At 46.2% G+C, this 70,766-nt stretch overlaps 2 protein-coding genes and 1 long non-coding RNA gene across 3 annotated transcripts; all 3 read left to right on the plus strand.

Annotated features, from left to right (window-relative positions):
* Positions 1 to 1,550: 1,550 nt before the first annotated feature.
* On the plus strand, positions 1,551 to 25,516 carry LOC307224147 (maestro heat-like repeat family member 5; the record flags this gene model as incomplete). Its single annotated transcript, XM_079990644.1, has 8 exons — positions 1,551 to 1,584; positions 4,649 to 4,788; positions 8,158 to 8,187; positions 19,215 to 19,331; positions 20,701 to 20,811; positions 23,525 to 23,665; positions 24,786 to 24,905; positions 25,469 to 25,516. The coding sequence occupies exons 2-8, from the start codon at positions 4,693 to 4,695 to the stop codon at positions 25,514 to 25,516; spliced, it is 663 nt and encodes a 220-aa protein (XP_079846770.1). The 5' UTR covers positions 1,551 to 1,584; positions 4,649 to 4,692.
* LOC307219940 (maestro heat-like repeat-containing protein family member 7) lies at positions 24,931 to 49,095 on the plus strand. The gene is made up of 8 exons (XM_079983522.1): positions 24,931 to 25,670; positions 25,763 to 25,898; positions 28,263 to 28,358; positions 29,138 to 29,451; positions 35,504 to 35,889; positions 46,655 to 46,860; positions 47,813 to 47,868; positions 48,934 to 49,095. The coding sequence occupies exons 1-4, from the start codon at positions 25,573 to 25,575 to the stop codon at positions 29,303 to 29,305; spliced, it is 498 nt and encodes a 165-aa protein (XP_079839648.1). The 5' UTR covers positions 24,931 to 25,572; the 3' UTR covers positions 29,306 to 29,451; positions 35,504 to 35,889; positions 46,655 to 46,860; positions 47,813 to 47,868; positions 48,934 to 49,095.
* Positions 49,096 to 59,213: 10,118 nt separating this feature from the next.
* Positions 59,214 to 60,458, plus strand: LOC307203297. The gene is made up of 4 exons (XR_013833152.1): positions 59,214 to 59,312; positions 59,593 to 59,707; positions 59,938 to 60,008; positions 60,326 to 60,458. It is a non-coding gene; the product is annotated as an uncharacterized lncRNA (long non-coding RNA).
* Positions 60,459 to 70,766: the final 10,308 nt, after the last annotated feature.

Raw genomic sequence — 70,766 nt, forward strand, 5'->3', positions numbered from 1 at the left:
TGTGGCGTCCTCAGGCACAGAGGTTTTCCAGGTAGCTAGTCCCAGGGTCCACTTCTGCAGGCAGCGCGCCTCCACCCGCACACAAGACAAGCCGCCTGCAGGAGTCGACTCCTTCAAAGTGGCCCACCAAGGGGAGATCCTTCCAGCAAGGTTTCAGGGCAGACCTTCAGCCAGACCTAGTCTGTCTTGGGATCCACCCATAATGAGAAAACGAAAACAAAACTATTCACACAAAAGGCAGGCCTTACATCCAGGCTTTTACTGACTGTACATTAAAAGACCTTTTCACAAGAGATAATAAAACACAGCACCCAGAATTAGGAAGAGATAACCAGGCTGGAATAGTAGATCATGTCAGATCATTTTCCTCCACAAATTTTACAATATTCTTCCGCGGTATCCACTTCCTCCCCCCTTGGATCTACATGAGCTTGCTATTTCCAGGTCTGTCAAATATTTGGTCATCCTTCTCACTCTGAGTAAAAAGACTTCCTCATTTCAATGTTTACAAATAAAAATACGATACCAAATACTTTGAATCATTCCCAGATTCTGTCAATATCCAGGATAATATTTCCCAATTGCTAAATTTCCAGCAATCAAAACTGGAATATCATATTCCAGTCTTAATAGATTACCTAAAAATGATACTTGTTATCCAGAGATTCTATTTATTTTTTTAAAATAATTTTTTTTTTATTTTTCCATGGATTCTACTTCTAACAATATATCTTTAACAATTTTTCATATTTCGACCCTCATCCCCTGGACTTCCCTCGTACTCACATTTTGTTTTATTTCCCTATTGTTCACCTTGCGTATTTGATGTTTCCCCAAAATTTCCTCAATACATATAGTCTTATTTTTTGTTGTAGACAGTTGTGATTGTTCACTGCCAATGAGTCCATTTCTTTATGTTGCCTCTTCATATATGTTGTAAATGGTTCCCATTCTCTTTTAAAGTCTTTGTTGTCCTTTTCATGTAATTTTTCTGTTAGTTTTGCCGGTTCTGCATATTCCATAAGTTTCCCTTGCCATTGTTCTTTCGTTGGTATTTCTTCTGTCTTCCAAGTTTGTGCTAATTAAATTCTTGCTGCTGTTGTTGCATACATAAATAATTTCCAATTTTCTTTTTTTACATCTTGGTCTAAAATTCCTAGAAGGAATGCTTCTGGTTTCTTAACAAAAGTCTTTTTAAACAGTTTTTTCAATTCATTGTATATCATTTCCCAATAATTCCTAATCTTTTTGCATCTTGCAGGATGGCTTTTTTTCTAAAAAGAAAAAAGAAGAACAAGATCTACCCCTCATACGAGGAGGAGGCCCCTGCCCTACTGCCGGCATTGGCAAAGCCTTCAACATCAGCCACAGAGGGCAGGAGGAGAAATCAAAAGATCTACCCCTCATATGAGGACGAGGCCCCTGCCCTACTGCCGGCATTGGCAAAGCCTACCCCATCAGCGGCAGAGGCCAGACCGGCAGAGGCCAGACCCCTAGTCTTGCCAGGGCTGGTGAAGCAAGACCCAAGCCAGCAGCGGCCCTCAAAAAAGAAGAGCCTCGAGGACTCTGGGCCAGCGTTCCCAGGTGAGTAGGCAGAACCAGATCCCTCTTGGGTTCCCCTTGGCCTTAGACTTGGTGTTTACCTCTACGGATGTTGGTGATCTGACACTAACTAAAAGTGAAACAAAAGAAGTGCCATGGTCAGATCACTTCCTGGTGCAACTGGACTTCTCCGCGACCCTTCCCCTCTGCAGGGAGGTGGGACCGATTCGGATGGTCCGCCCCTGCTACTTAATGGATCCAACTGGTTTCCAGAGAGCGGTAGGGGATGTTTTATCCCAAGTTGGTGGCCTCTCGGCTGATTCCCTGGTGGCCCGTTGGAATGCGGAGTTAACCAGGGCTATTGACTGTCTGGCTCCGAAGCACTCTCTCTGATTGCATGGAGCCTGGACAGCCCCATGGTTTTCTCCAGAGCTGAGGGCGATGAAACCATTGTTGAGATGGCTAGAGCGCTGGTGGCGGAAAACTCACTCTGAATCAGACTGGACACGGGCTAGAGCTCAACGTCGAGCCTACCAAGTGGCAATGCAGAAAACAGCAGCGGGAGACTTTTTCAGGTGGTTCACAATCTATCAGAACCACTTGCACCACCAGGGCCTGGTAGGGACCCCAAGATCTCCTGCAGTGCTTTTGCAAAGTTTTTTGCAGATAAAGTCGCTCAGATTCAGAAGGAGGTAGACTCCACCGTGGGAGCAGGGACAGGGCGGGAGAGTAGCACTGTCTAGTTCTGTCTAGTCCTGTTACATGGGATCAATTCCAATCTGTTACCTCCGAAGATGTGGACAGGCTGCTTGGACAAGTGAAACCAACCACCTGTCTCCTTGATCCTTGCCCATCCTGGCTGATAAAAACGAGCCGGGAAAGGCTGGGCGATGGGCTCTGCGGGGTAGTGAATGCTTCTCTCTGTGAGGCAGCCTTCCCAGACCCACTGAAAGAGGCGGTCATTAAACCGCTTCTTAAAAAAACTTTTTTAGACCCAGCCAATTTGGCCAACTATCGCCCAGTCTCAAATTTACCATTCTTGGGCAAGGTGGTTAAGCGGGTGGTTGCCGAACATCTCCAAGCATGCCTGGAGGATACGGACCATTTGGATCCCTTCCAATCGGGATTCAGGCCTCACCATGGGACTGAAACTGCCTTGGTCGCACTGGTTGATGATCTCCGGCGGGCTAGGGACAAAGGTGAGAGCTGTTTCCTAGTTTTGCTGGATCTCTCAGCGGCCTTTGACACCATCGACCATAACATCCTTCTGGACCATCTAGAGGGGCTGGGAGCTGGGAGCACTGTTATACGGTGCTTCCGCTCCTTTCTCCTGGGCCGTGCCCAGAAAGTGGTGTTGGGGAATGAGTGTTCAGACCCCTGGGCTCTCACGTGTGGGGTGCCTCAGGGTTCCGTCCTCTCCCCCATGCTTTTTAATATCTATATGAAGCCACTGGGAGAGATCATCAGGGGGTTTGGGCTGGGTGTTCATCAGTATGCAGATGACACCCAGCTTTACCTCACCTTTAAATCAGAACCAGTGAAGGCGGTGAAGGTCCTGTGTGAGTGCCTGGAGGATGGATGGTGGCTAACAGATTGAGGTTGAATCCTGACAAGACTGAAGTCCTGTTTTGGGGGGACAGGGGGCTGGCGGGTGTGGGGGATTCCCTGGTCCTGAATGGGGTAACTGTGCCCCTGCGCAGCCTGGGAGTCACTTTGGACTCACAGCTGTCCATGGAGGCACAGGTTACTTCTGTATCCATAGCAGCTGTCTACCAACTCCACCTGGTAAGCAGGATGAGACCCTCCCTGCCTGCAGACTGTCTCACCAGAGTGGTGCATGCTCTAGTTATCTCCCGCTTAGACTGCTGCAACGCACTCTACGTGGGGCTACGTTTGACGGTGACCCAGAAACTGCAATTAATCCAGAATGCGGCAGCTAGACTGGTGACTGGGAGCGGCCGCCGGGACCAAATAACACTGGTTCTGAGAGATCTGCATTGGCTCCCAGTACGTTTCCGAGCACAATTCAAAGTGTTAAAGCCCTAAACGTCCTCGGTCCAGTATACTTGAAGGAGCGTCTCCACCCCCATCATTCAGCCAGGACACTGAGATCCAGCACCGAGGGCCTTCTGGCGGTTCCCTCATTGCGAGAAGTAAGGTTACAGGGAACCAGACAGAGGGCCTTCTTGGTGGTGGCGCCCACCCTGTGGAATACCCTCCCTTCAGATGTGAAGGAAATAAGTAGCTATCCTATCTTTAAAAGACATCTGAAGGCAGCCCTGTTTAGGGAAGTTTTTAACATTTAACGCTGTATTGTTTTTAATACTTGATTGGGAGCCACCCAGAGTGGCTGGGGAAACTCAGCCAGATGGGCGGAGTATAAATAATAAATTATTATTATTATGATACAAGGTCAGGGTCTCTCTTGGTTTCCTTGATGTCTGGGTGGAAGTCCCCCCCCCCCATCCCACCACTCCTTGTTCAGAGGCGTGTAACATGGAACAGGGACTTCCGGGTGGCTGCCCCTGTTCTGCATTGTTGGGGGTTGGACTAGGTGACCCCACAGGTCCCTTCAGACGCTACAGTTCTATGATCCCTGTTCAGATATGGCATGCACCCGCTCATTGCAACAGGCGAGAAGCCCCCTGAGAAAGAACTTGCCGTCTTTTCTCATGTATAAGACGAGGTTTTTTACCCCCCAAATCAAGTGTCAAATTGGGGCTCCTCTTCTACAGGGGGAGTGCTGAGGGGGGACGGACGCTTGATTGTAGCCGCCAGGAAGAGATTCCCAGCTATGATTTCTTTGCTGTGGAAAGGGCTGTTGTCAACTGGCAGACGATAGGTGACTTGGTGGTTGATGCCTGCCTGCAATTGTGCAATTTGATTAATGGCTCCCTCCCCCCAAAAAAAGCTCAACCACTCTGGGCAACCCCTCCCCAAAAAAGCTTAACAAGTCTTGGCAATCTGCCCCCGTTTTCTAAATTGTGAGTGCCCAGAAATAGGGGGCGTCTTATACATGGGGGCGTGTTATACATAGATAAACACGGTACCTTTCCCTCTCATCCGCCTCATTTACTCACCTCTCTCTCTCTCTTTCTTTCTGAAGAACTCTCTGATGAAAACTTAGAGTACTTGTTGGTGGGTAAGAAAATGCTGGGAGGAAGAACCGTCAGAGAAGCTTTGGAGATGATGGATGAAAGGGAGATTTTGGAGACCATCCTCCAACACCTCCAGCCACCTCCCCAGGTGTGTGTGATGCAGGGTGGATTTGATTGAAATCAAATCGATTTAAAGCATATTTTTACATTCTTGCTTGTATAATTAAGGCATCTAATCATAAGCTTGCATTTTTATTAAAGCTTATATGTTTAATCAGGGCTTGTATTTTAAGAATGAGCTTAAAAATGTTCTGTTTCATGCCAGGCAGAAGACCAGCTGCCTAAAAACCTTGGCAAGATGTTTTTACTCCTAGACAAGAGGCCCCCCTGATTTATAGCAGAAAACAACTCTCAAAGTCGTAAAAAGGGAATTACAGGCTGACAGCCAAGGTTACACTGACCCTACAAATTAAGGGTTGATAAATAGTAAAATGAGCCATATCTTCTTCCTAAGGTTAAAAAGGTCAAGAGCAGTGAAAAAGCATCTAGCTGGCAGAAAGAGAACATTTTTGGGAAGTCTTTTCTAAAGCTGTTTCTTTCTTAAACTAAGATCCTTTTAAGATTTCTTTTCCTTTTAAAAGGTTGTTTATGTATTAAATATATTAGTTTAAATATAATTATGCAAAGGATTTAAGAAATGCTAGATTCTTATTTCATATAGTTGTAAGAGTTGTAACTATCCTGAAATTAAGTCAGCCACCAGCCCCCCTTGCCAGACAGAAGACGCCAATCGAGCACTCCTGATATATGGTTGTCAGGCCTTTTGTTTAGAAACCTTCAAATGAAGGAGATCTCTCAATGTTGATGTGAACTCAATCCTTGACATATGCATAAGATAAAAATTCAAGATTAATTATCTGTTTTGGAAGGCAATAGGGCAAGGAGGGCAAGAGGTGAGCTGGTAATTAAGATTCCTTGTTGAGACACATGTAAGATATATTACTACTTATTTGTCATTTATAGATAGAAGAATATATAGCTTTTTGATTTCCATAAAAGGCAAGAGGAAATGGGTGTATCTTTTGTGATTGGTTCTAGCAAACAGCCAATAGGAATTTTAACCAGGCTGATTGGACAGAGGCAGCCACAGGAGGAGCAAGGGGGCTGGATTAAGGAAATATAAGTGCTGGCCAGAATGGCAAGAGGCCAGGCCAGAGCTTGGTAACCATATACCACTGTGCCTCATATTTATTTGTCTGACAAATAAATTACTATTTTAATTTCTCTATTGCTGCGTTGAATATTTCATTCCAGCTAAGCGTTAACCACAAGCAGGGTGCTACATAATCTTAATATTTACAACCAGATGAAGGTTTCATTTTGGGAATAATAAATTTCCAGAGTAGTTTTTACTACTGATTTGGTTATACTGTTAGGAATGCATAGACAGATAATTATGAAATTATTGTGGGGTATAATAAGTTAACTGTGTACAGACGCTTCAGGTTACATACGGTTCAGGTTACAGACTCCACTAACCCAGAAATAGTACCTCGGGTTAAGAACTGCCATCGGCTCAGGGGCGAGAGGGGAAAAGCCGGATGGATTACAGAGAGCCCCCAAAGATCGTGGGAAGCAGCACTTCCTCAGCGGAGGAAGGAGAGGAGATGCAGGGGTCGGAGGAGGCAAGGCGGTGCCAGGACACCTTGCCTGAGCAAAGCGGGGAGGAGGGGGGTCCCCCATTACCCAAGCCTTCCTTGCGCAGTAGGCTTCCGCGCAGAGAGGGGAGGCGCAGACTGGGCCCCAAGAAATTACTCTGCTGGGGAAGGTTGAAGGGCCGCCCACTCTCAGATTCTGCCCGTGAATGAGCAAGACACGGAATAGAGGCGCTCTGCATTCTAAAGGTTTTGATCACTAAGAAGAAAGCTGGAAAACAGACTCTTGAGCCATATTTCCTGATTGCTCTCAAGCAACCAACCAACCGGTACCTCTAACAGTGGTGCTTCATGTTAAGAACAGTTTCAGGTTAAGAACGGACCTCCGGAAAGAATTACGTTCTTAACCTGAGCTACCACTGTATATTTGGACAACTTTTCTGCTGTACCTTATTGGAAGAAAAACAACCATTTTCTTAATTAGAATTTAAACAATTTATTTAACTAAAACAATAACATTATAGCATATATATCCATGTTTGTTAACTGATGTGGTTAACTTTTTTTAAAAAAAATTCTTAGAATGAATTTTAGCATATATGAAAAACTTAAAATAAATCCTTACTTCCCAGTGAATAGCCGTTGGACTATAATGCAACTTAAAAAGAAAAATATATTTCGGAAGATTTTTCCTCCAAAAGCATTTTATTTTAGAAATCCAAATTAATTTTTTTAAAAATGTGATTTAAATCAAAGAAATCCATTTTAAAAAAAGCGGGTCATTGATTTTTAGCCACCCTGGTCTGATGTTGCGCAGCGTGAACCAGGATTCCCCAACCTGGTGCCCTCTAAATGTTCTGGACCATATGCTGCCTGGGGCTGGTGGGAGCATGTAGAAGGAGAACTGCCATGAACTATCACAGGCAAAGGCAAACCCAGCCCTCCAGCTGTTTTGGGACTACAGCTCCCATCATCCCTAGCAAACAGGACCAGCGGGTCAGGGGTGATGGGCATTGGAGTCCCCAAACAGCTGGAGGGCCGTGTTTGCCTCGGCCTGAACTATTGGGAGCCCAGCTTGGAGGAAGGTCCTATTTGCAGATGCAAGAGACGACTTTCTCCTGGTGGGGCTTGAAAAGAGGACCAGGCAAATTTGGGGAAGCAGAGAAGGCGATCAGTGCAGGATCTGTAGACCGGAAGAAGAACCAATCCATGAACTTGATTTGGTGGGGTGACTTGGACCCCAGGAAATGTTGCATGTTTTTTTCTTTAACTTTTGCAACTGATCGTTCCCGATATCTGGGAACGTTTGAGAATCCGATATTGTGCAGTAAAAGTTTTTGTGACTGTATTGTGCCTGATATGGCCAATATTTCCTCTTCGCTCTCAAGAGCAGTTAATTTGCCAGGCCTGGGCATTTGGCAGAGCAGGCAAGCAAATACTTTCTGCAACAGAAAATTTAATAAATAATCATACTGGGAGTGGTATTGTCTGTTTGTTATTATGGTATGTATTTTTGAGTTTTTATATTGTAAACCGCCCAGTGATCTTCGGATGAAGGGCAGTACAGAAATTTAATAAATAATAGTAATAGCCACAATGCCTAGATTCTGTTTGTTCATGGCAAGAAACAAAGTGCTTTAAATGAATGGTGTGTCTCCCAGTCCAGAGGATTTATTGAATCTTCTTTGGAGTGTTACTTTAAAAAAGAAGAAGAATTGATTGCAATAGATTTTACTCCAAATGATTTTTGCAAGAAGTCTATTTCTAGGCATGTGGGTTTTTTTTAGAGAAGACAAGTGGCAGATAGATGGCAACTGTTCTCTAGACAAGAAACATGACACTTTTCTTCATTTTATTCCCAGCAGAAGACATCCAAGCCTGGACACAACAAGGTAAGTCCTTGTCATGAATTCTTCGCGGCACTTTTAGTGGAATGCTCAGAGTCCCAGGTTCTTTAGTGCAGTATTTATTATTGTGAGCTCAATATATATACAAATATCTACAGAAGCAGTTCATCTAATCAGACAGAGTACCTGCACCTTGAGGCAAAAGAAGACTCCACACTCATCTACGCCACTCCACCACTATTGGACAGGCTTCAAATCAAATCAAAATGTTTATTCGGCTTTATGCCCATCATGAAACACAACACAACAAAACAAATCAAATAAAACAGCGGACTCGTACAAGCCACATGTAGTATAGCACAGTTTACAACTCACAAGGACAAATATCAGCCATTCATAAGAAAAGTTTAAGATTAAGATTAAAATTAAAAAAAAAATTGCACTACACTAAAATCAGTATCTGATGTCGTTATAGAAAATTCTTATAACTATCAATAATCAGCTAACATTCCATTCCGTCTCTTGTACGAGAGGACGGCTGTTAGGAATTTAGCAACCTGTAGGGTAATATAAGGATCCACATCTTGAAGAAACCAGGCAAGCTGTAGGTCTACTGGTTTGTCAGCCATTGGCTGGATTATGGAGTTTAGTATGCTAGCACGGGCTGAACTGTACAAAGGGCAGATAAACATAACATGATATAGAGATTCAGATGTTTTCATTTCACAAGCACACGTTGAAGGGACTTGGCCCTTAGTGAATCTATGTCTCAGCACGTTTGTTGGAAAGACATTAAACCTAGTTCTAATGAAGGCATATCGGTGAGACGTGGCCATAAGCGATGTTAAGTAGGACGGAGTGCGGTAGATAGGGGTTATGCCGAAATTTAACGGCAAACAGGCTCCACCACCAGCTACAAAATTTTGGTATAGCTCTGCATCATCCAGCCTTTGATTTATACACCTTTTTGCCACATTTAGATCCAGTTTGAGCAATTCAGTGGGTGAGATCTCATAGTACTGCAATTTGGCAAGGATTTTTCCTGACCACAAATTTGTGAAGTCATCTCGCCACATGCATTGAATGAGATAGTGGTTCGGGAGTTTATGCCATAGGGATATCCAATAGATCAAAACTCTCCTCCATATAACTAACTCCACTGACGGGATCTTCATTTCTAAACGAATAGCCGCGTTACTTACGCATGTTGGTAATTTTAAAAGTCGGCGTAAGAATTGGCTTTGAAGTGACTCTAATGGTGAGAGGTTTGCAAAGGCAGCCCATAAAGGTGCAGCATAGGCCATTGTGGCCATCACTTTGATGCTATACACTTTTAGGGCCGCAGGGATGAATAAGGCCCCCTCAGAGTAGAAAAAATGAAGGAGGGAGTGTGATAGGGCTTTTGTCTTGTTTTGAAGATATTCAACATGCGCTTTCCACCCTAAATTATATTGAAAATAAATTCCTAAATATTCCCTTTTAAACCGGTGACAGCCAATCACATTACTGCTGCGTCATTCTGACCCAGCACTTCCACAGAGAGTATTGGATCTGTAGCCTTATTGGAGTTCACTGATTGGGTCTGCATTGCTCCGGGACAGGAGGAAGGAAGCCAAATGACACCAAGGTTGATTCAAAGAAGAAAGAGTTTATTCTGCTCTCTGGATAGCAGAAGGTACTTGCGTGATCAAGTCCACAGCAAGTCCAAAGGAATTTTAGGTGGTTCACCGGGGAGTCCCCCGGTGTCTTCCGACACCGGTACGTTCTCCTGGTCAGTGTTATCAGCAAGCCAGATCTCTCTCTTTTTTTTTTAAATGATATTTATTAAAATTTCCAATAAAAACATACAAATACAAACAACAACAATAAAAACAAAACAAACAAAAAACAACAAGTATAATTTCAAACCTTGTTTTCTCAACCTATTTTCCCCGACTTCCTCATACCTCCCCGTTTTGTATTCTAATTTCATAATCCAATTAGCAAATCCATTCCCTTATTTCCCAAAAGTTTTTTAATTCCATTCCTTTTCTTGATCAAGAACTCTGAAAACCACATTATTTTTAAACCCCTGTCAAACTAGCATTCATTAATCTTATAGTATTTATTAAGGTAGTTGTCAGAGCTGCTGACAGCTCTGACAGTAGTCTTTAAATTTCTTCCAATCTTCTTCCACTGTCTCCTTCTCCTGGTCTCGGATTCTGCCCGTCATCTCTGCCAGTCCCATATAGTCTGTCATTTTCATCTGCCATTCTTCCAAAGTGGGTAAATCTGGTGTCTTCCAATACTTTGCAATAAGGATTCTTGCTGCTGTTGTGGCATACAGAAACAAAGTTCTATCCTTCTTTAACACCACATGGCTAACCATACCCAGGAGAAAGGCCTCTGGTTTCTTCAAGAAGGTATATTTAAATACCTTTTTCATTTCATTATATATCTGTCAGAGCTGCCTCTAGGTCCCAGCTCACAGAGGACCAACGCTAGGCTGTAGTAATGTACAAAAGTCTTTATTGAAGTTCAGTTTCCATTTCAAAGCCACAGCGTGCAGCCCTACGTCTTAAACCCTAGATCGGCGAAGTCCCGTCTGAGTCTCCTCCCCTATGACACCAGTTTAAGATCCTAGCCCTGCTCCACCTTTTACGCTGCTCTCTCCTCCTCTGGGTCCTCCTGCCCGCTGGGGCATTGCCCTTTCTGGACTCTTCCGACGCTGAGTCGCTTAGCTCCTCCCCCTCCCTCCGGCGGGCTTTAGGACCCGGTTCCCAATCCTCATTCTCTGCTGTCCCGCGCTCCTGTACATTTGAACTTGCCTCTCGCGCCAGCCCAGTGACCTTTCTCCTAACCGTTACACTACTTCGGTCACTGCTTCCCTCTTCCGGGACACTGGCCGGATCTGACCTCTCCTCCGTTGTCCGACTTTCTGATGGAGGCGTGGTCAGCCCTGCCTTATCTTCTCTCCCTGGTGGGGAATGCACTGGCCCCGATCCTTGGGACTCTTCCCCCCCACTCTGCTCTGGTGGGGAAGCTGGTCCTGATTTCCAGCTACTGCTCTGGGAGTCCCTGCTGCCCCCTTGCTCCTGGGGCGTTCCCCTTGGGAACCCCCTACCCCTGGCCACTGGCGCCCCCTTCTGTGAATCTTCCAATTCGCTGGAGAGGCTCATGGAATCCCTCGGTCCACTGTCCTCTTCTCCTACGCTCCCCTCGGATTCTTCCCCTTCGCTCTCCATCTCCTCTCTTCCCTGTGCCTCTGCTCCTGAGCCCCTGACAATATCATTTCCCAGAAAGCCTTAATCCTTGGGCATGTCCACCAGAGGTGAAAGAATGAACCTTCATTTTCTTTACACTTCCAACATTTATTATCTGATAAGTGGTAAATTTTTGCAAGCTTGACTGGGGTCATGTACCACGTATAAATCATTTTCATAATATTTTCTCTCAAGGCGTTACACGCCGTGAATTTCATACCGGTGGTCCACAACTTTTCCCAGTCAGCAAACATAATATTGTGTCCAATATCTTGCGCCCACTTAATCATAGCTGATTTAACCGTTTCATCCTGCGTGTTCCATTTCAACAGCAAGTTATACATTTTTGACAAATTCTTAGTATTAGATTCTAACAGTTCTGTTTCCAATTTTGACTTTTCCACCTGGAAACCAATTTTCCTATCCAGCTTATACACCTCCATTATTTGATAATAGTGAAGCCAATCTCGCACTTTGCCTTTTAGATTCTCAAAACTCTGCAATTTCCACTTATTGCCCTCCTGTTCTAGAATTTCACAATATTTTGACCATTTAGACTCCATATTAAGTTTTTTCAATGCCTTTGCCTCCATTGGTGACAACCACCTTGGAGTTTTATTCTCCAACAAATCTTTATATTTAATCCAAACATTATACAATGCTTTCCTGACAATATGGTTTTTAAAGCCTTTATGAACCTTAACCTTGTCATACCACAAATATGCATGCCACCCAAAAAAGTTATTAAAACCTTCCAAATCTAAGATATCTGTGTTCTCAAGAAGCAGCCAATCCTTCAACCAGCAGAAAGCTGCTGATTCATAGTAAAGTTTCAAGTCTGGCAGGGCAAATCCCCCCCTTTCCTTTGCATCAGTTAAAATCTTAAATTTTATTCTGGGTTTTTTGCCCTGCCAGATAAATTTAGAGATATCTCGCTGCCATCTCTTAAAGCACTCCATCTTATCAATAATTTGCAATGTTTGGAACAAAAATAACATTCTAGGCAATACATTCATCTTGATAGCTGTGATTCGACCAGACAAGGAAAGCTTCAAGTTTGACCAAATTTCTAGATCTTTTTTCACTTGATTCCAACATTTCTCATAATTATCTTTAAATAGATTCATATCTTTAGCTGTCATATTAATCCCCAAATATTTTACACTCTTAACCACAGTTAAACCTGTTTCATTCTGAAACCTCTCCTTCTCCCCTGCTGTTAAGTTTTTCTCTAATACCTTAGTCTTTGATTTGTTTAATTTAAATCCTGCCACTTGACCAAACTCTTGAATTAATTCCAAAACCCTTTTGGTGCTAGATTCTGGCTCTTGTAATGTAAGTACCAAGTCATCTGCAAATGCTCTCAATTTATATTGTCTCGCTCCGACCTGAACCCCTTTAACCAGCTGGTCTTTTCTTATCATGTTCAGCAAAACCTCCAGGACCGAGATAAAAAGTAGTGGGGAAATTGGGCACCCCTGACGTGTCCCTTTTTCTATCTTAAATTCTTCTGTAACTACATTATTTACAATTAACTTTGCTTTTTGTTCAGAATATATTGCGCCTATACCGTTTTCAAAACCTTGGCCTACCCCCATCCCATGGAGATTCTTCTTCAAAAAGGTCCAGGAAATATTGTCAAAGGCTTTCTCCGCATCCACAAATATCAGAACAGCTTTTGTGTTTATGTTAACTTCTAGCATTTCCAAAATGTCTATTATATTCCTTACATTGTCTGATAGATGCCTTCTCGGGAGAAAGCCCGATTGGTCCCTATGAATCTCCCCCATCAAAACTTTTTTCAGTCTCTTAGCTAAAATATCAGCAAAAATTTTATAATCCACATTTAGTAAGGAAATTGGGCGGTAGTTTTTAAGTTGAGTCTTTTCAGTCTCTGTCCGGTATAAGCGTGATATAAGCCTCTTTCCACGTTTCAGGTGCTTCTTTCCCCTCAAGAATTTCGTTGCAGACTTCCTTCAAAGGTTGTATTAGCCATTCTTTTAAAGTCTTATAATATTTGGAAGTCAGTCCATCAGGCCCCGGAGATTTGCCCAGTTGCATGTTTTGAATGGCACCTTCTATTTCTTGTTCAGTTATTTTCTGATTCAAAATTACTTTGCCTTCACTTGAAATTTCCTTCATCCCATTTTTCTCCAAAAATTGTTCTATGTCGGTGTCTTTTTGTGGCCCTTGTGCATATAATTGTTTAAAATATCTCTGGAAGCAGCTTCTAATTTCAATTGGATTGTTGATGTTCTTTCCATCCACTTCTAAATTTGTCACTGTATTTAGTTTCTGTCTCTTCTTCAATTGCCAAGCCAAAAATTTCCCACATTTGTCCGCTGATTCAAACGTTTTCTGTCTCATTTGTTTAATTTTCCATTCTATTTCTTGGTTCATCAGTTCCATATACTGAATTTGATATAATTTAATTTCTCTCAAGATCTCCTGAGACTTTGGTTTTGATCTTAATTTCTTTTCTCCTTCTTTAATTTTTTCCAAAATTTTATCCTTTTTCTCATTTTGGCTTTTCTTTTTTATTGCATTTTGTTGTATCAAGAAACCTCTCATAACCGCTTTGCTTGCGTCCACATTGGTCCTCATGTTAATCTCAAAGTAGTCTTTTAATGTTTTTTGGGCCTTTTTGCAGAATTCTTTGTCTCTGAATAATGTGTCATTCATCCTCCATCTGAAAGTGCCGGCTGTGGTTTGGTTCATCTCCATCTTCACGGCGTTATGGTCGGAGCAAGTTTTTGGGCAGATTTCCACTTTTTTTTATCTTTGATGCCAGTCCTCTAGTAACCCATATTTGGTCAATTCTAGTCCAGGTCATTTTGGCTTCAGAAAAAAAGATTCCTTCTCTTTCAAGAGGATATTTTATTCTCCAAATATCCACCAAGTCCATATTGTCAGTCATTTCAAAAAAGGTTTTTGGCAGTCTTCCATCTTTAGAGATCACTTGTCTTTGTGCTTTATCCATGTTTGTAGAAACTACTCCATTCATATCTCCCATCAAGATTACATTAGTGTCCAAATGATCCAACAGAATCTCATGCAACTTCTTAAAAAATTCAGATTTACCTTCATTCGGTGCATAAATTCCTAAAATCAAAAATTTCTGTCCTTGAACTTGAATTTCAATTGCCAGATATCTTCCTTGTTCATCTTTAAATATTTGTTTCGGCATCAATCTATCCTTTGCATATATGACCACTCCTCTTTTTTTCACTCTGTCTGATGAAATAAATTCCTGTCCTAATTTTTTATTAATAAGTAATTTTCTGTGTTTTCTTGTCACATGTGTCTCTTGCAAACAAATCAAGTCCAATTGTTGTTTCTGTAAAATATGAAAGACGTTCTTCCTCTTCCGAGGAATGTTCAAGCCATTGCAATTCCAACTCAATAGTCGCAAGGCCATGATGGGGTTATTTACTTATTCCTCCTACTGCTCCCAATTGTTGCTCTTCATCCATTGGTGGCTGTAGTCCAAACGATAGATTTGCTAAGTCCAGTATTCCTTTTCCTGATAGTGTTGGCTCCTCTCCAATTTCCCCTTCCTTCACCAGGTCTTCTTCGTGGTCTCTCAAGAATTTGTCTTTATCGCTCAATGTCTTTATTTTTATTTTCTTTCCTCTGTATTTGAAAGATAGGCCTTGGGGGAATTCCCACCTAAAGAAGATTCTGCTTTTTTTCAGTAATAAAACCATGTCTTTGTAATCCCCTCTTGCATCTAAGATGGGCTTCGGAATATCTTTAAAAATCTCCACAAAGGAATCCTCAATTTGCAGTGTATTTTGATAGTGCAGATTTAAAATTTTATCTCTTTCCTCCTTTGATCCCAAAGTAATCAAGCAGTCTCTTGCCTTATTCTTTTTTTGTCTTATTCCAAGTCTGAATGCACTCACGATCTTGACCTCCTCCCCCTGCAGGCCCTCTTGCCAAAATTCAGAAAATTCTTTTGTAAGAAAGTCCACCAGATTGTCCTGTTCACTTTCCGGCACAAGTCTCTATCTTAAGCCGACTTGGCCACAGTGATCCATGCGACGGTCATCTCCAGGCTTGACTACTGTAATTCGCTCTATGCGGGGCTGCCCTTGAAGCTGTCCCAGAAACTCCAGCGGGTGCAGAATGCTGCAGCGAGGCTCCTCACGGGGTCTCTGCCATGGGAGCATATTCACCCAGTGCTTTTCAAGCTGCACTGGCTCCCGGTGGAGTACAGGGTCAGATTTAAGGTGCTGCTTTTGACCTTTAAAGCCCTTCATGGCCTAAAACCCTCGTACCTATGGGACCACCTCTCCCGGTATGCCCCACGGAGAGCCTCAAGGTCCATAAATAGCAACACCCTAGTGGTCCCGGGCCCTAAGGAAGTTAGATTGGCTTCAACCAGAGCCAGGGCCTTTTCAACTCTGGCTCCGGCCTGGTGGAACGCTCTGCCTCATGAGACCAGGGCCCTGATTTCTTTCTGCAGGATCTGATTTCTTTCTGCAGGGCCTGTAAGACAGAGTTGTTCCGCCTGGCCTTTGGCTTGGAGCCAGTTTGATTCCCTCTCTCTCTCTCTCTCTCTCTTCTTTTCCTTCTCCTCCTGCGATGAGGCTACATTTTAATATTTTAATGTTCCATTATTTTAATGCTGTATTTTATTTTTGTTTTTAAGTTGTAATCATTCTTCTTGTTTTTATTATTGTTTGTAAGCCGCTCTGAGCCCGGCCTTGGCTGGGGAGGGCGGGGTATAAATAAAAAATTATTATTATTATTATTATTATTATTATTATTATTAAGTTGCGATCCCTCCTTTGCAGATCTATCATAGCAAAAGATAAGTCATGGTCCATCAGTTTCTTTTCAACCAGTGGTATTTTTCCCTGCGTTTCAGTTGCAATCTCCTTTGCCTCCTCGGCAATCTTTCGAGTAGTGGCTGATTCTTCTGAAAGTCTCCCAATATTCTGGGCATTAGCATTAACTTGTGTTCCCAGTTCTTTTAAACTAGAAGTGTTCAAGTCAAGTTTTTTTGAGATCTCAGCTACTTGTTTGCTTGTGTCAGTTCCTTGTCTCGTTAGAAGTTCCAAAGATTCATTTATTTTTCCAAGAGCTTTAGTCAAAGCATCTTCTGCAGACATAGTTTTGGATTTTATTTGCGAGGCCGCAGCTGCTCCTGTCACTGAGGCCCTTCTTTGTTGTGCAGTACTGTAGGTTTTGCCGGATCTGAGGTTTTTCTCCTGAGCCAGCTCTATCTTTCCTTTACCATCTGCCATGCCACTATCATGCCAGGCCAAGGTCAGTCTCACACTCCCGGATTTGTTTTTGCTAGTAAATTTCCAGTGGCTCAGCTTCTAGTTGCTTAGTTGTTTCCCACAAGGTAACAAAGTCTCCTCTAGAGGGGGGAATTCTCAGCCTGGTTTCACAGTTTTTACAACAGATATATTGTCTCAAGATTCCCCCCCATCTTTCATAAAGGAAGAAAAAATCCCCAGTTCCAACTCTTTTTCTAAATAGTTGCAAATATGTAGCAGTCTAAATAGAAGTCCTCAAAACTGTATCTTTCAAAGTTATTTTCAGGCTCACTCTTTTGACAGTTCAGAGTTCTTTTTCCTTACTTACAAAGCAGTCCGTCTCCAGGATACAAAAGACAGTGGGTAGAATTCAATCCTCTCCTTTCATGCAGGATATTTAATTCAGTAACAGTTCTCCCCACCCCGCCCCTGCCAGCTAAGTGGGGGGGGTTTAAATCTTATTTTTGAACAATGGATTTGTTATTCTAAATACAAGCTTCAAAGGTTTCAGCTTAATAGTCTCTTTGCTTTCTTCTATCTACAACGTGGGAAGACAGACTTCCTTTTTATGCCTTTCCCGTGGCGGTAAATCTTTTAAAAATTTAGAGTCCAATTTAAGCCTTTATTCCTACTCACGAGTAGATGCTTTCAGTTCCAATTTGCCGGAAGAAATCAGCGCTCTCCGATAATGGCGATGCGGCTTCGCTCCACGGACTGGGTAGCGGCTCTCAGCACCACGTTCTCCCCGACACCGTTCCGGAGCCTTTAAAAAGGCTCTTTGGCAGTTCGGGGGGGTCGCCAAGGTACCCGCCGAGCCTCCTTGTTTACAGGCTTCTCCACCTGTAATTTTTAAGGGTCCCCGCTTCGCCGTAGCGGCAGGACCCGAACCCGCAGAGCAGGCTTCTCCCGGAGCTCCGGGAGAAGTCTGCCATTAATCGCTGGCGCCAACCGGAAGTCCAGGAAGCCAGATGTCTCTCGCACATGGACAGCTTGAGCGCATCCCACGCCTCACTTGCTGTCACCTTATCAGCTACATAGACTAGCTGGCTGTCGTCCATTCCAAGGATGATCATAGCCAAAGCTTTCTCATCCTTTTCATCCTCCTCAGGGGGCTGCGGTGGATCTTCCACCACTTTCCACAGGCCCTCACGCTTGAGGAAGTGTTGCATGCGGACTGACCAGATGCTGTAGTTCATGGCCGTCAGCTTCTCCAGCAGCACGCCAGCTCTGGACTGCTCCATTGCTGCAGCTCCCCTCCAGCACCCATGGCTAGATAACAGCCACCTGTACTCATGCGCAGTAGAAGTGTGCTGGGCCCATAACCCTGTCACGAATTCCTCGCGGCGCTTTTAGCAGAAAGCTCAGAGTCCTAGGTTCTTTAGTGCAGTATTTATTATTGTGAGCTAAATATATATACAAATATCTACAAAAGCAGTTCATCTAATCAGACAGAGTACCTGCGCCTTGAGGCAAAAGAAGACTCCACACTCATCTACACCACTCCACCACTATTGGACAGGCTTCCCTTTTAAACCGGTGACAGCCAACCACATTACTGTGGAGGGAGGCTGGGGACACCTGTAAGAGGCTGCAGGTGCAGGTATTAGTCCTCTAAAAAAGCGGGAAGAGCCTAGGGTCAGCGTATCTAGGACAAAAGTGTGTCATGAGAATGAAAGACGAGGCTGCTGGGTTAGACCAGCATCCTTATCTCACAGTGGCCAACCAGATGCCCATGGGAAACTGGAAAGCAGAATTCGAACACAGAGCACTCTCCCCTTCCTGTGGTTTCCAGCAACTGGTATTCAGAAGCATTCCTGCCTCCAACAGTGGAGGCAGAGCAATTAGGACATGCTGAACTTGTCAACTTTCAAATTCCCCAAATGAGGAGTACTAAAGAGTTGTAATAGGGACGCGGGTGGTGCTGTGGGTTAAACCACTGTGCCGCTTGGGCTTGCCGATCGGAAGGTCGGCGGTTCGAATCCCTGCGATGGGGTGAGCTCCCGTTGTTCGGCCCCAGCTCCTGCCCACCTAGCAGTTCAAAAGCACATAGTGCAAGTAAATAATAATAATAATAATAATAATAATAATAATAATAATAATTTATTTATATCCCACCCTCCCCAGCTGAAGCCAGTACTGCTCCGGCTGGAAGGTAAACGGCATTTCCGTGTGCTGCTCTGGTTTCGCCAGAAGCGGCTTAGACATGCTGGCCACATGACCTGGAAAAACTGTCTGTGGAAGCGGACAAATGCCGGCTCCCTCGGTCTTAAAGCGAGATGAGCTTTAAGCCCAGAGTCGTTTGCGACTGGACTTAATTGTCAGGGGTCCCTTTACCTTTACCTTTAAAGAGTTGTAACGTGACTTGGGAATTCAGAAGATGTGTAAAATTGCATACAAATCATTAAAACAATTGCCTAGTACTTGCAATCTATTATTATTATTTAGTATTACCCGACATTTTCAGACGGTAAAATTGAAATTCTTTGGTTTTCCAAAAGCAGTTGATGTAGCTGGTGGGGTCTCCTCCCTGTGACTCACCCAAACCTTCCCCAACCCTTAGAACGCCCTCTATAGATACTATGGACTCAAGCTGCGGGATTCCAGGAGCGCAGAGACAGTCCACCAGTACCTGCACTTACTCCTGAGGTTGCCTCTCGAAGAGGAAGCAGACAGAGAGGTGAGTGAATGTGTGGGATGTCAGGGGGGAGGAGAGCCAGTGGGACTGGGACTGCGCTCACACGGAGACTGTCCTGGAAGAGCCTCCTCCTTCTGAACCCTCCTGATTCAAGCACCTCCCCAGGCTGCTCCCCAGTGTCCCACCACCACAATCCAGGGTCCCCCACTCTTACTCATCCAGCCAGTCCCTGACATTACCCCACCAGCCCTCTGTCCTGATTTCCGGATTGGTCTCTGCTCATGACCTTCCTCCCTCCAAGGATTTTGTGCCCACCCACTCACCCCCTGAAAGCCTCTTACAGGAGCAACTGCTTTTCAGCATTCAACATATCTGGGCAGATTTGTTTAGTTTTGGGTTAGATCAGAGCAGCCAACAAGTGGCCCTCAATGCCTTTCTTGGCAGCCCTCAGCAAGCTTGGAGGCACCCCTACACACCTGTAGGCCTTGCACTGCCTTCCCAAAGCTGGGTAAGGAGGTGCTGGGCTTGGGGAAGGAGGCACGTGTGATCTGTCAGGGTCCTAGAGTCCTCAGTTAGCTCTTTCCCACCTTTGGCAAGAAGGTGGGAAGGCTCTAGGTCCCGCCAGAGCCTCGTGCCTCCTTCCCAAAACCCAGCACCTCACCTGCCTACCTTTGGGAAGGCAGCATGCGGGCCGGGGCGTGTGTGTCAAATTGTGGCCGTGCTCCCCTCTCCCACACGACAAGTCAGTGTGCGGCCCACAGGTTCTGTGCTGAACTACTTTTGTGGCCCACTTGGTATGAGAAATTGGAGCACCCTGGTTTAGATGGTGCATATTCCTGCTCTGGCGCCTTTGGGTGAGGGGTGGATTACAAATACTTCCAGGGAATAAATGGTGCATTTTAATGTAGTTGAGTGTTTAATGAAGCCAAGAACTGTATCACAAGATTTGAAAATGTCGGAATGCAAGGCATCCTTGCGTTGCAAGCTGCACGAGTCTGGGAGGTGTGGTCTGGTCAGTTCACATCAGAATCCACAGAAATATCGTTCTTCAAACCACCCCTATTATTATCCGGGATGAAAGGATCTCTTCAAATTGGTTCTCTAAGTGTCTCATTTCTCCATTCTTAAATTTGGTTCCCCACATTTCGCAGGAATCTGCTTACAGAATCACATTTATCCTCCATCCCTCATGATCAGCTTAGCTTAATGGTTGCCATCAATTTCATTTTAATTGATTTTATTTAATTTTTATAATGAAATGTTTTTAGAATGTTGTACTATTTTATTGTTGTTAGCCGCCCTGAGCCCAGCTTTGGCTGGGGAGGGTGGGATATAAATAAAATTTATTATTATTATTATCACTAATTGCAATCAAGAAAACAACATGTTTGACGTGCCTCATTCTCCCTAGGGAATTTCTGAGGCTATCGGTGTGGCTTCAAGCACCCATATTTCACAGGTGCTGATGGCAGTGCGGGACTTCGGCCACGCAGCCATTGCAAGGAATACTGAGACGTCTGAGGTAAGGGTGTGAAGTGAGGAAGGAGCGTAGCAAGAGTGTAGGTCAGCCATCCCCAGCCTGGTGCCCCTTCCCCATCCGTGTGTTTTGAATTGGAACTCCCATCAGCCCCTGACAGCATGGCCAATGGTTAGACGAAGATCCTGGCGGATTGGATCCTTAGCGGCTCTTTACATCCACACCAAAGCATGTTGGAAAAGAACGAATCCTGCCCCATTTCCAAACATGCTCTTTTTCAAGGGATGGGATCCTTACCATTCCAAAAAGGCAATTGGATCTGCTCTCAGTATGGAAGCCAGACAGCTTCCTCTGTGGGTATGTCTCAGTCATCCTTCTGAAGTGGGCTCCAGCAGTCCTGTCTCTGTGGCTCCAGATCCTAGATCTGATCTGATCCCTTGGCTCAGTCAGTCAGTCAAACAGATTCGTTAGAAACCATTGGTCACCCCCCAAAGTACACTGACCCCTGTTTTTAGGTTGGTTGTCAGATGGTTGGTTGGCATTTCTTCAATAGTGGAAGCTAATGGGGACCCCCAAGGGTCATCTAGTCCAACCCCCTCCAATGCAGGAATCTTAAGCATCCCTGAGAGATGGCCATCCAACCTCCAACGAAGGAGAGTCCACAACCTCCCAAGGGAGAGTGTTCTGCTGTCAGAAAGCTTTGAATGAAGAACCTCTTAGAGTTTGGAAGAGGGGACACCTCTCCAACTGAGGGGAGGGAGCAGAACCCAAGAGAGAAGGCAGGCGGCAGGCTGGGAGAGGCAGAGAGAAAGAGGGGAGAGGTTTCAGCTGCATCCCCTGCCAAATTTGCTCTCGTGCAAGAGTTCTTCTGCCTTACGGGAGTGCCTGCTGGCCCCATTCAACTATGTTCTAGAGTAGACCCACTGAATTTAATGAAGATGACTAAGTTAGGTCCATTCATTTCGACAGGTCTACTTGAAGCAAAGCATAGTTGAGTGTCGCTCTCTGTGTTCACCTCCATATATTTGTCAATTAAGCGAATTATTACAAAGGCATGTGAGGAGAATCAGAACTTACAGGGTTAAACAGTTCTGTGTGACGTCTCACATTCTGAGGCATGGTTATGTTCATATACGGGAATCTTTCTTTGTGTGTGAGTTTCTTTCATTTTTGGCTGAGAGGCGAAAGGATGTCTGCTCTTTTGCCGGGCTGATTTATGATGTTTTTCTACTCATTAAAAGACTGTTGGAGTTTAGCAAGAAGCCTGCATTCAGTCTGATTTATTATCCACACACAAGGCAACAGTTTCTGCCGCTGCAAAACTCTGCTAAGGACTTTGCTAAGAGAGCTAAGGGAGCTCAAGTTTTCTATCGGCACAGACGTCCATCGGCGCAGCAGAAGTGTACTGGGCGCCATCTTATCTCACAAGGCATAGTAACTGCATGTGGATCTAACAGTTCCATAACCTGAGGGGGCCTTGGGGTCATGTGCCCCCGACTCTCCAATTCTCCAACCCAGCTGGAAGGAGATCAGATCCTTTTCCTTCCACTTTCAGTTAACTTCCCTCAAGCTTCCGGTCTCCGTTTTGCAACTGTGCTAGAGGAGAAGGGAGCAGGAGCCGATGAGTCCAAGGCTCATTCACACAATAATAAACCATAGTTTATCACAGAGGTAACCAAAATGGTGCCCTTCAGATGCTACAGACTGCCACTCCCATCCCTCCTGACCTCTGGCCATGCTGGCTGAGGCTGATGGGAGCTAGAGGCCAACCTATGTTGATGCCCTCTGGTTTATTGTTACATCTGAACGCAGCCCTGAACTCTCTTGTGCTCTGCCATCCAAGAGAAATGAAACCCAGGAGTGTGGTACCTCTGGATTTTTGCTGTGAGTTGGTAAATGACCAAGGAAATTTCCCAACCCTCACTATGGAGAAGATGAGCAGATCCACCTGGTTCATTTTAATTTTTTAAAAGCAGCTCCCATGGAAAAGAGCACCAGTGGTCAGTCTACCCTACACTGTCCTGCACTTTCTCCCTGGTTGACTGACCGAACCCAAAGAGAACACCTTCATGGTTCCTCATCATCCTGGGGAAAAAGTGACCAGTGGGGTGTCACAGGTTTCTGTCCTGGCCCGTTGTTGTTCCACTTTTTTTAAAATAAAAGACTTGGATGAAGGAATTGAGGGGATGCTCATCAAATTTGCAGATGACACCAAACTGGGAAGGGTAGCCAATGCCACAGAAGACAGAATCGGGATTCAAGATAACCTTAACAGATTGGAGAACTGGGCCCAAACTAACAAAATGGAATTCAATAGGGTCAAATGTCAGGCTCTACATTTAGGCAGGAAGAACCCGATGCACATATATAGGGTGGGGGAGCCCTGGCTTGCCAGCAGTTTGAGTTTCCTGGAGGAAAAAAAATACAAAATTTGTAAGTCTGCACAACAACTTGTTGTTGTTGCTTAGTCGTTTAGTCATGTCCGACTCTTCATGACCCCCTGGACCAGAGCACGCCAGGCACTCCTGTCTTCCACTGCCTCCCGCAGCTTGGTCAAACTCATGCTGGTAGCTTCAAGAACGCTGTCCAGCCATCTCGTCCTCTGTTGTCCCCTTCTCCTTGTGCCCTCCACCTTTCGCACAACAACTTACTGACTACTAATATTTTCCCAGCTGCTAAAAGGTCCCAACTAAATGGTGATTTGTCTCCAATTGCACTTAAGGTTCCCAAACTCACTTTCCCCATCCTTTCCCTCCAGAATACTAGCGAGACGAATGCCAGTATCACCGTCATCCTTTGCTGTGGTCAAATTGCATCCGGGGCACGGCAGGATGACCTCCCCCTTTTTATAGACCTCATCACAGAGGAGCTCCTCTTCCAATTCCAGAACAGCAGGAAGGTATGGCTCTGATTATCACACGGACTCCTGTTGTTTGTTCTCTCAGCTATACCATACTTTTCCGTGTATAAGACGAGGTTTTTTTTTATTATTATTAAAAAATGATGTTTAAAAATGAGGGTCATCTTATACACAGAGAGTGCATAGGAGGGACGTGGGTTTGGTTGCCGCTGCAAGCTGGAGATAGTCAACAGCTATTGTGTGCGTTATTGGTGGCTGCGGCAAGGGGTGGTGTTGATTGGCTGTCGCTGCAGAAATTGGGAATGCGATTGGCGGTTTCTGCCGGCGAGGGACAGACAATAGGTGGGTTTTGCGACATGTGTGAGTGGCAGCATAGGTTCAGCGGGTGAGCAATTTTTGGAATCCCCTCCCCCATATAGCTGAACAACTGTGGGTAATCCTACCCCCGAAAAGCTCAGCAACTCTGGGCAATCCTTCCCCCATTTTTTTAATTTGGAGTCCCCCCCAATAGGGGGTGTCTTATACTCGAAAAAATATGGTATATTCTGCCTTTCTCCTGTCATACGTCTCCAGGAGGTGTGCAACCATTTCCCCCGTGGTCACCATCCAGGCACTGAGCAGACCTCCTGAGCTCCATCAAGGTCCTTGCACCACATGCCTTCAGACTGTGCCCTAGGGCAGGGTTTTTGGCTTCATCCACCGAAGGGTTGTAGACTGGGGTGTATACTGGCTCCACACTTAGGACCAGATGGGGCATTACAGTGGTACCTTGGTTCTCAAACTTAATCCATTCTGAAACCAAAGCGTTCCAAACCAAGGCATGCTTTCCCATAGAAAGTAATGCAAAATGGATTAATCTGTTCCAGACTTTTTTTAAAGAAACCCTAAAACAGCAATTTAACATGAATTTAACTATCTAACAAGACCACTTCTGGGTTAGGGTTAATTTTTGGATTGGTATCTGAAGAAGTGTGCATGCACATGAAAGCTCATACCAAGAACTAACTTGGTCTTTAAGGTGCTACTGGAAGGAATTTTTTGTTTTTGGATTGGGTTAGTGTTAGGGTAAGGATTAGAATTAGGATTAGGTCAGTGTGGCTTTATGTTTCCTTGTGATTTTGATTCAAACTCAATTTTATAAAATCCCTTCTCCTTTCAGAATGAGGCTTTGAAGAAGAGCTTTATGAAGGCAGCAACTCTAACAACCAAGGCGCTTGTGCAATCGAATGTGGGATATGTCACCTTCCCCCAAAAAGACGAGCTCACCTTCTGCATCACAGTGAGTAAAAAGAAAAAGAAAAAAAGGGGGGAATCTCCTGGGGTTTCTTTTCAGAGCGTTTTTTCTTAAAAATAGCTGTGTAGGTCTAGCTCTGGGTTGCATGTTCTGATCATCTGGCCCCAAACCATTTCTGGGTGGTCACGTTCTGCTCCAACTCAAGTTTCCAAACCCACTTGAAAGGCAGCCCTACATTGTGGCAACCTCAGCAGGATGTCACCAGTGCCTAAGTAAAAGAGGCTAGGTTCTCCCAGGAGGAGAGGGCTGTCGATGGCTCCCAGCCATGATTGCTATGTTCTACCTCCACAGAGGAAGGAAGCAATGTTTCTGAATATAGTTGCTGGAAGCCACAGGCGGGGAGAGGGCTCTTGGGCTCATGGTCTGCTCCCTGGTTTCTCACAGACGTCTGGTTGGCCACTGTGAGAATGCTGTGAGGATGCTGGACTAGATGGGCCCTTGGCCTGGTCCAGAAGGCTGATCTTATGCTGTTCTTATGCGGTAGAGCTCTGCCCAGGAGAAAAAGGGATCTTATTCCCAGATCCAGGAAGCCCACTCTCCTCCCCTAGGAGGACCCACTTGCCAATTGCAAAGAAGTTGTCAAGTGGGCTGGATAGAGAGCACAACTCAGGGCTTGGTGTGGTGGCAGGGATGGCGCCTCCAGTTCCCTGACATGCTGTGTGCTTCCCCACCACAGGAGGTCATCAAAGAGGAGCCAATGGCATCACTCACCATCTTACACTCCGCAATGGAAACGATCATTCGCATGACGTAAGTACGGCCAGACACAGTACATATTTCTTCACCAGGTTTATGGACTGGTGGGTGCTGATCCTTTCCTCTCCCCTTCTTTCTCTTTTCAGTGCCTTGAGACCATGCATGGACCCCCTGCTCCGGTCTCAGCTGCTACAAAAAACCATCAGGAAGGTCTTCCAATTGCCATCATTGCAGGTTACGAAGGTCAAAGCCGGGAGCTCCGTGCCGGCAACACAGAGCCAGGTGACTGGACCTTCTGCTTCTGGAGGAAAATGGGGTTGCCAGGTTAAAGGATTTGAGGGCAAAGAGTCTGAGCCGTGTAAGCTGCAAAGAATGCTGCCCGAGACACTTGACCCATCACAATGATGTAACAGCCAGAGACTTGGGGTGTATATTTTTGATTTTAATCCTGTTTCCATATTTATTGCATTTCACCTTTGGCTAGAATGCATCCACGAATGATTCCTGCATGCCTGCATTTTGTGACTCTCATGCCTCCCTCCTACGCTACATTTAATTTTATTTGTTTGCTTGTTTGTTTATATGCTGCCCATCTGACTGGGTTACTCTAGCCACTCTGGGCGGCTTCCAACAAATTAAAAGACAGCCAGACATCAAATATTTAAAACTTCCCTATGCAGGGCTGCCTTCCGATGTCTTCAGATGGAAGTATAATGATGTATCTCTCTGACATCTGATAGGAGGGTGTTCCACGAGGTGGGCCCCACCACCAAGAAGGCCCTCTGCCTTGGAACACCCCAAGGAAGTTGAGCCCAGTGTGGAGTCCTGTATCTTTATATCGCATGACCTGTAACCTTACATACATCAAGAAACGTTTGATGTTTATGACTCTTTGTGTGCCTTGCTTGAATCCCTGCATAAGCTTTGTTACGAATTTGGACTAGAAGGCTCCAGAGCGGACTTCCGGGTTGGCGCCATCGCCGAATGGTGGACTCCCTCCGAGCTCCGGAGGGAGTCTGCTCGGCAGGGGCTGGGTTCTACCGCGCCGGCGACGCGGGGACCCTCAAAAACCATGGGCGCTGAAACCCATGGGCATGGTGACTCGGCTGGCACCGTTTGCGCCCCCCCGACCACGCGAAGGAGCCTTTTTAAAGGCTGCGGAGCGGGTGACAGGGGGGGGGGTGGTGCTGTGAGTCCTCCGCTTCCCCTGCCGAGCGAAGCCGCATGCCATTTGGCGGAGAGCGCTGACTTCTTCCATTGAAAATCTGGACTTAAAAGAACAACCCGTGAGTAATTGGAACTTGGATTAAAAAGGGGAATAATTTTTTTCTTAAATTCGGAGTGAGTGGGGGAGGTATAAAAAGGAAGTCAACCTCCCCCCTGTTGTAGAGGAGCTAAAGCAAAGGACCTGATAACTAAGATCGAGCGCAACCTTTTCTTTTTGATAAAGTTATTAATTTCGCGATGGAAAACTATAAGCTGGGCTGGAGGAGAAAAGTGGAATGTGAATTAAAATACAACCCCCCCCCCCGGAAACCCCAGGAGCGATCCGTGAGAGCGCCTGGAGAGGAGAAATAGAGGTTTTGACAGCTGTCAAAGGAGCTGCCAAAACTGAAGAACAAAAAGAGAACTTTGTTACGAGGACTTTGCTGGTTACATTTGTTATAAATTGGATATAAACTGTTTAAAAAAAGGAATAATAAGTTACTTTGACTGGTGGGTGAGATCGGGAATGAAACTGAGTTACTATAATCCCTCTAGAGGAGCTGTGGGTTATTACAAGTATCGTTGGCATGGAATTTGAATCGGACATTTTATCTCCTGGGAAACTGCAGAAATGGAACACTATTTTGTCTACAGAGGTCTACACACTAAAGGAGACAATAGATTTATCTATTGAAGAATGGAAGGGACTTGACGTAAGGAAGAGGAATTACAAGCTTTTTGGAATTAGAACATTTGTGCAGGAGAGCAGGGGGGAAAAAGAAAAAAAAAAGAGGAGAAGAGAGAACAACAAGAACAACAAGAAAAACAAGAACTGGACAAAGTTGGAAGATAGATCCTTTCTAAGATTGGACATTTGAAATTAAAGATGATTAAAAGACGGTAAAGATTACTAAAAAGACGGCAAAGCGGACTGATGAAGGATTATGGCTTAGATTATGGTTCAGATGTGGGAGCTCCAGGAGACAGTGGATTTGATGGACATTGGGAACGCAACCGGGAAAGTGGGGAGGGAAATTTGGAATCCAAAGGGTGTTAAATTATATTTTATTCTTTTTTTAATTCTTTTATGTTAATCTGTACCTTATATTAAAGAGGGGAACTCGTGGAAGGGAACAGGTCGATTTTAGGGGATGGGGAAATATTTTTTAAATTGGGTTAATGATAATAATTTTAAAATTTGGGGTAAGAATTTGTTGAATCTATTTGAAAGAATTGGAATACAAGAGGGGGCGGGGAGGGGGAAGTTCTGGAAAGATGATATTGAAAATAAGGCCTTAAATTTGGATGTTTTTCTTTCTTTTGTTATATTTGAAAATCTTTAATAAATATTATTTAAAAAAAAAAATAGAAGGCTCCTGAGCATATGGAATTTCCATGGGGGTCTTCAGCTTCTAACTGCTTTTGCTTCTCTCCTTCCAGGACTGTTATCAAGAGACGATCTACATCTGGCTCAACATGCTCACCAGCTTGCTGTCGGAGGCCCCCTCTCTGGAGACGCTGCAGAAGATATTAGTGGTAAGGGAGTCCCCAAGGTGTCAGAGCAGGGGGAAGCAGCAGCTCCCATGCCGGAGGACAGACCCTCTTGAAATGATTGCACGGGGGGCATCTGTGGTCAACTCGCTGGTTGTGGGTGCTGATGGTCAAGTGGGCCTCTGTTCTGCTAGCAATGCTTGTGCAAGGCACACAAGATATGTCCTCTGCTGATGGCATATGGGGAAGGGCTGTGGCTCGGGGCAGAGCATCTGTCTTGCATGCCCAAGCTCCCAGGTTCAGTCCTCAGCATCTCCAGTGGGGCTGGGAAAAGGCTCTCTGTCTGAAAGGCCAAAGGGCCAACTGCCAGCCCTCATTACCTGTGGATCAATGGCTGGGCTTGGTCTAAGGATGCTTCCTGCATTCCATTGCTATGGCTGTGGTGAGGTGTATGTTGTATTGTTGTAATTATCACACACACAAACACACCAATGACAGGTCGCAGGGCGGTTCACAACATAAAAATACAAAATCAGAACAGAAAATGCATAATAAAACAAAAGCAACCAAGAGCCAATTAATATCTAATTCTACTAAGCTGCCTCGAGTCCCTGTCTGGGAAAAAGGTGGGGTATTATTATTATTATTATTATTATTAATAATAATAATAATAATAATAATAATAATAAACAAATTGCAGCAAACTTTCTCCTTTACAAAACAACCCCCTTTTGCAATTTGTCCCCTCTATGAAGCTTTGTGAATTTGCAAACCTGGATTAAGGGTTCTCCTTCCATGTGATGACGATGATTTCTCTCCCGCAGCACACAAATGGCTGGATTGACTCCACAAAAATCAGTGAGAGGCAAAGAGCAGTCAAGACCACCAACGTACTCCTGAAATATGTCTCCGAGCATTTGGACTTTGATGTGAGTGACCAAGGCTTAACGCTGCAATTTCAAATCGTATTGCGTTGGAAAGTTCAGGTGTGAACTAGATGAAAGCTGTATGGCATGGCCATTCCAGGGGAAGGTGCCAGCCAGTGCTATTTTTCTAGAAAAAGAGGTGCCAGGACTCACCATAAACTCACCACCCTTGTTCTCTTATAATGGCAATAGTGCCCACCTGAGAGGTGCCAGTGTTAGCTTTTTGCAGTATAGTAGCACTGCAGAGAGCTTGCTGGGGAGACAATGCATAAAAAGGGACTCAAAAATAACTTAAACAAGATTTTAATAACAAAAACAAAAACTCCTTATACACTAAATACACCAACAACAAACCAGACCCAACCACCAACCCATCCCCCAGGGTAATGGGAAAGCTAGGTGCTGCTCCTTATATACTATACCCAAATGCTGACACAGTTTAATCAATACAACTCAGCACCTGCTATGTTTCACAGCTGTAAAGCTGGGTCTCGTTATTTTGCTCTGGCCCCTTAAAGACATACACAACTGGTGGAACAATGATGAACCTTTACATTTAAAGAAACCATTCAACATTTCCCCTGCGGTTCATCATTGTGGAACAAAAACATAAAGCATATTTTGTATATGTCTTTCATGTGTAACCTTTGGAAGTGCTTTAGTAAAAATGTCTGCAATTTGATTGTCACCTGGAACATATTGAAATACAATCATTTCATCAGCAATTAGTTTCTTTACTAACTGTAAACGTAACCTTAAGACTCTAGTGCGCTGCGTATTGGTCTCTGAAAACAGGATAGCGAGTCCGCTCTGGGAATCAAGGTAAACTCTTACTAGTAGTGTTACTTTCATCTGTAGGTCTGCAAATACTTGCAGATACCATTCCACATCACGAGTGGCCTGAACGCATGCACATAATTCACTCTCTGTTGTGGAGAGACAAATAATGGTTTGTGTCTGGGACTTCCATTCAAATGGACAACCTTTATAACAAAACACCATACCAGACACACCCCTGCATTTATTTTGTTCCACTGCATGAGATGCATCGCAGAAAATTTCAAAACCTTTGTCAATACATGATGTAAACTGCAACCTATAATGTTTGGTATGTTTAAGGTACATTACCACTCTCTTAAGAGCAGAGAAACATTGCGTAGTGGGCTTTTCCACAAATTTTGCCAGAAAGTGAAAAGCATAAGTTATATCTGGTCTTGAGATTCTTTGAATGAAATTTAGCTTGCCTATAGCAGAACGATACAAAGTTTTGTTAGGAAATACCATAGGCGTTTCCTTCCCATTTGCATTTTCTTAAACCCATTTTGAATCAATAAGTCTCATATCTGGGGTTTGTGGTACAAGAGACCAGGTGTTATGCTCTTTTAAAGAAGCTATCTCAGAGTTGATAGCTTTATACCAATTTACTTGGTGCTTAGGTAAATTCTGAACATCATTGTAGCTTTTTGGCTCAAAAACCGCCTTATTGGCATACACAGTATTTAAAAGTTCATCTGCAAAACATTGTGGCTTCTGTCTCTTTCTGTCTGAACGTCTCAGTCCGGAAGGAGAGTCAGACTCCTCAGACTTAATGGGACTAAGTAAACTACTAGTTTCAGGTTGTAAATCATCATTGTCAGACTGAAGAGGTGCCTGTAGGCTAAGATCACGGTCAGAAAACTCAAGAGAATCTAACCTCCCCTCGGGTGCCTGTGACTTTAAATCATCAAACAAATTATCAGATTTAACAGGCTTTTTGTCTTGTTCCATTAATTCAGAAGACCATTTCCTGCTGCTGCTGCTTCTTCCTCTTCTTCCTCAGTATCATTTATACCGTTAGTATCTTGGAAAACAGCAACGCCATTCCAATTTACAGTTTGTATCATGCGTCTGGTAATACGAAATTTGCCAGTTGCTGGTATGTAAATTCTGTACGCCCCCTTCTGGTAGCCCATTAATTTTCTCAGAACACTACACTCACCCAATTTCTGCTTAGCGGGATAATGCATAATTACATCTGAATCCCAAATGCGTAGGTATTTCAGATTAGGGCGTTTTTTAAACAGCTTCTCATAGGGGGTGACATCTAAACCAGAATGATAACTGCGATTTCTAACGTAACAAAAGGCATTGAGCGCTTCAGCCCAAAAGACTTTGGGCAGATTAGTATCGTACAGATAAGTTTTAACCCCTGCCTGCAGGTCATGCTGCACAACTTCAACAAGCCCATTTTGCCAGGGACTTCGGGGGCAAGATAACTCGTGAGTAGGCCCCTGTGCCTCAGAAAAAAATTCCCCGCCCCGGTCAGAAAACAGATACTTAATTGGTTTGTTAAAATGCATTTTTACCCAGTTGCAAAAAGCTCTGTACTTCTCAAATGCTTGGGACTTCTCAGCTATTGCATAAGTCCAACAATATCTACTATACTGGTCTATCAGGGTAAGCCAGTACTTAGAACCTCCTAATGATGGTGGGAGTGGCCCAACTAAATCACAATGTACATGCTCAAATGGCTCAGTTATTTTCCTATCTGAGCACCTACCCTTGCGTGCAACCTTAATCTTATTCTTGCAACAGGATAGACATTGCATAAAGAATTTACATGGTTTTAAGTTTAGACCATTAACAATATTCTTTGTCTTAATTACATCAGCAAAATTCAGGTGTCCCAGAATTCTGTGTGCTTCATGGACACACCCGGAATGTGGCCTTACACTCCTCAACCCCTGGCTTGACTGTGCTGCTCTGCAATTTATAGGCGATTGGGAGTAGGTGTGAAAATACAGTCTATATAATCAGAGTCCCGGGCATACAATAGACGTTTGTTCCCATTGAAAAACTCACACATTGACTTTAAGAAACGCACAGTTATGCCTTGATGAGCAAAACTTCTTACTGACAATAAATTGTCCACTGACGGGCAGTAAATGCAGTTCGCTATCGTAATGTTTAAAGAGTCAAGTTTAATAGTACCCCTGCCAAGCGACTGCAAGACTTGTGAATTGGCTTAATGTACATTACCAATATCCTCTTCGAAAGAGATAAACAAGCTTCGATTGTTGCAAATGTGCTGAGATGCTCCTGAGTCCACAATAAAAGACTTCCACTTGGCACCTTTAATTCTTTTACGATCTGTAGTCCGAGCATGAAAAGCTCGCGGCTCGTTTCTGTCTTTACGGTACAATGTCGGCTGCTGGGCTGATGACTGTGACTGACGAACAGAAACAGACTTGGGAGTACTTTGCTTTCTTTTGGATCTGCAGTCCTTTGCAAAATGTCCCTGCTTATTGCAGAACCAACAACGCTTTGCAGCTTTAAATGCAGTCGTATCAACACAAGTTTGCATATGGCGTTCCTCATTGTTTCTGGAAATAGGAGTGCTTATGGCACAAGCCTCCCTTCTATCCAACTCGCCCATTAATCATGCGTTATTTTTTTTTAATAAATTTTTATTAAGATTTTAAAGGTTACAAAAAAATAAGAAAAAATACAGTCAAAAAAGAAAATAAGAAAAAAACCAATACATATATCAAAATACAGAAAAAAGAAAGATAAAAAACAAAGGTAAAAATAAAAAAAGTAAAAAAGCAAATCAAACCTTTAACTCGCTTAGTTGCAATCACTTATTTCCTTGACTTCCTCATGCCTCCCATTTTTGTATTCTAATTCTGTTAGATATTCTAGCAAATCCTTCCAACCTTGTTTTTATCCTAATAGTTTATCTTAACATACTATACTTCCCCTCTTTATATTTTAATTCATATAAATATTTCAACACATCCTTGATCTTAATTTTATCCTCATATCTTATCTTAATATACTGTAATTTTCCATTCTTTCCTTCACCAAGTTATCATCCACTTTAACTTTGTTTAATCTTATTTCCCATTAAAACTTATATATCTGTACTTATTCTTAAGACATTTCCCCTAAGGTCAAAGAAAAAATTCAATTCCGCGATTTTCCCATCTCTCATTAAAAAAAAACAAATTTATATTATATATACTTTAGATTCCCAATTTTCTTTCACCAAATCCCCTCCCCAGTTTCGGCCCTTCAATAGTTCCATTAATCTCGGAAAACCATCAGCCCGGAGATCTTAAATCCGAGGCTCTTAAGTCTCTCTCCTGTCCCCTCTGCCAGTCTTTTTGATAGTCTTTAATGTTGAAAATCAGATCTTGGGGAAGCCCCAATCCAACAGTCATCATATTACTTCCTGCCAAACTTCCATAGTTAAAAGTAGGGCCTATAAAGTATTCCAAATCTTGTTTCACACTCTTTTCAAATCCAAAGGCCCCCAAAGCTCCAATCTTCCAATCTCCACCTGGCTCGGATTTATATTCCAAAGGTCATTTGATCTCCACATAGGGTGATCTCTCCATCTTTCATCTTCCAGGCCAAACCAGGCTTCCATCTCCAAATATTTACTTCTCCTAGCTGTCATCATGTAGGGCCTCAAGTAGTAATCCACTATTTGCCTCTGTAGGGTTACGGCTCCCCCTTTCCTCACTTTGCTCACAACAAGATTCTCCTTTTCAAATTTTTCAATTTGTTCAGTTGAAAGAGGTTCCTGTGCTTGGTTCTTGTCCACTTCTTTGCCAAAACCTACTTTTGTTTCCAAGATTACCACGTTAGTAGCCATAACATTTATCTGGTCTTGCAGCTTTCCCAAGAGATAAAATGTCCTGTTCAGTTCACACTCGATTTCCTTCCTACCAGCCATACTTAAATAGTCCAAGGTCAAAAACTAGTTTCTCAAGGCTTTTATCTTTAGCTGCATCCTTACGACAATAACCCAAAGCTCCCTCTAGAGGGATTCAAATTCTTTTTCACTCCTTCCAGCACAGACCCAAAGGTCCCATACATTGAATTATAACAGTTCCTTTCTTCCTTTTAAACATAAAGTTGTAACAAAAACAGGCAGTAGAAACAAAGTCCTTCTTTTGTATCCTAACAGCTAACTTGACAGCTGTCAAATCACTGTCAACGGGCTCACACAGACCACTCCCGGGTCTGGGGATGTGGCACTTCAATTTCACGGATTTTAACCTTCTCCTGCAGGTTCCCCCGCATCCAAAAAAGATATTGATGATAGTTTCAATCAATGGAATTTAGGTCCTTTACACAAAACTCTCCACGACCTTAGTTAACTGGTTCTTTGCTTCAGTTTATTTACAGAAAGGGGAGGCGGACTTCCTGTTTGGACCTTCCCTGATTGGTACCAATTTTTTTTAAAAAAAAAACTTTAAATACTTTAGAATTCCAATTTCCGTTCTACTCACGGGTTGTTGTTTAAAATCCATTTGTCCACAAGAAAAAGTCAGCGCTCTCTGGCAACGGCTACGCGGCTTCACTCCGTAAAAATAGCAGTCGATTCAAAACACCGCACCGCTCACCCCACGTCACTTCGGAACCCCCGAAAAGGGGTTTCCCTGTGGGTAGGGGGGCGCTCCTGGTGTCAACCGAATCCCACGTTCCCAGGCTTCATCCGCCTGGGATTTCTAAAGGGTCTCCGCCTTCGCCGTGGCGGTACGACCCGAATAACACGGAGCGGGTTCCTCTCAGTCAGAGGAATGCTGCCATTGCCGATGGCGCTAACCCGGAAGTCCGCTAATCATGCCGTTACCCCTTCCACGGTTAATTGTGCTGGTGGAACGGCAGATATTTGGCTAGCTACACCATCAAAGTCCTCATTAAGGGAAGAAAGAATGATAAAAACATACTGAATATAAGGTATCTCCATGTCCCTTCGAATTAATTCGCAGTGTATTGCCTCCAGACGTCTCAAGTGTGCTGCCAAATCACTACCAGGCTGCAACTTGGTCTGGTACAGCTGCTTGAAAAACGTCAATGCAGACACTGACTCTTTATGCACTGCTGCAAGACTGTCCCACATTTCTTTGGCAGTTTTCTTATTTCTTATATAGACTACTTGCTGGTCGCTGACTGCCAAATTAATTATTGCCCTGGCTTTTGCATCTCCTTTTGACCAAGCATTAGTTACAGGGTCAGGAGGGTCATCAGTTACATAGGTCCATACTTCTCTAGAGGTCAAAAGCGCCTCCACCCGAAAAGACCATAAACTATAGTTCTCATCTGTTAGCTGTGGGAACACCAGAGCCTTCTCAGCTTCTGGAACCCGGTCAACCATTCTGGAACTCTTCCAGACCCACAGAAACTACACTAGCAGGAGAAGGAGTTTTCAAAGCTTTCTCAGAGTCCAAAAATATGCAGTCATCCACTCAGCAGCTGGGCCCATAACCAAAGATGTTAGCTATTTGCAGTATAGTAGCACTGCAGAGAGCTTGCTGGGGAGACCATGCATTAAAAAGGGACTCAAAAATAACTTAAACAAGGTTTTAATAACAAAAACAAAAACACTAAATACATCAACAACAAACCAGACCCAACCACCAACCAATCCCCCAGGGTAATGGGAGAGCTAGGTGCTGCTCCTTATATACTACACCCAAATGCTGACACAGCCATTCAACATTCAACCATTCAACATTCAACCATTCAACAGCCAGAACTGAGTTCCAGTGAGTTCTGGCTGGGGAAAAAGCCCTGGGGCAAGCCTAGGGAGGGCCACCTAAGCACAGCTCTCTTGCCCTGTGCCCCTCTGCCACCTTTGCCGACTGAGAGCCAGTGTGGTGTAGTGGTTAAGAGTGGTAGTCTCCTAATCTGGGGAACCGGGTTCACGTCTCCGCTCCTCCACATGCAGCTGCTGGGTGACCTTGGGCCAGTCACACTTCTTTGAAGTCTCTCAGCCCCACTCACCTCACAGAGTGTTTGTTGTGGGGGAGGAAGGGAAAGGAGAATGTTAGCCGCTTTGAGACTCCTTAAAGGGAGAGAAAGGCGGGATATCAAATCCAAACTCTTGGGGACTTTCGGGTTAGCGCCATCGGTAATGGTGGAATCCTTCTGACTAGGAGGGATCTGCCTCGAGGAAATCGGGTCTGTACTGCTACGGCGAAGTGGAGACCCTTCAAAAATCACAGGCGGGAGAAGCCTGTGAGTGTGGGATTCGGCGGGCACCTTTTGGGGCCCCCCAATTCGCAGGGAATACCGATTACGATACCGGAGCGAAGCGGGGTGAGCGGCGCGGTGCTGTGAATCAACTGCTTTTTCCTTGGAGCGAAGCCGCACAGCCGTTACCGGAGAGCGCTGACTTCTTCCTGTGACAATTCGACCTCAAAAGCAACTACCCATGAATAGGAAAAATTGGAAGTATAAAAGGACGAAAAAGACTTAATTTGGCACCGATGTGGGGAGGTTTAAACAGGAAGTCCGCCTTCCGCTTTTGTAAATAGATCAAAGCAAAGAGACTACAAGCTAAAGTTTTGGAAATCCGACTGGAAAGGATTAATTTCCTAACACAAAAAGTATCAACCCCCCCCCCAGGAAGCAGGGGAAGGAGGGGGGAGTTTTGGACTATATATACCTGCAAGAGAGAGGGAAAGAAGTTAAAATCCACTGCTCAAAACTTGGGAACGGGCTGCCAATAGACAAAGACTATTGTGCTTTGAACTGCGTATTAACTGTGAATAGACGACTTGCTGACAGCTAGCTCAGCAAGAGAGATACATTGTGGTTAGTTGTCCTCTTCTGCTCTTAAAAAGGAGGGAAAGTAACTGGAAAGTAACAAAAAATTGGAAATGTTTTTTTTTTTATTTGAGTTTAAAAGGTGTCATTTTGGACTATTGCAACTGTTTCCACCTAGAGGAAGTTTCTGAAATTGATACTAGGGGAATTTTCCACTTGCAAAGAGAAACTGTGTAGCTGGGATTGACCTTGGCTCTTCTATTGTTTAAGTGTTATGGCACATGGGAAAGAAAAAGTAGACTCGTCATTCCCAGACAAAACAACAAGGTCTGGGAAGATTTGGCAGTGAAGACCATCAGCCGTTGGTCTCCCTACCCCATCTGCGACTGTACCAACACAATCTAAGCCTAGTGGAATGTCATCAGAAGATGTTTTAGTGATTGCACTGGCCAAGATTAATGAATCTTTGGAGCAACTTAATAAGAGGGTCGAAGAGACAAATAAGACGGCTGAAGAGACAAAGATGACAGTGAACGAGGCAAAAGTGAAGGTAGACGCAGCAACCACTAAAATTGACTTAAATACAGAAAGCTTAAATAGCTTGGGACAAAAGGTGAACACTAATACAGAATCTATTCAGAAATTGTTGCAGGAATCTACTTTGATCCGACAGACTGCAGATGAAGCTAAGGAAAAAGCTGCTGCTGTGGAATTTAAGATAACACAATTGGAAACAGAGAAAGTCCCAGATCTACAGAGGCAAATTGAGGACCATAAATTGACACTTTCTATGATTGAACTTAAGGAAAAACAGACGAATTTAACGATTAGAGCTGTACCTGAATTAGAGAAGGGCAGTTTGATAGAATTTCTGACACAGGAATTTGCAGAGTTCTGGAAGTTGGATTTGAAACAAGAAGAATTCAAAATTGTGAGGGCCTTCAGACTTGGAAGAGGAGGAAACAAGAATAAAATAAGGGACTGTCTGATTACTCTCCAATCTAAATAAGAGAGAGATAAAATTTTGGGTCTGCACTTTCAGAATTCTTTGACAATTCTGCAGTCAAGAGTGGAAATCTTTAAAGATATACCAAAACATCTGTAATGGTTATAAGGGGTTATTTGTGCGTAAGTTGCCGTCACTTTTGGCTAGATTGCCTGGCTAACCATGCTTTTGGCTGAAAGCCCTCACTCCGTGGTCGTTCAGTCGCTTGCAGAATCCGTCAGTGGGCGTTTCTTGAACCTCTTCCAGCATAAGAGCTGTTTGACGCCAAGTCTCCGCCTACTCTCCCTGCGTGGGACTCTTCTGCGCAAGGAAGGAGTGGGCAGAGGCGTGCCCGTGCTCTCTCCACTGGTCTCAGATGAAGGGTCCTGGAGACCTCTCTCTGAATCCTCCATCTCCCTCCCTTCTCTACTGGTGTTACGTTGAATTCCTTCCCCCCTGCTGGTCCCCTCTCCTGCATCGCTTTGGAGCCCAGCCTCCACCTCACGCTCCAATGTCAGGTCCCTGACAACATCTTTTGGATCTTAGGTCCAACTTTGGAGATTTGGTTGCCCTGTTGAGAAGGAACAAAATCATCTTCAGGTGGGAATTTCCCCAAGGCCTATTCTTTAGCTTTAAAGGAAGAAAGATAAAGATAAGATCAGTGGAGGAAAAAGATAAGTTTTTGGGAAACCATGGAGAAGATCTGCAGAAAGAACTTGGAAAAGAGCCAGGAGTTTTGGACAGAAGTTCACCAAAAAGAGGGAAATCAACACCAATGACAGAAATAGATAAAGTACTAAGTGCTGTTGGAGGAGAAGCAGAGTAACTACATCATGGCACTGCAAGTATTAAGCTGGAATGTGAATGGACTCAATTCCCCGGAAAAAAGGCAAGAGTCTTTCATTTATTAAAAAAAGAACAATTGGATTTGATTTGTCTACAAGAAACACATGTGATAAGGCTACACAGGAAGATATTGAGCAATAAAAGATTGGGACATGAATTTATTTCATCAGACAAAGTTAAGAAAAGAGGAGTAGTACTTTATGCAAAATGAAATTGATGAATCAGGAAATAGAATGGAAGATCAAACAGATGAGACAGAAGACATTTGAATCGGCAAATAAATGTGGGAAACTGCTGGCTTGGCAAATGAAAAAAGACAAAAACTTAATACTATTACTAATTTGGAAGTGGAGGGAAAGAATATACAGAATCCAGTGGAGATCAGGAAGTGCTTTCAGAGGTATTTTAAACATCTATATACACAGGAGACTCAGAAAGAAATGGACATTGATCGATTTTTGAAAATAAATGGATTACAAAAAATCTCTCAAGAAAATAAGCTAATGTTGAATTATAAAATAACAGACCAGGAGGTAGAAGGAGCCATTCAGAACATGCAATTGGGCAAATCCCCAGGGCTGGATGGTTTCACTTCAAGATATTATAGATCCTTGAAAGAATGGCTAGTACAGCCTTTAAAGGAAGTTTGCAATGAAATACTGGAAGGGAAAAAGGCACCAGAGTCATGGAAGGAAGCTTATATTACACTTATACCGAAAACAGAGTCTGAGAAGACACAGCTTAAGAACTACCGCCCCATATCTTTGCTCAATGTGGATTACAAAATTTTTGCTGATATTATGGCTAAAAGACTAAAAAAGGTACTAGTAGAAGAAATCCATAAAGATCAAGCGGGCTTTCTCCCGGGGAGACACTTGTCTGACAATACGAGGAATATAATTAACATTTTAGAAAAATTACAAGTGAATATTAACACCAAAGCAGTTTTGATATTTGTGGACGCGGAGAAAGCCTTTGACAATATTTCTTGGAGTTTCATGAAGAAAAATTTACAGGGAATGGGGGTAGGTCAAGGTTTTGAAAACGGTATAGGTGCAATCTATTCAGAACAAAAAGTTAAATTAATTGTAAACAATGTAGTCACAGAGGAGTTTAAGATTGAGAAAGGAACACAACAAGGTTGCCCAATCTCTCCATTGTTTTTTATATCGGTCCTGGAGGTTCTGCTTAGTATGATTAGAAAGGACCAATTGGTTAAAGGTATACAAGTCGGAGCTAAACAGTACAAATTGAAAGCATTTGCTGATGATTTGGTATTGACACTACAGGAGCCAGAATCTAGTACCAAAAGAGTATTGGAATTGATTCAAGAATTTGGTCAGGTTGCAGGATTTAAGTTGAATAAGTTGAAAACTAAGGTTTTAGAGAAAAATCTAACAGTGATTGAGAGAGAGAAGTTTCAGAAGGAGACAGGATTAACATTGGTTAAGAAAGTGAAATACTTAGGTGTCAGAGCTGCCTCCAGGTCCCAGCTCACAGAGGACCAACGCTAGGCTGTAGTTATGTACAAAAGTCTTTATTGAGATTCAGTTTCCATTTTAAAGCCGCAGCGTGCTGCTCTACGTCCCGACCTTAGACCGGCGAAGTCCCATCTGAGTCTCCTCCCCTTCCACACCAGTTTAAGACCCTCGCCTTGCTCCACCTCTTCCTAAGTTCCTTTCTCCTCTGGGCCCCCCTGCCCGCTAGGGTCTCATCTTTCCTGGACTCCTCTGACGCTGACCCTGACAATTCTTGCCCCTCCTTCCGGCGGGCTTTAGGACCTGGTTCCCTATCCGGGCTACCTTCTGTGCCGCTCGCCTGTACCTTTGAACTTGGCGCGCGCGCCCAGCCTGCAACTTTCCTCTTGACCGTTAACTCGCTCTCCGATGGAGGCGTGGTCAACCCTGACTCATCTTCTCTCGCTGGTGGTGCATATGTGGGCTCTGACACCTGGAACTCCTCCCCCCCACTGCGCTCTGGTGGGGAAGCTGGTCCTGATTTCCAACTGCTGCTCTGGGAGTCCCCGCTGGCCCCTTGCTTCTGGGGTGTCCCCCTTGGCTCGCCCCTTGCCCTGCCCATCGGCGCCCCCTTCTGTGAATCTTCCGATTCGCTGGAGAGGCTCATGGAATCTCTCGGGCTGCTGTCATATTCTCCTACGCTGCCCTCGGATTGCTCCCCCTCGCTCTCCATCTCTTCTCCTCCCTGCGCTCCCGCTGAGTCCCTGACATTAGGGGTTAAAATGACTGCTAAGAATGTGAATTTATTTAAAGATAATTATGAAAAATGTTGGGCGGAAGTGAAAAAGGATCTAGAAATATGGACAAATTTGAAGTTATCATTCCTAGGCCGAATTGCTGCGATAAAAATGAATGTATTGCCAAGGATGGTGTTTTTGTTTCAAACACTGCAAATTTTGGACAAAATGGATTGTTTCAAGAAGTGGCAGAAAGATATCTCTAGATTTGTCTGGCAGGGCAAGAAATTTAAGATACTAACTGATGCTAAAGAAAGAGGTGGATTTGCCCTGCCAGACCTTAAGCTTTATTATGAATCAGCTGCATTTTGTTGGCTGAGAGAATGGCTGCTTCTTGAAAACATAGACATTTTGGACCTAGAAGGTTTTATAATGTATTTGGGTGGCATGCATATCTGTGGTATGACAAGGTCAAAGCACATAAAGCGTTTAAAAACCATATTGTCAGGAAAGCACTGTTTAATGTCTGGATAAGATATAAGGATTTGCTTGAAAACAAAACTCCAAGGTGGTTGTCACCAATGAAAGCAAAGGCTCAGAAAAAGCTCAATATGGAGGCCAATTGGCCGAAATATTGGGAAATTTTGGAACAAGAAGGGGACAGATTAAAACTGCAGAGTTTTGAAAAACTAAAAAACAAAGTACGAGATTGGCTTCATTATTACCAAATAATGGAGTGTCAGGGGCTCAGGAGCAGAGGCACAGGGAAGAGAGGAGATGGAGAGCGAAGGGGAGGAATCCGAGGGGAGCGTAGGAGAAGAGGACAGTGGACCAAGGGATTCCATGAGCCTCTCCAGCGAATCGGAAGATTCACAGAAGGGGGCGCCAGTGGCCAGGGGTAGGGGGTTCCCAAGGGGAACGCCCCAGGAGCAAGGGGGCAGCAGGGACTCCCAGAGCAGTAGCTGGAAATCAGGACCAGCTTCCCCACCAGAGCAGAGTGGGGGGGAAGAGTCCCAAGGATCGGGGCCAGTGCATTCCCCACCAGGGAGAGAAGATAAGGCAGGGCTGACCACGCCTCCATCAGAAAGTCGGACAACGGAGGAGAGGTCAGATCCGGCCAGTGTCCCGAAAGAGGGAAGCAGTGACCGAAGTAGTGTAACGGTTAGGAGAAAGGTCACTGGGTTGGCGCGAGAGGCAAGTTCAAATGTACAGGAGCGCGGGACAGCAGAGAATGAGGATTGGGAACCGGGTCCTAAAGCCCGCTGGAGGGAGGGGGAGGAGCTAAGCGACTCAGCGTCGGAAGAGTCCAGAAAGGGCAATGCCCCAGCGGGCAGGAGGACCCAGAGGAGGAGAGAGCAGCGTAAAAGGTGGAGCAGGGCTAGGATCTTAAACTGGTGTCATAGGGGAGGAGACTCAGACGGGACTTCGCCGATCTAGGGTTTAAGACGTAGGGCTGCACGCTGTGGTTTTGAAATGGAAACTGAACTTCAATAAAGACTTTTGTACATTACTACAGCCTAGCGTTGGTCCTCTGTGAGCTGGGACCTAGAGGCAGCTCTGACATGGAGGCTTATAATTTGGATAAGAAAATTGGCTTTCTGGTGGAAAAATCAAAATTGGAAACAGAACTGTTAGATCCAAAAACTAAGAATTTGTCAAGAATGTATAACTTGCTGTTGAAATGGAATACTCAGGATGAAATGGTGAAATCTGCTATGATTAAATGGGCACAAGATGTTGGACATAACATTATGATGGCTGACTGGGAACAGTTATGGACCACAGGCATGAAATTCACGGCATGTAATGCCCTAAGAGAAAACTTAATGAAAATGATTTACAGGTGGTACATGACACCAGTCAAGCTTGCAAAAATTTATCATTTGCCCGATAATAAATGTTGGAAATGTAAAGAGACTGAGGGTACATTTTTTCACCTTTGGTGGACATGCCCAAGGATTAAGACTTTCTGGGAGATGATCTATAATGAAATGAAAAAGGTATTGAAGTATACCTTTCAGAAGAAACCAGAGGCCTTTCTCCTGGGCATGGTCGGCCAATTGGTGTCAAAGAAGGATAGAACTTTCTTTATGTATGTATGGGGTTCACATGTAGCAGTTGTTCTTCGGAAGCAAAGAGACGCTTGAGTTTCTGAAAGGACTGCTCGGCCTGCTCCGTCCAGATGAACTTCTTCTTCTTGGAGCTGAGGGTGTCCGTGATGGCCGCCGTCTGCATAGCGAAACCCTTGATAAACTTGCGATAAAAGTTGGCAAAGCCGACAAACTTCTGGACCTCCTTCCGATTGCGCGGGCTTTTCCAGTCCAATACCGATCGTACCTTGGCGCTGTCCATGGCGATTCCCTTGTCGGACAGCTTGTAGCCCAGGAAATCCACCTCCGTCATGTCGAACTGGCACTTCTCCAGTTTGGCGTAAAGCCTGTGCTCCCGTAGTCTTTGCAGGACTTCCTTGACATCTCTCTCGTGAGCTTCCTGCGATTCCGAGAAGATCAGAATGTCGTCTAGGAAGCAGATGCACTTCTTGTAGAGGAGCCCCGCTAACACGTGATGCATGAAGGCTTGGAAGCAGTGGGAGCCATTTTGTAAACCGAACGGCATAACCCTATATTCATAGGTGCCCAAGGGCGTAAACATGGCCGTCTTCCACTCGTCGCCCTCCCGCATGCGTATAAGATGCGTCCCTTCCTCACCGTCGCGAGCAAGTCGTCGATCTTGGGCATCGGGAAAGCCATGGGCTTGGTTTTCGAGTTTAAGATTCTGAAATCAACTACCAACCTCTTTTGGGGCGTGTCTTTTTTCTTCACGAAGAACACAGGACTGCCCCCCACTGCTTTGGATTCCCGGATGAATCCCCGCTTCAAGTTGTGATCTATGAACTCCCTGAGCTCTTGCAGTTCATCTTCAGACATGGAATACAGTTTTCCCTTCGGCAGCTTCGCCCCCGGCAGGAGGTCAATCTTGCAGTCGTAGGGTCTGTGTGGAGGCAGCTTGTCCGCTTCCTTCTCGCAGAAGACCTCCAAAAACGCCTTGTACTTGTCGGGTACCGCTTGCAGCATGCCCAGTTGTAGCTGTGGGTCCTCCTCTTGCCCCTCGTCCTCCTTTTTAGTCATGATGCAATGTTCTGCGCAGTAGGAGGAGCAGAAGGTCAATTTACGCTGGTACCATGCCAATGCCGGGCTGTGCCTGTCCAACCAGCTCATGCCCAATACTATGGGCGTGTCTGACAGTTGGGTGACATTGAAGCTGATGACTTCGCGGTGATTTCCAATTCGCATCACCATTGGCGGCGTTTGCTGTACCACCTGTCCCCCCAGCAATTCTCTTCCATCGACTGTCACTACTTTCAGGGGCATCGTGGCAGGCAGGAGCACTATGCTATGTTGCTTGATGAAATCCACTCCTATAAAGTCTGCATTGCTACCAGAGTCAATGGTAATAGGGACTTCCATGGTGAGCCCATTGGGAAGCTGGAGTGCTGCGGTGAGCTGCACCACTGGTTTGGGCGGGAGGGGGTCTGTGGGCTGTAAGATTCCTGGGGACTGCTTCACTGACTCGTCTGGCTGGGCCCCAGTGGCTCTGCTTCCAGCCAGACTTCGTCGTTTCCCTGCTGTGGTTCTCTCTGCTGAACTGCTTCTGTTACTGTTGCTGAGGCTGCAGTGTGCTTGTGGAGCCTCTGGGGGCACTCTCTTGCCATGTGCTGAGCACTGTCACAGATGTAACACTTCCTGTTCCCTCTAGGAGGCTTCACTTTGGCTGCTCCCGGTGTTAGGGCTCTGGTTGCTGACTGAGCCTTGGCACCACCTATCTCCATCGGCTCCTCTCCCCCTCCCAGTGGAGGCGTGGATTGAGTGCGCGCTGAGTCCCTGGGAAAGAAAGGAGGTGCTCTTGCTGGTGTGCGTCCCCAACGCCCTTCGTCTTTGCTCCAGGGACGTTCTTCCAGACACACACCAATCGTTAGCGCTCTCTGGACCACTTCTTGAGTGCTCTGGGGTCTCTCCCCCCTTGCGATTTCGTCTTTCATAGCCCCGTTTAGCCCCTCCCAGAACAGGTCCCTGACGGCTGCTGAATCTTTTTCCCATCCCAGCGCGTTGACCAATGCAAAAAAGCGGGAGTGATATTGCTTCACAGTGGCTCTGCCTTGTTTCAATCCATGTATCTCTCTTCTAGCGACATCTACATCTGTCGCAGATAAAAAACAAGCATCCATTGCCTTAATGAAGGCATTCGCATTTTGGAGGGCTGGATCATTATCTCTCCACAGATTGCGCAACCACGCTTTAGCTTCTCCATGGAGATGCGTTAGTATGAAGACTACTTTCTCCTGCTCATCTCTAAAGTCCTTCTCCAGTAACTTTAGCGCAAAAACCACGTCTGCTCTGAAGTTAGGATAGTGCTGCAGACTCCCATCGAAATGAGACACAAGGCTGCCTCCTCTCTTTCCCAGCCCAATCCCCTCTGGTCTGGCTCCCGGTAGCCCCTGTTTAGTCAACATTTCCAACCTGGCTTGCAGATCCTTGCAGACAGCAGCTGCTTCCGTTTCTCTCCTCCTGGACGCTAGTATTTCTGCGTTGAGTTGTGTCACTGCGTTTTGCAGAGCTGCCATTTGCTCTTTGGTAGTCATCTTGTGCTGCTTTCGTGAGCGCGCGAAGTACCAATCTTCGCCCCTCGCTGCGTCCACTCACGTTGCGAGGTTTTTAGGGGACGGTACTTACTGTCAGAGCTGCCTCTAGGTCCCAGCTCACAGAGGACCAACGCCAGGCTGTCGTTATGTACAAAAGTCTTTATTGAAGTTCAGTTTCCATTTCAAAGCCGCAGCGTGCAGCTCTACGTCTTAACCCTAGACCAGCGAAGTACCGTCTGAGTCTCCTCCCCTATGACACCAGTTTAAGATCCTAGCCCGGCCCCACCTTTTACGCTGCTCTCTCCTCCTCTGGGTCCTCCTGCCCGCTGGGGCACTGCCCTTTCTGGACTCTTCCGACGCTGAGTCGCTTAGCTCCTCCCCCTCCCTCCGGCGGGCTTTAGGACCCGGTTCCCAATCCTCATTCTCTGCTGTCCCACGCTCCTGTACATTTGAACTTGCCTCTTGCGCCAACCCAGTGACCTTCCTCCTGACCGTTACACTACTTCTGTCACTGCTTCCCTCTTCTGGGATACTGGCCGGATCTGACCTCCCCTCCGTTGTCTGACTCTCCGATGGAGGTGTGGTCAGCCCTGCCTTATCTTCTCTCCCTGGTGGGGAATGCACTGGCCCTGATCCTTGGGACTCTTCCCCCCCACTCTGCTCTGGTGGGGAAGCTGGTCCTGATTTCCAACTACTGCTCTGGGAGTCCCTGCTGCCCCCTTGCTCCTGGGGCGTTCCCCTTGGGAACCCCCTACCCCTGGCCCCTGTCGCCCCCTTCTGTGAATCTTCCGATTCGCTGGAGAGGCTCATGGAATCCCTCGGTCCACTGTCCTCTTCTCCTACGATTCTTCCCCTTCGCTCTCCATCTCCTCTCTTCCCTGTGCCTCTGCTCCTGAACCCCTGACAATAGTATATTAAGATAAATTTTTAGGATAAAAACAAAGATGGAAAGGATTTGCTGAAATATCTAATTGAACTAGAATACAAAAAAGGGAGGTGTGAGGAAGTCAAGGAAATAAGTAAAGGAAAGAAAGTTATGTAAAGGTTTGATTTGTTTTTTTTAATTGTCTGTTTTTGTTTTTTTTTGTTTGTTTAAATTGATATTTGTTTATCTTTTTTTTCTAACCTTTAAAATCTTAATAAAAATCCATTAAAAAATAAATAAATCAAATCCAAACTCTTCTTCTTCTTCTTCTGAAAGCATGCCAGATGGTTTTCTCTTGCTGGGCTCTGTGGGACGAGGGCTGACTGTGCATCTCTCTCTCTCTCCACTTCTTAGGTATCCCAGGATTTCCCCCTTCTTGGACAGCTGGTGGCGCTCTTGTCCCTTCACCTCGCAGACAACGTGAAGGAGATTGGCCTGCAGTCAGCGGAGGCCTTGTACCATCTCCATTACATCATGATAGCCAAAATGGGTGAGGGGGATGCTGGGAAATGGCTTGTTTCTTGTAAGCCGCAGGGTGGGAGATCTGTAGCCCTCCAGAGGCTGCTCCAACTCCCATCATCCCTGAGTGTTGCCCATGCTGGCTGCTGCTGGGGTTGATCAGGGAGTTCAGGAGGGCCAGAATTGTGCTAGCACTGGCCTAACGCCAACACCCCGTTGGCCAGAGATGAGAGGGCAGTCTTGGGGAGGAATTCACTGCTGATGTTCATCAGAAAAGCCTCCTGGACCTGACCAGTGGCCCAGCCCAGTCCAGCATCCTGTTCCCACAGGGGTTGATCAGATGCTTGTGGGAATCCAGCAAGCAGAATTCAAGCTCTTTCTACTCCTGTACTTTGCTGCCTCTGACCATGGAGGCAGAGCATAGCCATCCTGGCTAATAGCCATGGGTAGCCTTCTCTTCCATGAATTTGCCTCATCTTCTTTGAAAGCCATCTTGGTCCGTGGCCATCAGTGCCTCCTGTGGCAGGGAGTTCCGGAGTTTAGCTGTGCATTGCAAGAAGAAGGACCATCCTGAAACTTCAGTTTCATTGGAGGTCCAGTTGTTCTCATGTTATGAGGGCAAGAGAGAAAGCTTTGTCTCTCCACTTTCTCCAAGCCATACATTGTGTCTCCGCTTCCTCGCCGTTTTTCTAAATGGAACCGCCCCCCAAATGCTGCAACCAGCATTTGCTCCACAAGCACCCCAGTCCTTTTGGTTGCCCCCTTCTGAACCTTTTTTTCCAATTCTGAATTATAATTTTTGAGGTGAAACCAATAATTGTTTTTGTTGGTCCCAGCGGGAAAACTGGAGGTTTTGAGCAGGGAGCACTAATGCTGGGTTCTTTTGCATGCATATTCCAAAACCCGACCCTGCTTAGGTAAGGAACTGGAGAAGAGGAGGAATAAAAATAAGAAAGGCAACATGGTTAGATGGGTCCGAGAAGACTTCTTCATCCCTGGGCCCTCCCTCTTCCACTACAACATCGCAAAAGTGGCCAAGGTAGGGGTGGCCTTTTGTACTCTTTATTGCTAAGACCGCAGCCACTCCCAGTTAGCAAAGATTTGCTCACTCGGGCCAATGGGGCCCTGCCCCACCAACTTCAGCCTGCCCTCAGGCAGCCCACGCCTTCTAGGGATGAGGGAGAGATTCAGAGCAGTTCACACTGGAAGCCAAAGCTATCAAATCAAGGCTTTCAGAAACATCAGGAGAACTGAAACACAACCCGCCTTTGAAATTCACATGTCCTTGAATTTCGCAATGCCAAACAGTGTGTAAAAAATCCATGCGTGAGCTATTAGTGTAAATAACATTCAGAAATGCATTGTATTAGAATAAATTGCTCAAAGACAAGTGCCCGGTAGCCTAAACTGCATGCAGAATTCTACTTACTGAAATTCTACCAGGTGCTGGGAGAGCTAGGGTTCACATCCCCACTCACGAGTCAGTCACAGTCTCTCAGTCTAACCTACCTCATGAGACTAAAATGGGGAGGAGAGAGAACCATGCATTGCCACCTTGGGCTCCTCAGGGCGGAAAAAGAATAGGAAAAGTTGACTCATTCAATGCATCTTTCACAAGGCACTGCCAAGCCAATGGACTATGCCAACCTTGTGGTGGGTGTTTTTGTTGTATATTAAGAACTAAACACACAGCCGGCAGGTTCCCACCCAGTCTGTTTGGCATTGGTTATATAACGGATAGCCACTATTATTCACCCTCTCTGTTCCTGGAGGAATTTTTTTTTTAAATTTTCTAGTCTGATTTTAGATTGAACCTCTTCATGTTCCAATGTCATAACCAATTTAAGATGTGGATCGAAAATAGCAAGGCGTCACCTGACTTTTAGTTTTGTTTGTTGTAAAATCTTTCAGCTACTTAAATAAACACATAAATAGAATCACCAAATTGTAGAGTTGGAAGGGACGTGGGGGTCACTTAGTTCAACCCTCTCAAGGCAGAGTGGAGATGTCTTTCACTTGGTTTGTGAAGGCACCCTTGGACTACTGAAACATGGTCAGAGTGTGGAGCAGAAGAAAACTCCCTCTTCTTTCTTCTTTGTGCCAGGCTTTTGGGGAGCACCTCACGCCCAGCCAGATCAACGAAGTCGTGTTGAAGGCGATTGACAACCTGACAGTGGAAGACAGAGCCGTCTCTCAGGCTGCAGGAAAGCTCCTGAGGTCCTTCCTTGAGGAATGCGGCATGGAAATGGAGGACGTAAGGCTCAAAACGGAGGCAGGGGGAGCAGGTTTCCTCTAAATCAAACATTCTCTTCGGACTTAAAATTAGCTTGTTTCTGGGAAGTAAGAAGAGCCAGTGTGGTGTAGTGGTTAAGAGTGGTAGACTCGTAATCTGGGGAACCGGGTTCGCGTCTCCGCTCCTCCACTTGCAGCTGCTGGGTGACCTTGGGCCAGTTACACTTCTTTGAAGTCTCTCAGCCCCACTCACCTCGCAGAGTGTTTGTTGTGGGGGAGTTACAGATAGGTAGCCGTGTTGGTCTGCCATAGTCAAAACAAAAAATTCCTTCCAGTAGCACCTTAAAGACCAACTAAGTTAGTTCTAGGTATGAGCTTTCGTGTGCATGCACACTTCTTCAGATACACTGAAATAGAAGTCACCAGACCCTTCTATATAGTGAGAAGGTGGGGAGGGGTATTACTCGGAAGGGTGGTGGGATTGGGTGATTGGCAGATAGCTGTGATGAGCCTGTTGACGACTCTTAACGACTGCAATAGGTCTTACAGGAAAAAGCAAGGGGTGAGAAGGTGAAAAATGGCTTTTAGTTATAGATAGGTAGCCGTGTTGGTCTGCCATAGTCAAAACAAAATAAAAAAATTCCTTCCAGTAGCACCTTAAAGACCAACTAAGTTAGTTCTAGGTATGAAGAAGTGTGCATGCACACGAAAGTTCATACCTAGAACTAACTTGGTCTTTAAGGTGCTACTGGAAGGAATTTTTTTATTTTGTTTTAAAAATGGCTTTGTCATGTATAATGAGATAAGAATCCAATGTCTTTGTTCAGACCAGGTCTCTCCATGGTTTTAGGTTTGTTAATAAGTTGCAATTCAGCAGCTTCTCTTTCCAGTCTCTTTCCTGCTTTTTCCTGTAAGACCTATTGCAGTCGTTAAGAGTCGTCAACAGGCTCATCACAGCTATCTGCCAATCACCCATTCCCACCACCTTCTGAGTAATACCCCTCCCCACCTTCTCACTATATAGAAGGGTCTGGTGACTTCTGTTTCAGTGTATCTGAAGAAGTGTGCATGCACACGAAAGCTCATACCTAGAACTAACTTAGTTGGTCTTTAAGGTGCTACTGGAAGGAATTTTTTGTTTTGTTGTGGGGGAGGAAGGGAAAGGAGAATGTTAGCCTCATTGACACTCCTTTGGGCAGTGATAAAGCGGGATATCAAATCCAAACTCTTCTTCTTCTTCTTCAATTTCCATGTCTGTGGCTCGCGCCTCTGTTTCCATCCTGCTGCAGTTCGGCTTCCAAAAATCAACCACCCTGTTTTTCATCTCGCTGTCTGCTTTGGCAGTATTTTAATTACATTATTCCACCCTGTTCATTTCAGTGCAAAGGAAACACAATATGGACAACACTGAGGTCAATTAATAAAACTTTACTATGATCAAAATGATCACCCTCCCAAAACTAACCTACCTATTCCAAACCCTCCCAATCTGGATTCCCCCAACACAACTCCGCAGATGGCAGAGAAAACTATACTCTTTTGGACTTCTGGGTTAGTGCCATCTGTAATGGCGGAATTCCTCTGATCGGGAGGAATTTGCCTCTTGGGAATTTGGGTCTGGCCGCCACGGCGAAGGCGGAGACCAATTAAAAATCACAGGCGCTGAAGCCTGTGAACGTGGGATTCGGCGGGCACCTTTTGCGCCTCCCCTACCCGTGGGGAAACCCAATTTCGGGGATCCAAAGCGACGTGGGGTGAGCGGCGCGGTGCTTCGAATCAACTGCTTTTTCTTTTTTCTTTTTTTTTAAAAAAATATTTATTCAAAGTTTACAGGTTACAAAAAAATAGTAAAAGAGAAAAAAGAAAAAGAAAAGAAAAGAAAAAGGAGAAAAATACACAAAAGATAAAAAAGGAACAAATCAAACCTTTACATATTTACCTTTCTTAACTTATTTCCTTGACCTCCTCACACCTCCCATTTTTGTATTCTAATTCAAATTGTTAATTCAGCAAATCCTTCCAACCTTGTTTTTATCTTAATAATTTGTTTAAAATGCTATAATTTTACATTCTCTCTTTCATTAATTCATTTTTACTAAATCTTTACGTTATTCCTGCCAAACCACATAATTTTCTTTTTCAACCATCTTTCTAATCCTTAATTTTACCATTTTTTTAAAAAACCACTTTTACTTTCCAATCTTAACTCTCATCCAAACCAATATATCTATACTTATTCTTAAAACGTTTCCCTAAGGTAAAAAAAGATTCCATTCCACAAATTCCCCAACTTTCATTAAAAACAAAAAACAAAAAAACAGATTGTATTATATGCACTTTGAGTTCCCAATTTCCATTCCACCAACTCCCCTCCCGGTTTCAGTCCCCAGCATAGGTCCATCAATCCCAAAAACCATCAACCCGGAGATCTTAAGTCTGAGGCTCTTAAATCAGTTTCATGACCCCTCTGCCAGTCTTTTTGATAGTCTTTAATATTAAAAGCCAATTCTCGGGGGAGCTCCAACCCAGCAGCATCCACATTCCTTCCTGCCAAACCTCCATGGCTGAAAATAGGGCCTATAAGATGTTCCAAGTCCTGTTTCACACTCCTTTCAAATCCAAAGGTCCCGAAAACTCCAATCTCCACCTGGGTCATTTTGTAATCCAAAGGTCATCTGGTCTCCACATAAGGAGATCTCTCCATCTTTCATTTTCCAATTCAGGCCAGGTTTCCATCTTCGAAAATTTACTTCTCCTTGTTGCCGTCATGTCAGGCCTCAAATTATAACTCGTCTTTTGCATCTGTAGGGTGATGGCTCCCCCTTTCTTCACTTCAGTCGCAACATGATTTTCCTTTTCAGAATTTCCTGTTTGTTCAGTTGAATAAATTTCCTGTGCCGAGATCTTATCAAGCTCTTTACTAGTGTCCACTCTTGTCTCCAAAGTTATAACATTCAAAGTCAAAACATTTATCTGACCTTGCAGCTTTCCCAAGAGAAAGAATGTCCTGTTCAATTCAAGCTGAGTTTCCTTCCCGAGCACCATTCTTAAACAATCCAAGGTCAAAAAACAGTTTCTCAGCTGTTCCTTAAAGCAATATCCCAAAGCTCCCTCTAGAGGAATTTAAATTCCTTTTCACTCCTTTCAGCACAGACCCAAAGGTCCCATAAGTTAAATTGTAACAGTCATACCTTCATTGTATATATAAACTTGTAGCAAATATAGACAATAGAAACAAAGTCCTCTTTTGTATCTTGACAGCTAGCTTGACAGCTGTCAAATTGATCTATTCAGCATCAACGGGCTCTCACGGACCACTCCCGGGTCCAGGGGGGTGGCACATCAAATCTCAAATTTTATTCTTCTCCTGCAGGCTCCCCTGCTTCCCAAAAAAATTTCTAATAGTCTCAATCAGTAGAATTAAAGTCCTTTACATAAAACTCTCCATGACCTTAGTTGACAGGTTCTTTGCTTTAGCTTATTTACAGAAAGGGGAGGTGGACTTCCTGTTTGGACCTTCCCCGATCGATACCAAATTTGCAAATATTTTAAGAGTCCAATTTCCGTTTTACTCACGGGTTGTTGTTTGAAATCCAATTATCCACAGAAAAAAGTCAGCGCTCTCCGGCAACGGCTGTGCGGCTTCACTCCGCGAAAATAGCGGTCGATTCGAAACACTGCGCCACTCTCCCCACGTCACTTTCGGAGCCCCCGAAAAGGGGTTTCCCTGTGAGTAGGGGGGTGCTCCTGGTGTCCGCCAAAACCCACGTCCCCAGGCTTCCACCGCCTGGGGTTTTTAGAGGATCTCCGCCTTCGCTGCAGCGGCAAGACCCGATTTTTGCGGAGCGGATTCCTCTGAGTCAGAGGAATTCCGCCATTTGCCGATGGCGCTAATCCAAAAGTCCGAATCAACTGCTTTTTCCATGGAACGAAGCCACATAGCCGTTGCCGGAGAGCGCTGACTTTTTCCTGTGGACAATCGGACACCTGTGAGTACGGCGAAGTAGGAGAATTGGACTTTTTTTTTTAAAAAAAAAATTGATTTGGCATCGAAACGGGGGGAGGCTCAACACAGGAAGTCCGCCTTCCCCTTTTGTAAATAGACTGAAGCAATGAGGTTGTAAGCTGAAGCCTTGGAAAGCCTATCTGTAAAGGGCTAAACTTTCATCGGTAGAAAATATTAATATTAAACCCCCCTTGGATGCAGGAGAAGGGGGGGGGAGATTTGGACTGAGTTTGCCTGCAGGAGAGAGTGGGAAGAGAATTAAAAGCACCACCGCTCTGACCCTGGAAACGGGCTGCTACTGACGTGCTTTGGAATGTTTGTTGACAGCTAGCTAAACAAGAGAGATACATTGAAATACATCGTTGCGACTGTTTCCGTCTGTGTTAAAAAGGACTAAAAGTCAAAAATTGAAACTAAGTTTATTGTTTGAACTGTATTTGGACATTTGGACATTACGGATTAATACAAATGGAAACTGTTTCCCCCTAGAGGAAGCTGCTATTGTTACAAGAGCTGGGCTAGGGAATTTCCACTGTAAGATAAAAACTGTGGGACTGTGGGACTGACCTTGAATCTTTAAGTGTTATGGCAGATGGAAAGGAAAAAATAGATCAACCAACTTCTGAAAAAACATTAAGGTCTGGGAAGACTTGGCAGCAACCAAGGAGAGCTTTAACATCAGGTCCCCCTTCCTCTGCGGCTGCTGTGTCAGTACATTCCAAATCGAAAGGAATGTCAACAGAAGACGCTTTAGCGGTGGCACTAAGTAAGATAAGTGACTCTTTGGATCAGCTTAATAAGAAAGTTGATGCGGCAACTACTAAAATTGATTTAAACAGAGAAAGTATAAATTTAAACACAGAAAGTATAAATAACTTGGGACAAAAAGTGAATACTAATACAGAGACTATCCAGAAACTGGTACAGGAGTCTACTTTGATACGGCAGACAGCGGAGGAAGGCAGGGAAAAAGCTGTTGCTGTGGAATGTAAAGTAACACAACTAGACAGCGAAAGAGTTCCATACTTGCAGAGGCAACTTGATGACCATAAGTTGACGCTTTCTGTGATTGAACTTAAAGAAAAACAGACAAACTTGAGGATCAGAGCTTTACCTGAATTGGAGAAGGAAAGTCTGATAGACTTTCTTATGCAGGAATTTGCTGACTTTTGGGATGTGTATTTGGATCAAGAGGACTTTAGAATTGTGAGGGCCTTTAGACTTGGAAGAGGAGGGAAAAAGAGAAGAATAGAATAAGAGATTGCTTGATTACCCTTCAAACTAAAGAAGAGAGAGACAAAATTTTGGGTTGGCACTATCAGAAGAATTTAGAAGTACAACAGTCAAGAGTGGAAATCTTTAAAGATGTCCCAAAATATCTTTTGGATCTTAGGCCTAATTATGGAGATTTGGTTGCCCTTCTGAGAAAGAACGAAATTAAATTTAGGTGGGAGTTTCCCCAAGGTTTATCCTTCAGTTTCAAAGGAAGGAAAATTAAAATAAGATCAGTAGAAGATAAGGTAAAGCTTTTGTACAAATACGAAGAAGACCTGCAGAAGGAAGTTGGAAAAGAGCCAAGAGCACCTGTCAGGGGCTCAGGAGCAGAGGCACAGGGAAGAGAGGAGATGGAGAGCGAAGGGGAAGAATCCGAGGGGAGCGTAGGAGAAGAGGACAGTGGACCGAGGGATTCCATGAGCCTCTCCAGTGAATCGGAAGATTCACAGAAGGGGGCGCCAGTGGCCAGGGGTAGGGGGTTCCCAAGGGGAACCCCCCAGGAGCAAGGGGGCAGCGGGGACTCCCAGAGCAGTAGTTGGAAATCAGGACCAGCTTCCCCACGAGAGCAGAGTGGGGGGGAAGAGTCCCAAGGATCGGGGCCAGTGCATTCCCCACCAGGGAGAGAAGATAAGGCAGGGCTGACCACGCCTCCATCGGAGAGTCAGACAACGGAGGGGAGGTCAGATCTGGCCAGTATCCCGGAAGAGGGAAGCAGTGACAGAAGTAGTGTAACGGTCAGGAGGAAGGTCACTGGGTTGGCGCAAGAGGCAAGTTCAAATGTACAGGAGCGCGGGACAGCAGAGAATGAGGATTGGGAACCGGGTCCTAAAGCCCGCCGGAGGGAGGGGGAGGAGCTAAGCGACTCAGCGTCGGAAGAGTCCAGAAAGGGCAATGCCCCAGCGGGCAGGAGGACCCAGAGGAGGAGAGAGCAGCGCAAAAGGTGGAGCAGGGCGAGGATCTTAAACTGGTGTCATAGGGGAGGAGACTCAGACGGTACTTCGCTGGTCTAGGGTTAAGACGTAGAGCTGCGCGCTGCAGCTTGGAAATGGAAACTGAACATCAATAAAGACTTTTGTACATAACGACAGCCTGGCGTTGGTCCTCTGTGAGCTGGGACCTAGGGGCAGCTCTGACAATTACCAACAGAAGAAGAGCAAGCAGTTGGAGAAAAAGCAGAGTAATTACACTATGGCGTTGCAAGTGTTGAGCTGGAATGTGAATGGACTGGACTCCCTGGAAAAGAGGCGGAGAGTCTTTCATTTATTAAAAAAAGAACAATTGGATTTGATTTGTCTACAAGAAACACATGTGATAAGGCTACACAGGAAGTTATTGAGCAACAAAAGATTAGGGTCATGAATTTATCTCATCAGATAAAGTTAAAAAAAGAGGAGTAGTTCTTTATGCAAAAGAAAGCCTATCACCAAAATTTATATTCAAAGATGACCAAGGAAGATTTGTTGCAATTGAAATTCAATCACAAGGAGAGCAATTCTTGATAGTAGGCATCTATGCACCAAATGAAGGAAAATCGGAATTTTTTAAGAAACTACATGAGACTCTGATGCACTATATGGATTACAATATGATCTTGATGGGAGACATGAATGGAGTGGTCTACAAATATGGATAAGGCTCAGAGACAGGTAGTCACCAAAGATGGTAGACTACCAAAAACCTTTTTTTGACATGACTGAAAATATGGACTTAGTTGATATTTGGAGAATAATAAAGAATCCTCTGGGAAGAGAGGGAACTTTCTTCTCCGAGCCTAAAATGACATGGACAAGAATTGACCAAATCTGGGTAACTAGAGGACTGGCTCCAAAGACCAGCAAAGTGGAGATTTGCCCCAAGACTTGTTCTGCTCATAATGCAGTGAAGATGGAAATGAAATTGACGCCAATTGGTTCCTTCAGATGGAGGATGAATGATACTTTGTTTAGGAATGAAGAAGTGATGAAGGCGGCCCAAAAAACTCTGAGAGACAACTTTGAGATAAATATGAACACAACAGTGGAAAAAAGAGTAATCTGGAATGCAAGTAAGGCAGTTATGAGAGGATTCCTGATACAACAGAATGCAATTAAGAAGAGAACCCAAAATGAAAAAAAGGATAAAATCTTGGAAAAAATAAAGGAAGGAGAAAAGAAGCTGAGAGCAAAACCAAAATCACAGGAGATCCTGAAAGAGATAAAGTTATATCAAGTACAATATATGAAATTGATGAACCAGGAAATAGAATGGAAGATTACAAAATTTTTGCAGATATTTTGGCTAAAAGATTTAAAAGGGTGTTAGTAGAAGAAATTCATAAAGACCAAGCGGGCTTTCTCCCGGGCAGACATTTGTCTGATAATACGAGGAATATAATTTATATTCTAGAAAAATTACAAGTGAATATCAATACTAAGGCAGTTTTGATTTTTGTGGACGCAGAGAAGGCCTTTGACAACATTTCTTGGAGTTTTATGAAGAAGAATCTACAGGGGATGGGGGTAGGTCAAGGTTTTGAAAATGGTATAGGTGCAATTTATTCAGAACAAAAGGCAAAATTAATTGTGAACAATGCAGTGACAGAAGAGTTTAAGATTGAGAAAGGAACACGACAAGGTTGCCCAATCTCTCCATTGCTTTTTATATCGGTCCTGGAGGTTTTGTTAAATATGATCAGAAAGGACCAATTGGTTAAGGCATACAAGTGGGTGCTAAACAGTACAAACTGAAAGCATTTGCTGACGATTTAGTATTGACTTTGCAGGAGCCAGAATCTAGTACCAAAAGGGTACTGGAATTGATTCAAAACAAAGATCACCACAGCCAATCACAAACAAAAAACCACACCCTAGGCCAACCCCAACCTCTCTTACCACCAAAGGAACACAAGTGAACGGCAGAGAACCGGCACGAGTAACGCTGACACCAAACCCTACATACATTAAGCAAAATAGAAACAGGTTCACCACACTTTCTCATCCTGGTCTTCTTTTATCTTCTTCCAGCTGCCTATGGTTGTGAAGGAGATTTACAACCGTCTCCACCAGATCCCCGACACCCGCACTAAGGAAGTGACACTTTCGGCTATTGTCAGCCTAGCCACCAAGCGCATGCAGCCGGTCGTAGACAGCCTGTTGGACTGTTCAATGGAGTGTGATGAGTAAGTTTTTGTGATGTGAAAATGGGGAGGGGTAGATTTAAGGGGTTTCTTAATTTATATTTATTTATATTGAATTTCGTACTTGCAAAAAATTGTGCTCCGAGTTGTGGTTTCTTTCTTTGCTAATGTATGTGCAATATAAAGAAAATATCAAAGGCCTGACTTTTTTTAAGAAAAGGAAAAAGGAAAAATTCTGTTTTGAAAAATTGCAGAAGTGCCACGGTGATCTGGAAGGCCTTGGTCGCTGATCAGTATTCCAGCGTCAAGCTGCTGAGACCCCTCCTGAAAAGGCTGCAGAATGAAGACCCCAAAGCGGAAGTCACTTCCAGGCGACGCAGCACTTCTCAAATGCCAATGGCGGTACGAAACCACTCATTTTCTCTCTCCTGGATTGTTTTGAATGGGAGCTGGATGGGGCTGGGGGCTTCTTGCTGGGAGGGGGGTGCATCTTAATAAGTGGTCCATCCTGTGAGCACCTGCTTTGTATGCAGAAGGGCCCCAGCATCTCCATGTCGGGAGTTCCTTGCCTGAAACCCTGGACAGCCACTGCTAGTCAGTGTAGACAACACTGAGGGAGATGGACCGGGGCTCTGAGTCGCGTCTGAGTCTGAGATCTTGATCTGACGATGACCTCTGCTGAATGCCGTTCTCCTGTCCTTGTCCCTCCAGGCTACCAACGCTCTGTGTCATATCCTGTCGTTCCCTGAGGCTGCAGGTATCCTGAAGAGCAAGTTCCACCACTTGCTGTTTGCACTTAGCACTCAGATCTGTTTTGTCCATGAGGCGAGAAGAAGAGGTTCGAGGGCGGCAAGTCTAATCCCGGAGCCCTCTTCGCATCTCGATCCACTGATGTAAGGGACCTGCTAATGCATTTGGGGGGGCCCTCCCTTCTCTCTCTGACCCATAGCGGTGATGGCTCAGCCCTCCCCCAGGAGATAGGCTTCATTTGGACATGGAGGTTCTGCTTAGGTTAGATAGCTAGGAGACCCAGGCTTCCCCAACCCCTGTGCTCTTCAGTCACTTTGGACCACAACTCCCACCAGCCCCAGCCAGCACAACTGGGCTGAAGATGGGAGTTATTGTAGCCCAAAACATCTGAAGGACACTAGGATGGGAGAGGATGTTGGAGACTCTCCCGCATGATGGGCTGATTTGGGTGTGGTGGGACTCACGTGTCATGAAACCTTAAGTCTCCATCACAGCCGAAAGGTTGCCGCTTGTGCTGGAAACATGGGGGAGGCTGCAGGGGGTGATGGTTGGGGTTGGACTGCAAGATGTCAAGGACCTAAAACTCCCCAGATGAACCTACCCAGACCTTGCGCTCATCATCAGAAGCCCCTCTTCACGTGCCTCCTCCACACAAGAAGGGGCCTTTTCTGTGGTGGCTCCCCATTAGTGGGTTGCTCTCCCCAGGGAGGCTTGCCTGGTGCCTTTAGATGCCAGGCAAAAATGGTCCTCTTCAATCACGCCATTGGCTGATTAATCTCCTATGCCCTTTCAACTGCGTTTGTTGGAGGGAGAGGAGTTATTGGTTTGCTTTGGTTCTTGTTTTTATTCTGTATTTTGTGCTTTTTAACTTGCATTTTTATGTTGTGAACTGCCCGGAGATCTACGGGTGAAGGGCAGTATACAAATTTTTAAAATATAATATTCTTAATTCCTTCACTTGACTCAGGACTGCTGTGCAGGCCCTGAAACAACTGATTGGGCGTGCTGAATACCTTGACGAATTTGAGGTTTTGGGGTTGCAAAGCTGCTGGGATATGCTGTCAAGTCCAGAAAGCTTTTTCAAAGGCATTCGTCTTCTGGCAAGGTAAGAAGGTGAAAAGGACTGGCAGGTGAGGCATGAAGAGCAAGGCCTGCTTTCTGGGGAAATGGGGATAAACTTCTTATTTATTTCAGAAAATGTACCATATTGTTCACTCTATAAGACGCACTTTCCCTGACAGCGTCTTAGGGAGCGAATGCAGGCGGGAGGCTCTGCTCAGCGTTCAAGTAACCTGGTGGTGGTTGTTGTTGTGCAGGAACGCTGGGTGGTTCTTCCTGCCAGCTTCAGACTTGTGAATTCTTTGTCTCTTACTCTTATGTTTCAGGACCTTGTTCACCTCCTCAACAGAACAGTACCAGAGGATTGCCCGATTGGCACGGGAATATATGTGCTGTCCAAACAACAAGAAGAGAGCCATTGGCATGGCGTTTTACTTGGAGGTAGGAACTGGAAACAGGGAATGCCTGTTCTAATGTTTCTAATGGTTTCTTTATTCCTCACAATTTAACTGTCAAATGTTCTTTAGTATTTACACATTTTTTATTTAATTGTACAATTTCAGCTGCATTCACTGCTATCATGCCTAATATATATGGACAGTGTTTTTTTGATAGAAGATGAATGTATACATAATAAAAGATGCACTTACAGTGGCTTTGCTCCAACTTAGGGGATGTCTGACTCCGATACGGACACTTCCGTGACCTAGTGCGCAAGTTACTGCAGGCAGCAATCATACAGGTATTCCGTTAATGGATGAGCAAGTCTTCACCTTTGGAAGGCTAAGATTTTTCTTAAAATTACATTATTATGTACTATTGGAAACACCTTAAAGCTGGTATAAGTTCATATGTGTTTATTTTTGCCTGCTTTAAAGATTGATTTTTGTATGTCTGCTGGTTTATTATATATCTTTTTTTCTCTTTGTTCCGCTATGTATTGGGGTGGGGAGACATAACAACAACAACAACAACAACAACAACAACAACAACAACAACAACAACAACAACAACAATTCTTTGCTCGTCCAAATAAGCTTTTTTCATATATTTATTGAGGCCACTAAGTCTTTGAACTGAAGAGATTTCTCCAGTTTCAAGCGTCATCTCATGCTCTTTATGAGCCAAGTCCAAACCCTCCTGCAGTTCAGACCCAGCTTAGGATGTGTTTGGTTCAGCATGATTCCAACCAGCTCATACTCTTTCCTTCCCTTTCCCACCAAAATGTACCTGACTGTGAGAGCAGAGGTGAATTAGATTGGGAGGGCCATGCCCAGCCCTAGAGGTTGGAAGGCGGGGTCCAGACCCACCAGAAACCAGCAGAGAACTCCATAGTTCCAAATGGAAGCACCAGCCTAGCTTCTGCTGCAGCCATGTTGGGATGAGAAGGGGCAGGAGGGGTCATGCGTGGCTGGGTGCTTCTTGCTGGAGACCATTGAACTGAAGTGAGCTGCTTTGGGGGCCAACCTGAATCAATCCCAAAATAACCCGTTCAAGAGGTGCTTTTTAGAAACTGAGCTCACACTAAAACTGTAAAACCATGAAAATATATGCTTATGAAATACATGATATTTGTTGTCTGATAAGGGGGGGGGGGCGGCAGCTCTATACCTTCCATGGGTCACAACAAGCCTGGGGGTCAAAACAAAGCACCACCATCTCAGGTGAATATCAGGATTGAGTCCATTGCTCAACTTTATCTGGTGTCACTTAGGCTCTGCCAGTGAGACCACTTGTGCTGCTGCCACTGCCCTGTCTGGCTGTCAAAGCCTCGACGACCTGCGCTGCTGCCTCTTCCTGCCTCCGCCTCTTCTGGCTGTCAAAGCCTTGACAACCTGTGCTGCTGACGCTTCTGGCTGTCAAAGCCTCGACGACCTGCTGCCGCTGCCCCTTCTGGCTGTCAAAGCCTCGACAATCTGTGCTGCTGCCTCTGCCGCTTCTGGCTGTCAAAGCCTCGACGATCTGCGCTGCTGCCTCTGCCTCTTCTGGCTGTCAAAGCCTTGACAATCTGTGCTGCTGCCTCTGCCTCTTCTGGCTGTCAAAGCCTCGACGACCTGCACTGCTGCCTCTTTCTTTTCTGGCTGTCAAAGCCTTGACGACCTGCGCTGCTGCCACAGCCCCTTCTGGCTGTCAAAGCCTCGACGACCTGTGCTGCTGCCTCTTCCTTTTCTGGCTGTCAAAGTCTCGACAACCTGCTCTGCTGCCGCTGCCCCTTCTGGCTGTCAAAGCCTCAACGATCTGCGCTGCTGCCTCCGCCTCTTCTGGCTGTCAAAGCCTCGATCACCTGCGCTGCTGCTGCTGCCCCTTCTGGCTGTCAAAGACTCGACAACCTGTGCTGCTGCCTTCGCCTCTTCTGGCTGTCAAAGCCTCGACGACCTGCACTGCTGCCGCAGCCCCTTCTGGCTGTCAAAGCCTCGACAGCCTGTGCTGCTGCCTCTGCTTCTTCTGGAAGTCAGAGACTCGATGACCTTTGCTGCTGCCGCTGCCCCGTCTCGCTGTCAAAGCCTCAATGACCTGCTCTGCTGCCGCAGCCCCTTCTTGTTGTCAAAGCCTCAAGGATCATCGCTGCTGCCTCTGCCTCTTCTGGCTGTCAAAGCCTCGACGACCTGCACTGCTGCCTCTTCCTTTTCTGGCTGTCAAAGCCTCAACGATCTGCGCTGCTGCCACAGACCCTCCTGGCTGTCAAAGCCTCAACGATATGCGCTGCTGCTTCTGCCTCTCCTGGCTATCAAATCCTTGACGACCTGTGCTGCTGCCGCTGCCCCTTGTGGCTGTCAAAGCCGCAACGATCTACGCTGTTGCCTCTGCCTCTTCTGGCTGTCAAAGCCTCGATGACCTGCACTGCTGCCTCCGCCTCTTCTGGCTGTCAAAGCCTTGACAACCTGCGATGCTGACGCTTCTGGCTGTCAAAGCCTCGACGACCTGCTGCCGCTGCCCCTTCTGGCTGTCAAAGCCTTGACAATCTGCGCTGCTGCATCTGCCGCTTCTGGCTGTCAAAGCCTCGACGATCTGCGCTGCTGCCTCTGCCTCTTCTGGCTGTCAAAGCCTCGACGACCTGTACTGCTGCCTCTTACTTTTCTGGCTGTCAAAGCCTCGACGACCTGCGCTGCTGCCTCTTCCTTTTCTTGTTGTCAAAGCCTCGATGACCTGCACTGCTGCCTCTGCCTCTTCTGGCTGTCAAAGTCTCGAAAACCTGTGCTGCTGCCTCTGCTGCTTCTGGAAGTCAGCGACTCGATGACATTTGCTGCTGTCTCTGCCTCTTCTGGCTGTCAAAACCGCGACGACCTGTGCTGCTGCCTCTTCCTTTTCTTGTTGTCAAAGCCTCGATGACCTGCACTGCTGCCTCTGCCTCTTCTGGCTGTCAAAGTCTCAACGATCTGCGCTGCTACCACAGCCTCTTCTGGCTGTCAAAGCCTCAACGATATGCACTGCTGTCTCTGCCTCTTCTGTCTGTCAAAGCCTCGACGACCTGTGCTGCTGCCGCTGCCCCTTCTGGCTGTCAAAGCCTCAACGATCTGCGCTGCTGCCTCTTCCTGTTCTGGCTGTCAAAGTCTCGACAACCTGTGCTGCTGCCGCTGCCGCTGCCCCTTCTGGCTGTCAAAGCCTCAACGACCTGCGCTGCTGCCACAGCCTCTTCTGGCTGTCAAAGCCTCAACGTCCTGCACTGCTGCCTCTTCCTTTTCTGGATGTCAAAGTCTCGACAACCTGCGCTGCTGCCGCTGCCCCTTCTGGCTGTCAAAGCCTCAACAACCTGCGCTGCTGCCGCTGCCCCTTCTGGCTGTCAAAGCCTCGACGACCTGCGCTGCTGCCGCTGCCCCTTCTGGCTGTCAAAGCCTCAACGATCTACGCTGCTGCCTCTGCCTCTTCTGGCTGTCAAAGCCTCGATGACCTGCACTGCTGCCTCTGCCTCTTCTGGCTGTCAAAGCCTTGACAACCTGCGCTGCTGACGCTTCTGGCTGTCGAAGCCTCGACAATCTGCGCTGCTGCCTCTGCCGCTTCTGGCTGTCAAAGTCTCGACAACCTGCGCTGCGGCCTCCGCCTCTTCTGGCTGTCAAAGCCTCAACGACCTGTGCTGCTGCCTCTTCCTTTTCTGGCTGTCAAAGTCTCGACAACCTGCGCTGCTGCTGCTGCCCCTTCTGGCTGTCAAAGCCTCAACGACCTGCGATGCTGCCTCCGCCTCTTCTGGCTGTCAAAGCCTCAACGACCTGCGATGCTGCCTCCGCCCCTTCTTGCTGTCAAAGCCTCAACGATATGCACTGCTGTCTCTGCCTCTTCTGTCTGTCAAAGCCTCGACGACCTGTGCTGCTGCCGCTGCCCCTTCTGGCTGTCAAAGCCTCAACGATCTGCGCTGCTGCCTCTTCCTGTTCTGGCTGTCAAAGTCTCGACAACCTGTGCTGCTGCCGCTGCCGCTGCCCCTTCTGGCTGTCAAAGCCTCAACGACCTGCGCTGCTGCCACAGCCTCTTCTGGCTGTCAAAGCCTCAACGTCCTGCACTGCTGCCTCTTCCTTTTCTGGATGTCAAAGTCTCGACAACCTGCGCTGCTGCCGCTGCCCCTTCTGGCTGTCAAAGCCTCAACGACCTGCGCTGCTGCCGCTGCCCCTTCTGGCTGTCAAAGCCTCGACGACCTGCGCTGCTGCCACTGCCCCTTCTGGCTGTCAAAGCCTCAACGATCTACGCTGCTGCCTCTGCCTATTCTGGCTGTCAAAGCCTCGATGACCTGCACTGCTGCCTCTGCCTCTTCTGGCTGTCAAAGCCTTGACAACCTGCGCTGCTGACGCTTCTGGCTGTCAAAGCCTCGACAATCTGCGCTGCTGCCTCTGCCGCTTCTGGCTGTCAAAGTCTCGACAACCTGCGCTGCGGCCTCCGCCTCTTCTGGCTGTCAAAGCCTCAACGACCTGTGCTGCTGCCTCTTCCTTTTCTGGCTGTCAAAGTCTCGACAACCTGCGCTGCTGCTGCTGCCCCTTCTGGCTGTCAAAGCCTCAACGACCTGCGATGCTGCCTCCGCCTCTTCTGGCTGTCAAAGCCTCAACGACCTGCGATGCTGCCTCCGCCGCTTCTTGCTGTCAAAGCCTCGACAATCTGCGCTGCTGCCGCAGCCCCTTCTTGTTATCAAAGTCTCGACAACCTGTGCTGCTGCCTCTGCTGCTTCTGGAAGTCAGCGACTCGATGACCTTTGCTGCTGCCGCTGCCCCGTCTGGCTGTCAAAGCCTCAACGACCTGCTCTGCTGCAGCAGCCCCGTCTGGCTGTCAAAGCCTCAACGACCTGCTCTGCTGCAGCAGCCCCGTCTGGCTGTCAAAGCCTCAATGACCTTTGCTGCTGCCTCTGCCTCTTCTGGCTGTCAAAGCCTTGACGACCTGCGCTGCTGCCGCTGCCCCTTCTGGCTGTCAAAGCCTCAACGATCATCGCTGCTGCCTCTGCCTCTTCTGGCTGTCAAAGCCTCGACGACCTGCACTGCTGCCGACGCCTCTTCTGGCTGTCGAAGCCTTGACAACCTGCGATGATGACGCTTCTGGCTGTCAAAGCCTCGACGACCTGCTGCCGCTGCCCCTTCTGGCTGTCAAAGCCTCAACAATCCGCGCTGCTACCTCTGCCGCTTCTGGCTGTCAAAGCCTCGACGATCTGCGCTGCTGCCTCTGCCTCTTCTGGCTGTCAAAGCCTCGACAATCTGTGCTGCTGCCTCTGCCTCTTCTGGCTGTCAAAGCCTCGACAACCTGCACTACTGCCTCTTCGTTTTCTGGCTGTCAAAGCCTCGACGACCTGCGATGCTGCCTCTTCCTTTTCTTGTTGTCAAAGCCTCGATGACCTGCACTGCTGCCTCTGCCTCTTCTGGCTGTCAAAGTCTCAACGATCTGTGCTGCTACCACAGCCTCTTCTGGCTGTCAAAGCCTCAACAATATGCACTGCTGTCTCTGCCTCTTCTGTCTGTCAAAGCCTCAACGACCTGTGCTGCTGCCGCTGCCCCTTCTGGCTGTCAAAGCATCAACGATCTGCGCTGCTGCCTCTTCCTGTTCTGGCTGTCAAAGTCTCGACAACCTGTGCTGCTGCCGCTGCCCCTTCTGGCTGTCAAAGCCTCAACCACCTGCGTTGCTGCCACAGCCTCTTCTGGCTGTCAAAGCCTCAACGTCCTGCACTGCTGCCTCTTCCTTTTCTGGATGTCAAAGTCTCGACAACCTGCGCTGCTGCTGCTGCCCCTTCTGGCTGTCAAAGCCTCAACGACCTGCGCTGCTGCCGCTGCCCCTTCTGGCTGTCAAAGCCTCGACGACCTGCGCTGCTGCCGCTGCCCCTTCTGGCTGTCAAAGCCTCAACGATCTACGCTGCTGCCTCTGCCTCTTCTGGCTGTCAAAGCCTCGACAATCTGCGCTGCTGCCTCTGCCGCTTCTGGCTGTCAAAGTCTCGACAACCTGCGCTGCGGCCTCCGCCTCTTCTGGCTGTCAAAGCCTCAACGACCTGTGCTGCTGCCTCTTCCTTTTCTGGCTGTCAAAGTCTCGACGACCTGCGCTGCTGTTGCTGCCCCTTCTGGCTGTCAAAGCCTCAACGACCTGCGATGCTGCCTCCGCCTCTTCTGGCTGTCAAAGCCTCAACGACCTGCGATGCTGCCTCCGCCCCTTCTTGCTGTCAAAGTCTCAACGACCTGTGCTGCTGCCGCTGCCCCGTCTAGCTGTCAAAGCCTCAACCACCTGCTCTGCTGCCGCAGCTCCTTCCGGCTGTCAAAGCCTCAATGACCTTTGCTGCTGTCTCTGCCTCTTCTGGCTGTCAAAACCGCGACGACCTGTGCTGCTGCCTCTTCCTTTTCTGGCTGTCAAAGCCTTGATGACCTGCACTGCTGCCGCTGACGCTTCTGACTGTCAAACCTCCATGACCTGCGCTGCTTCTTCTGCCCCTTCTGGCTGTCAAAGACTCCACAACCTGCGATGATGACGCTTCTGGCTGTCAAAGCCTCAACGATCTGTGCTGCTGCCACAGCCCCTTCTGGCTGTCAGAGCTTCAACAATATGCGTTGCTGCCTCTGCCCCTTCTGGCTGTCAAAGCCTCAACGATGTACGCTGCTGCCACAGCCCCATCTGGCTGTCAGAGCCTCAATGATATGCGCTGTTGCCTCTGCCTCTTCTGGCTGTCAAAGAGTCGACGACCTGCGCTGCTGCCTCTGCCTCTTCTGGCTGTTAAAAGCCTCGATGACCTGCGCTGGTGACGCTGACGCTTCTGGCTGTCAAAGCCTCGATGAACTGCGCTGCTTCCTCCGCCTCTTCTGGCTGTCAAAGCCTCGATGATCTGCGCTGCTGTCTCTGCCTCTTCTGGCTGTCAAAGCCTCAACGACCTGCTCTGCTGCCGCAGCCCCTTCTGGCTGTCAAAGCCTCAATGACCTTTGCTGATGCCTCTGCCTCTTCTGGCTGTCAAAACCGCGACGACCTGTGCTGCTGCCTCTTCCTTTTCTGGCTGTCAAAGCCTTGATGACCTGCACTGCTGCCGCTGACGCTTCTGACTGTCAAACCTCCATGACCTGCGCTGCTGCTGCTGCGCCTTCTGGCTGTCAAAGCCTTGTCGACCTGCGCTGCTGCCTCCGCCTCTTCTGGCTGTCAAAGCCTCGACGACCTGTGCTGCTGCCACAGCCCCTTCTTGCTGTCAAACCTCGACAACGTGTGCTGCCGCCTCTGCCCCTTCTGGCTGTCAAAGCCTCGACAACCTGTGCTGCTGCCTCTTCTTCTTCTGACTGTCAAAGCCTCGATGACCTGCGCTGCTGCCTCTGCCTCTTCTGGCTGTCTAAGACTTGACTAGCTGCGCTGCTGCGACTGCCCCTTCTTGCTGTCAAAGCCTCAACGACCTGCTCTGCTGCTGCAGCCCCTTCTGGCTGTCAAAGCCTCAACGATCTGTGCTGCTGCCACAGCCCCTTCTGGCTGTCAGAGCCTCAACAATATGCGCTGTTGCCTCTGCCTATTCTGGCTGTCAAAGCCTCGACAACCTGCGCTGCTGCCGCTGCCCCTTCTGGCTGTCAAAGCCATGAGGACCTGTTCTACTGCCTCTGCCTCTTCTGGCTGTGAAAGCCACGACGACCTGCGCTGCTGCCTCTGCCTCTTCTGGCTGTCAAAGACTCGACAACCTGCGCTGATGTCTCTGCCCCTTCTGGCTGTTAAATCCTCGATGGCCTGTGCTGCTTCCACAGCCCCTTCTGGCGGTCAAAGCCTCGATGACCTGCGCTGCTGCCACTGCCCCTTCTGGCTGTCAAAGCCTTGAGGACCTGTTCTACTGCCTCTGCCGCTTCTGGTTGTCAAAGCCTCGATAACCTGGGCTGCTGCCTCTGCCTCTTTGGCTGTCAAAGCCTCGACAACCTGTGCTGCTCCCTCTGCCGCTTCTGGCTGTCAAAGCCTCGACGACCTGCGCTGCTGCCTCTTCCTTTTCTGGCTGTCATGGCCTTGATGACCTGTGCTGCCGCCACAGCCCCTTCTAGCTGTCAAAGCCTCGATGTCCTGCGCTGCCGCTGCTGCCCCTTCTGACTGTCAAGCCTCGACGATATGCGCTGCTGCCTCTGCCTCTTCTGGCTGTCAAAGCCTTAATGAACTGTGCTGCTGCCTATGCCTCTTCTGGCTGTCAAAGCCTCGATGAGCTGTGCTGCTTCCTCCGCCTCTTCTGGCTGTCAAAGCCTCGATGATCTGCGCTGCTGTCTCTGCCTCTTCTGGCTGTCAAAGCCTCGACGACCTGCGCTGCTGCCTCTGCCTTTTCTGACTGTCAAAGCCTCGATGACCAGTGCTGCTGCTGCTGCCCCTTCTGGCTGTCAAAGCCTCGACGATCTGCGCAGCTGCCTCTGCCTTTTCTGGCTGTCAAAGCCTCGATGACCTTTGCTGCTGCCTCCGCCTCTTCTGGCTGTCAGAGCCTCGACAATCTGCGCTGCTGCCTCTGCCTCTTCTGGCTGTCAAAGCCTCGAAGACCTGTGCTGCTGCCTCTGCTGCTTCTGGTTGTCAAAGCCACGACGACCTGCGCTGCTGCCTCTGCCTCTTCTGGCTGTCAAAGACTCGACAACCTGCGCTGATGTCTCTGCCCCTTCTGGCTGTTAAATCCTCGATGGCCTGTGCTGCTTCCACAGCCCCTTCTGGCGGTTAAAGCCTCAATGACCTGCGCTGCTGCCTCTTCCTGTTCTGGCTGTCAAAGCCTCGACGATCTGCGCTGCTGCCTCTGCCTCTTTGGCTGTCAAAGCCTCGACAACCTGTGCTGCTGCCTCTGCCGCTTCTGGCTGTCAAAGCCTCGACGACCTGCGCTGCTGCCTCTTCCTTTTCTGGCTGTCATGGCCTTGATGACCTGCGCTGCCGCCGCAGCCCCTTCTAGCTGTCAAAGCCTCGATGTCCTGCGCTGCCGCTGCTGCCCCTTCTGGCTGTCAAGCCTCGACGATATGCGCTGCTGCCTCTGCCTCTTCTGGCTGTCAAAGCCTTAATGAACTGTGCTGCTGCCTATGCCACTTCTGGCTGTCAAAGGATCGACGACCTGCGCTGCTGCCGCTGCCCCTTCTGGCTGTCAAAGCCTCGATGGCCTGCACTGCTGCCGCTGCCCCTTCTGGCTGTCAAAGCCTAGACAACCTGCGCTGCTGCCGCAGCCCCTTCTAACTGGGAATCTGGAGACCCATTAAAAATCACAAGCGGGTGAAGCCTGTGAACGTGGGATTTGGCGGGCACCCTTTGCACCTCCCCTACCCGCGGTTAAACCCGGTTTCAGGTATCCGGAGCGAGGTGGGGTGAGCGGCATGGTGCTTCGAATCGACTGCTTCTTCCACGGAGCGAAGCCGCTATGCTGTTGCCAGAGAGCGCTGACTTTTTTCTTGTGGACAATTTGACTTTAAAGCAACTACCCATGAGTAGAGCTGAAGCAGGAGAATTGAATTTTTAAACGTCTAATTTGGTATCGAAACGGGGAGGTTCAACACAGGAAGTCCGCCTTCCCCTTTTGTAACTAGACTGAAGCAATGAGGCTGCAAGCTGAAGTCTTCGAAAGCCTATCGTAAAGGACTAAATTCCCATTGGTAAAAAACATTAAACCCCCCTTGGAGGCTGGAGAAGGGGGGAGGGAGTTTTGGACGGAGCATGTCTGCAGGAGAGAGCGAGGAGAGTTAAAATACCACTGCTCCGACCCTGGAAACGGGCTGGTAGCAGGACTGACGTTCATTGACAGTGATTAGAACGTTCATTGACAGCTAGCTAAATAAGAGAAATACATTGTTTCCACTCTCTCCGTCTGCTCTTAAAAAGGAGTAAAAGTAACTGAAAATTGAAACTAACTTCATTGTTTGAACTGTGTTTAAAAGGGGACATTACAGATTAATATAAATAGAAACTGTTTCCCCCTAGAGGAAGCTTTTGAAACTGTTACAAGTGCTGGGCTGGGGGAATTTCCAGCTGCAAGATAAAAAACTGTGTGACTCTGGGACTGACCTTGAATCTTTTAAGTGTTATGGCAAATGGAAAGGAAAAAACAGACCAGTCAATTCCTGAAAAAACATTAAGGTCTGGGAAGACTTTGCAGCAACCCAGGAGAGCCCCCCTGCCTCTTCGGCTGCTGTACCAGCATACTCAAAATCAAGAGGAATGTCAACAGAAGAGGCCTTAGCAGTTGCATTAAGCAAGATAAATGATTCATTGTAACAGCTTAACAAGAAAGTGGATGTGGCAACCACTAAAATTGATTTAGTATAAATAATCTGGGTCAAAAGGTGAATACCAATACAGAAACCATTCAGAAATTGATACAGGAATCTACTTTGATACAGCAGACTGCGGAGGAAGCCAGGGAAAAAGCTGTTGCTGTGGAATGTAAAGTAACACAACTGGAGAGAGAGAGAGTCCCCGCCCTACAGAGGCAACTTGATGACCATAAGTTGAAGCTTGCTATGATTGAACTTAAAGAAAAACAGACGAATCTGAGGATCAGAGCTTTACCTGAATTGGAGAAGGAAAGTTTGATAGACTTTCTCACGCAGGAATTTGCCAACTTTTGGGACTTGGACTTGGGCCGAGAAGAGTTTAGAATTGTGAAGGCCTTCAGACTTGGAAGAGGAGGGAAAAAAGAGAAGAATAGAATAAGAGATTGCTTGATTACCCTCCAAATCAAAGAAGAGAGAGACAGAATATTGGGTTGGCACTACCAGAAGAACTTAGAAGTACAACAGTCAAGAGTGGAAATTTTTTAAGACATCCCGAAATATCTCTTGGATCTTAGGCCTAACTACAGAGACTTGGTTACCCTGCTGAGAAGGAATAAAATCATCTTTAGGTGGGAGTTCCCCCAAGGTCTATCTTTCAGTTTCAAAGGAAGGAAAATAAAAATAAGATCAGTAGAAGATAAAGTAAAGTTTTTGTATAAATACGAAGAAGATCTGCAGAAGGAACTTGGAAAAGAGCCACGAGCATCGGATAGAAGATCACCAGATAGAGGACTAGAGCAAAGAGCATCGGATCACCAAATAGAGGAATATTGGATATATCAGCATTACCCTTTGGATTGGATCCCCCAGTGAACGTG

Source organism: Podarcis cretensis (genome assembly GCF_951804945.1).
Source record: "Podarcis cretensis genome assembly, chromosome: 1".
Classification (NCBI taxonomy): Eukaryota; Metazoa; Chordata; class Lepidosauria; order Squamata; family Lacertidae; genus Podarcis; species Podarcis cretensis.

Bases quoted from the DNA above. Each gene is read 5' to 3' on its own strand.
- LOC307219940 (XM_079983522.1), top strand. From the start codon at position 25,573: ATGCTGTGTGCTTCCCCACCACAGGAGGTCATCAAAGAGGAGCCAATG. The intron at 25,671-25,762 runs GTAAGTACGGCC...TTCTCTTTTCAG, and splicing joins GAAACGATCATTCGCATGAC to TGCCTTGAGACCATGCATGG. The intron at 28,359-29,137 runs GTAAGGGAGTCC...TCTCTCCCGCAG, and splicing joins CGCTGCAGAAGATATTAGTG to CACACAAATGGCTGGATTGA.